Genomic DNA, 72,089 nt, shown 5'->3' on the forward strand with positions numbered 1-72,089 from the left:
TCCGTAGGACAACATACACATCAACAATCATACCATAGGCTAGCTTCTAGGGTTTAGCCTCCTCGATCTTGTGGTAGATCTACTCTTGTACTACCCATATCATCATTATTAATCAAGCAGGACGTAGGGTTTTACCTCCGTCGAGAGGGCCCGAACCTAGGTAAAACTTCGTGTCCCTTGCCTCCTGTTACCATCCGGCCTAGACGCACAGTTCGGGACCCCCTACCCGAGATCCGTCGGTTTTGACACCGACAGTAGCGTTTAGACCATCATCGACAGCGAGGGAGGAGACCCACTGCCGGCTGCACCTATATCTCTGGCCGAGCGCCGGCGCGGGAGGTCCTCCGATCCCTTCGTCATTGCCCTAGTGTGGGCGGATCCGGCCTCCAGCCGCCCACCTATCCACATCTCGACGACCTTCAGGTATATCTTCCTTCGAAACCGCCCTAGCACTACTTCCCCAGCTCGCTACGTTGCTGCATGTGCATCATTTTCTACCTCTCAGCCCCTCTCGATCGGATGGTCCAACACCAACTTTTTTCTTCTATTGTTAGAGGTAAAGCAACTTCATGGAGTCAAATCTTGTACTTGGCTCAAACAAGAAATAAAGTGGGGGTGGGGGAATTTAGTATTTACATCGGACTTGGTACAAACAGGAAGGAAAGGGGGTGAAAGTAGTATAGACTAGTCATCCAACCGGTCTCTTGGTCGAAAAGGGAAATATAGGGGAAATGTTGTACACAGTGGTATGACCAGGACTAGATTTGCTATCCACACATAGGAGTAGGTGGCTAGAGTGAAGAAAAATGGGACCAACCCAGATATGTTTCTTGGATGTTTGTTTCTCGGGGCAACAAATTCTGAAACACCACTTTATGCCCCGGTTTAGGTACATGGTGCTAGACTGCTGGTGCACTCACTGTCCCATGCCCTTACACCAAATATTTAGTTGTTCTTAATCTAATGCCCCTGGTAAAATGAAGCCATGCCACTGTTATAAGCCATGACAAGTTTAGCCAAATGTTTTTGCCTGTAATTGTTTGAGACTCTGACTGTTTCCTCTATAGCTTTTTGTGCAAACATGGAGATCCATTTCACCTGGTTGTTGTTGTGACCTCTTAGTGCACTGCATAAAACACTTCTTAAAAGAAGTGACTTTTGTGTTGTTTAACTGGAATGTCAGAATGGAACAGTTGGTTCATTTTGGTGGAACTGCACAAAGGGAGATCTGTGTTCCAATCCTCATCATCCATATTGGCACCATAACCTTCCTTCAAGTAAGAATCATATTTAATGCATGTGTTCATATCTATTTTGTGACTGCCATGAGAAAATAATGCTATTGTTTACTAGTACACTTGTACTCCCTCACTGACAAAACCAATTCTGAAATAGAAGGCCAATCATGTACTTGGTTTCACCAACTGGTGAGGAGAAAGAGAAATAGAGCATGAAGATGAAGAGGAAGAAGAAGAAACAGTGCCAAGGTGATCTTGCTGAAGCCGAGGCCTCAGTCAAGGCCATTCAAGGGCTCAGGCAACGTCTACCTTACATGTGAGACAATCCTCCAGGGAGCCCTTCCACTTCTGTGTATTGTCCATCATGAATTTGATGCTACCGTTAGAGTAATATGCTAATGTCTTTCTATCCTTTCTCACTAATGAAGGTTTCACCTTGTTCCTACTTGTGCAAACAGGGATCATGTTGTGTCAATCATACATTTTAGTGGAACTACACAAGACAATACAATGAACTGTATCCCAGCCAGTGCTTGAAATCTGCTAGAAGTTCTTGATAATCTTTCGATATAATCTCAACATTGGTAAACAAGAGTGATTTCAACCATACATTTGAAGTGCACAAAAATATATACTATTGAGTGATTCCTATGAGTGCTTTATCATCTCTTCTCGGACTACATGAATAAGCTTTTTTGCTCGGGTTGGTACCGTCCTAAGGCCTTCATCCATATTAGTTTGCTGTCATCTCTATTTGTATCGTGCTACTGTCATGCGAAACTCCTTTATCTTTGCACGTTAAAGTTTTGCAACCTATGATACATGGCAATGCTTTGAGTGTTGATCTAATTGGCACTGATTAAATAAACTAATACCTCTCTTTAAGCAAGACTACTATGTTGCTAACTTTACCCGTTAAAATAATGAGGGTGCTTCTATTTGTTAGTGTATGTTTCATCAACTAGTCCCACTATTACAGTAATCTAACTCTCTCAATATATGTCCTGACAGGGATGCTCGATTTTGGTGGAACTGCACAAAAACTTTGGATGCTTCATTGCCTCGACAGCTTCCTTCCTTTCTTGTCAGTCGCTAATCTGGGCTTGCTTCCTTCCTTTGCTGTCAGTCGCTTCACTTATCTCGGCTTCTAGTCAAAGGAAATAGTAATTGATATGCTACCTCACACAGGTTGGTACTGGTCTTTATCCTGATTATTGTGCTTGTCATATGTATTGGTAATTTGGTATTGTGCTACTGTTTGCCAATTTCATAAAGGAGTAACTTGGAGCCTGAACTCGCAGGCAAATCATTACATGGGGTGATTTCAGTAGAACTACACAAAAAGATCAGATGGTAGATACTTATGCTGCTGCTATGTACTCCAAAGTTCACTCAGACAAGCATCAATGTTGACAAGAAGAACTGCCTATATGCATTCGAGTATCAACCGGCGTCAACCAGTTGTCAAACTCCAAGTATTTGGAGAGTGAACGCCAAAAATATTGCTTGACGCATAGCCTAGAAAAACGCAGTCCAGTCTTTGGTCCCAACTTGTGCCTTTTGGTTATCAGCACATATGGTAGCAAATTGTATGGCATGGAGTCTAAAGATTCCAGACAAGTTGGTTGACGTGTATATTCATCTGGCACTTAATCAGTCTGCACACCAAGGATGCTCCATTTCAGTTGAACTGCACAAAAAATTTGGGTGGTTCATTTTCTCAACCGCCTCCTTTCTTGTATGCAATGTACTCCCTCCGTCCGGAAATACTTGTCTTAGGAATGCTTGTATCTAGACTTATTTTAGTTATAAATACATCCATTTTATCCATTTCTAAGACAAGTATTTTTGGACGGAGGGAGTAGAATTTTGGTGAGCTACAGGACCAAGATGAGCCAGTAAACTAGTTGGATGAAAGTAGTGGCCAAGTTGCTCAAACCTCCCTCGTTACGAGGCCACTATTTGAGGATAAGCCTACAAGCAAAGTTTAGATTGTCTGTGTTGCCTCTTATGTACTCGAAAGTTTACTCGTACAATCATTAATTTTAGCAAGAAGTACCTCCAACTGAACACCATTTACCAGTATGTACCATAGGTAATTAAAGTTCGTCCATGGACTATATTGGCTGTGATCTCAATCATTTGGTTGCATAAACATACTCCACATGTGTATATCTGAATCTTTTTGTGAATTATCAATGAATATTGCCGTGTGATCTATCAATCATTTGGATGCATAGACATGTTGAACTTGTGTATATATGAATCTTTTGAGTTGTTGATTGTGAATGTTGGCTATGAATATGAACATGTCCTGTGAACTTGAGTTTGATACGAATGTTTACATGTTCTATTGTACTTGTGTGTGAACTTGTTAGTATGACCACTGTGGGATTTGTGACGTGTGGGTGTCAACGGCACACCTTCTTCCCGAGAAGAATTGCACCTGCTTTGTTAGGGTAGCAACGGTGCATCAGCTCTTTTTAATATTTTTGCTCTGTCTTCCCCCTCCCCCACTCAACCCCTGCTGTAATGTTTTCAGCCTCAAAACAAGCATAGTACTGCGTTGTTTTTGGGGCTTGATGAAAAATCGAGTGCTTGTTTCTGTAGGTTGGCCCGCCTAGCAAATGGGCTGCTGGTCCACCACAGACTAGGAGGCTAAAAATATAAGCTGTATGATGCAGAGGCAAGTAAAAAACGCCATCGAGAGCCATCCACTGAAGAAAAAAATTGCGTCCGATGTGCTTCTTCAGTCGTGCCACCGGCCCCCTCTTTAATCCAGTTCGCTCGGGGATCTATCTAGTATCATTTTTTCCAGAGGGTGAACAAGTATCAGCTAGGCCTAGGTATGCTTAGCCCACGACATACGAAGACAGTGGTTTCAACTTATTTTTTGAGGTCCATACTGGCCTATGGGACTCCCAACGTAGGTTTTACTTTTTCTTAAAGATTGGCAGCCCAATGTATTTGTTTTCATAAAACACAGATCTCTGTTCTATTTTTCTATATATAAGAATAATAATGATGTGTCCAATTTATGTTTTCCCTTCTAACCACATTATATATATTTATATTATTACTATTATCATATATTTTATAGAGACTTATATATAAGTTATAAAGACATCCCATGTGTTATGAACTTATAAAAGTAAATGCTTAACAGAAGTTGGCAAGGAAAATCCTGGTTGTTTTTGACTCACAGCCAGGAAAATCCTGGTGATTGCATACAAAAGCTTGCGAAGATTTTAAGGACCAATGTAATAATAACGAGCTCATTTTTATTTTGAGAAATAACTTGCTAATTTGTTAATTATATATATAAAAAATGTGTCACTCTGGTTTATTTTTTGATACTAATTGCTCCTTCTAACCTAACATTATATATAGAACGAGCCCAGCTAATTCATGTGTTTCAAGAAAGTGCAAATGGGCTGGGATTTCTTAGAAAATATTAAATGGGCCGCATTGACGCGAAATTATTTGTTCACCCCGCCTAGCAAATGGACTGTACATTCTAGAAAATATGGGTTAAACATATGCCACATTTTTGCAGGCTGACATGTGGGTCAATAGGTGGAAGCCTACGCAGGGCGTTGTCAAGTTGGTCAACAAATGATTATGACATCCACAGCCATTGGATTTATTTCCAACGGCCGGCATGCACCTTCAATCTCTCATCTTATTCCTCAGTGTCACGGGGACCGCCGGGTCCGGCCTCCGGCGTCTAGCGGCTCTGCTTAGCATGCATCGCTGTGAAGCACTACCCCACCGTCGGCCAGGCTCTCCCTCCATCCCTCCACACCTGCTCTTATTCTCCACCGACTGCGGCCCCACGCCACACCAGAACCGGTTATAACCCTTGTACCCCTCTCAATCTGCAACTCCACTGTCGCGTCTTCCCATCTTCGGGTCATTCTTGTCCGGGGCCTCGCCGTCGTCCACCGCCTCGCTGCGCTCGGCGTGGCGTGGTCAACAAATGAGAGTCATCAGAAGAGGACTGTACGTGGAGGGCCTAACGGCTGGGACCCACGAGGTCCATGGTCGCATGCAAGGAAAGTTCCTCCTTATTAAGCTAAAAAAATGCTTCCTCCCCCTGACAGCTCGGACCCATCGGCTGTATCTTCGCACGAAAGGAAGTGCCTCCTTGTTATGTGAAAAAACCTATTCCTCCTGTTGACAGCTGGGACCCGTCAGATTTGGTGGCTGACTTGTGGGCCTACTAAGCGGACGTGTACGCAGGGCTTTGTGAACATAATCAACAAATGATTCTAGCAGCTGGACCGTTGGATGTTAATCCAACAGCCGTGTTCCTTCTTCAACCTCTGTTCTTTCTCCTATCTCCGGTGGGCGTCATTGCTACCGTGCACCTGAACTAGTCAAGTTTCCCACTCCTCTCCATCTGCGACTCCACTGCCGCGTCTTCCCCATCTCCGGGTTGTTCCAGTCTGGGGCCTCGCCGTCGTCCACCGGCCTTGGTGCACTTGGCACGGCGTGGTCAACGTGGTTAACAAACGAGAGTCATCGGAAGATGACTGTACGTGAGAGGCTGATAGTGGGGACACACCACGCCCATGGACACATGCATGCAACTGCATCCTTTTTACCCTAAAAAATAATGTTTTCTCCCCCTGACTGCTGGGACCCACCAGCTACATCTTCGCCTACAAGGAAGTGCGTCCTTATTACGGGCAAAAAAATATCCCCCTGACAGCTGGGACCCAGCAGCTATATCTTCGCATGCAAGGAAGTGCGTCCTTATCCTCCCTGAAAGCTGGGACCCACCCGGTCGAAGCGTACGTAGCGTTGTTTGTCTTGTCGGAATGTGTATGTACATACTGGTCGATCGGTCGCTCTGCAATGATGAACCGTGGCCGAGTAAGTAGCGGCACATGTCATAGTATAGCCCCCCATGTAGCAGTTCAGGCTGTCCTGTCTAAACCATGTACGCATACATACAGTCACGCGCCAAAAAATACGGCCACGTATGTACATACGGACGGGGTCTCGAACGCCTACTCATGCATATGTACGGCCAAGGCTCGTGTACATGGCTCGGTCGGAATGGAGAAACTACGTCGTCGTCGTGTTCATGGGGAGGCAACTGAATGCGTCGTGTTTATTGGGAGGCAATGAAACGCATGTTGTTCATCGGGAGCCAACCAGCTTGGATGGAACAACCGATGGAAACGAGGCCTGGCATACCGCGGAAAGGAGGAAACGGCCTTGTGTTTGACCGACCACGATCGAAACGGGATCCTGTTCATCGGGAGGGGTCTGGCGTACCGCAAAACAGAGGAAACAGACTTCTCTTGGTCAAAACGGGGTCCTGTTGATCGGGAGGGGTGTGTCGTACTGCAAAACGGAGGAAACAGACTTGTCTTGGAGCGCTACGATCGAAACGGGGGTCCTGTTCAACGGGAGTGGTGTGGCGTACCGCAAAATGGGACCCCACGAGATACTATTCTTCTCCACCGTCGACATCCTCCAGCCTCCACGGGCTACTGTTCATCCACCGTCAACCTCCTCCAGCCTCCACCTGCGGCTGTTCATCCACGGGCCCCTGTTCATCCAGCCTCCACCGCGAGCTCCTCCACGGGGCCATGTTCAACCACCCCTCTCCACGGGGTCCTGTTCAACCACCCCTCCACGGGCTACTGTTCAGCCAGCCCTCCACCGGCTATTGTTCAACTAGCACTCCACTGGGTCGTCCTGTTCATCCAGCCCTCCACGGGGTCATGTTCATCCACCCCTCCACGGGGTCCTGTTCATCCACCCGTCCACGGGGTCTTGTTCATCCACCGGCTCGATCGATCGGGGCACTGTTCATCCAGCGGCAACGACCTCTACTACCACGGGGTCCTATTCATCCGCCCCCACCGGGAACTGTTCATCCACCCCCCAACAACGCTCATTGTTCATCCAGAGGCACCTGGTTCGATCAGCTTTATTTAGCGGTAGTAGCGAAGGAATCACTCGATCGGGTTCAGTTAATAGCCATCGATCGATCGCTCGAGTTCAGTAACGCGTAGCCTGCAGTGCAATTGCTTGGGTTCACTTAGAGCCCAATGCCTCGTTCGGGTTCAGTTAGAGCGCAACACCTCGCACACACGCGCATACGTATGAGAGAAACGCGCATCGCTCGGGCCCCGACCACCCACCGTAACTGGGAACTCCCTCGATATTTTCCTCGCCCTCGCTTCTACCACGGTTTTTTCCGTCATGCATGGCCCAAAGAATGTCATGCAACTGCGTCTCCGGCCCGCCCAGGACGAAAAACCCATTTTCTGTCATGATTTTTTGTCATAGAAGTAGGATCCTACCACATCTATGATGATACCGGGTTTTGTCACAATTATCGTCGTAGAAGTGTCATAAGCATGAGAATTTTTTCGTTCGGCCCAAAATGTCACGGATGTGTCTTTTTTTGTAGTGAGAACACGCCGCGGCCACCCCAATGGTGAGCAACCATGTGGTAAACCATCTGGCACCCCGTGGGAGGCGCGATGGCACATCCATAGGACACGATGGTGATATCTTGACCGTCTGTGATAGTGGGCAGACACATACACGTACATCCCAGAACACGGCCCATGTTTCGGGCTTCCGATGTGTGGCATATGGTTCATCCAAAGAACTGTTTGCGATGAGCCAGAATAATAGAAATGGGCTTTGTAGGCTTAGAACAATCAATAAATTGTGACCTTGTTTCTTGTCACATTGCAGATTACAACGCAATAAGTAATTGCAAATCTGTTCACACCGATCAAACTAATATGTGTTCACACTTAGCACCGGGCTATAAAAACTACCCACTCGAAAGTTACTTTACAGTTCTGCTTCTCATCACCCATAAAACTAGTCAGTCCTATCAAGTCGTTCCTCCATGACCTGTAGGAGGAGTTTCGGGTGGACATATAACTAGGCAGCAAAGACCAAGGCCGCGGAAGCACTAGAGAGGTCCCACCGCGAAGCGGCAGCCACAACAGAGATGTCCTGGCGCGCCGTGGAGCCCTCGAATGAGCTCTCACGGGCACGCAAGGGCTCTCATAAGCACACTCGCCACGTCGGCGATCGCGATGAGCTGGTGTTGCTGAAGTCCTTGGCCGCTGCCGACGACATTCTCGTTCGCCTCAGTAAGCAGCAGGAGCTAGTCGACGGCTTGATGAAGCTGCTCAAGATCAGCGATGCCTCAGTTGACAAGGCGGCCGGACTCATCGAGCCACTCATGGGTGACAATGCGAAGCTCCTCAAGGTGCTCGCCGAGAAGGAGGAGGAGGCCGCCGGCTGGAAGATGCTGCATGAGCAGAGCAGTGCCTCAGGGATGACATTGACAAAGGTTGTCGAGGAACTGACGGGTCACTTGAGGAAGCTCCGGATCGAGTGCGAGCAGGAGGTGAAGGAATCCGTGGCTGCTTTCAAGCAAAGTCATGAGGAATTGAAGAAGGAGCTGGAGGATGTCGTCGCCCGGCGATCCATCGACGAGTAGAGATAGTACTGACCCAGATCGTTGTCTGCAATTTCCTTCTTCTCTTGCCCCCATGTCTTCTAGGCTTTGCCGCACGTGGCATTTCAAAATTTCCCAATATGTAAGAAAATTATTATCTGTGCCATTGTAAATTTGTCATCTATTATCGGTTGCTATTTTATTTATTGTCGTATTATCCATTGCCCCATGTGGCAATTTAAATTAGGCCGGAATACAAGTTGAAAACACGAACAAAGCAAATGTTGCCATGGGATCACAAGCAAACACCCTCTGTCCATGTGCTTTAATTAACCCTTTAATGGAGAAGTTGTGAGCGAGGCGGGCGGCGGCTGGTGGATGGAGGTCAAAGAGCTCGGTTCCCCATGAGCATGGGCGGCCTTGCTGCTTGCACGTGTCCCGTCGAGCCTGCGAGGTGGACATGATGCACGCGTCTTGTCGAGCCTGCGCGGCGGACTGCTCGCACGCGTCCCATCCAGCCTGCATGGCGGACTTTTCGCACTCGTCCCATATAGTCAAACAACTACACGCATGCCACCAAGTATGGTTAAATTTTGACACGGTTCATATAATAAAACTGTTTGTGATATTAACGTGTTAGGTATTTGTTTCAAAAAGGACTTCTTTGGCTATTAATGTGTGCACCTTGTCTCAAACTGGGCGATTTTTTTACAATGACATATATGTGCCATGTCATGAAACCATGCCAAGTTTTATGTTTTTTGGGTGAGTTTTAGATTTACTGGGATTTAAAACCCGATATTCTCAATGTTTCAGGACGACGAGAAGTTTGTAATTCATTCCCATTCCTTAAATGAGATCTAAACATGCACCTAATCACACATGTACAATTTCCCACCCATTTTGCTTCACTATGCGCTTGTAGTTCAAATTTGAATTATGGTTAACATTAAATGCCTAGAAAACTTAATTAATATATACAATGGCCAAACGAATGCTGAACAGATGCAAATTTCAGCACGTCACTCCTGCTATTCTATGTTGCCTATAGAAAACAAAGTTCAAGGCGAGAAGAGGCAAAGATTATCGTTTCGCCCACAAGAGGGGCATGTTTCCCTACCGGAACCACGAGGGCTGCGAGAAGCTTCGGTTTGTAAGAGGCTTATATCTTCCCCCAAACTGGACAATTATATGTACCATGTAGTGACACCATGCCAAGTTTCAAGATTTCCTGGTGAGTTTTGGATTTACAGAGATTTAAAAACTCAGATTCGCAATGTTTGTGGCCAAGCCAGGACGATGAGATGGTTGAATTCATTCCCATTCATTCCATGGGACCTAAACATGCACCCCAAGGACACATGTACGTTTTTTCTAGCCATTTTGGTGCACTGGAGCATGTATTTGGAGTTTGGATTTGACTTATGGACATTAAATGTCTAGGAAACTCAATTAATGAATAAAAAAGGTCAAACGAACCCTGCATAACTTCAAAGTTCAGCGCGAATCTCCCGTTGTTCCATGTTGCATGTAGAATAAAATACAAGGCTAGAATAGGGAGCGATTATCGTTTCTCCTAGAAGGGGACATGTTTCCCTGTCAAAACCATGAAGGTTCTTGCGACAGGCTCTGGTTTGTAAGAGGTTTGTAATGAAGCTTGGTCCAAATTGGCATTGTTTTTATCACGACATATCTGTGCCATGACGTGCCACCTTTGATGACTTTCTGGTGAGTTTTGGATTTATGGGGATTTAAGAACCGAGATTCCAAATGTTTGTGCCAGCACGCCGGTACGATTGTAATTCATTCCGATTCCTGGCATGGGACCTAAACATGCACCCAATGAGACATGTATAATTTTTCTAGCCATTTTGGTGAACTAGAGCATGTATTTGGAGTTCATATTTGAATTATGTACATTAAATGCCTAGCAAGCTCAATTAGTGTATAAAAAGGCCAAACGAACCCTGAATAAGTTTAAATTTCAGAATGTATATCCTGTCATTCCATGTTTCCCGCAGAAGAAAATACAAGGCAAAAATAGGCAGTGATTATGTTTTGCCACAAGGGGAACACGTTTCCCCATCGGAACCACGAGGCTTCTTTGAGAGAAGCTCCGGTTTGTAAGAGGTTTGTAATAAAGCCCGGCCCAAATTAGACAATGTTTTTACCATGACATATATGTGCCATGACGTGACACCATGCCAACTTTCATGACTTTCTGGTGAGTTTAGGATTTACGGGGATTTAAAAACCGAGATTCCAAATGTTTGAGGACAAACCGTGACGCCGGTGTGGTTGTAATTCGTTCCGATTCTTGGCATGGGACCAAAACATGCACCCAAGACACATGTATAATTTTTCTAGACATTTTGGTAAAGTGGAACATGTATTTGAAGTTCAGATTTGAATTATGGACATTAAATGCCTAGGAAACTCAATTAGTGTATAGAAAGGCCAAACAAACCCTGAATAAGTTTAAATTTCAGCACGGATATCATGTCGTTCCATGTTGCCCGTAGAAGAAAATACAAGGCGAAAATAGGCAGTGATTATATTTTCGCCCACAAGGGGGACACGTTTCCCTATTGGAACCAGAAGGCTTCTTTGTGAGAAGCTCCGGTTTGTAAGAGGTTTGTAATAAAACTTACGCCAAAATGGACGAAAAAAATTCCTCGACATATATGTGCCATGTCGTGACACCATGCCAAGTTTCACAATTTTTGGGTGAGTTTTGGATTTACGGGGATTTGAAAAATGAGATTCTTCTCACGAAATGTTTTCAAATAGCACACGGTTCACTCATGAAAGTCACGTGCCTACCAAACCATGCTCGATGCCCCCCTGCTGCACACCCGATCTGAGTCATGCGTTCTGATTGGCTAGAACCAAAACCCCACGGATCGTACGTCTGCACCGTTGGATTCTCCTAGATCGAACGGCAATGCTCGGCCCTTTCGACAACACATGCAGTACATGGGTAAGCACTGTGCGCATGCGTCGTGCTAGCTCACATTTCCTTCTCTACTAACTTTTCTAATCAGGCCACCGTTTCTCGCCACTCCTCTCATCAATTTCCCGCCTCTTCTCCCATCGTTTTCCCGCTACTAGTGTCAGTGCTCATTGAAGGCTAGGCGGCGACACACTGGCCATGTAAATACCGCAAACAGTTTCTAAAAGCACAAATGTGTGTGATATGAGGGAGTAGGTCCCATAGGGTGACCAGCATGAAATGCCTTAAAGGCAAGGAGGCAATTCCTATCAGCACGGTGCGGCTTCCCATCTGCTAGCCTAGTCGAATACAACGCAGAAGTTAAGTGTGCTCGGGCTGGAGTAGTCCAAGGATGGGTGACCAGGTGGGAAGTTGCATATCTTAAGCTTCATTTAAATGATATCTATGGCACGGTCATTAGAGAGATAAAGAGATAAATATCTCTATAGAGATAAATATGGGTGACCAGGGGGCAGGGTGTTCTGATCGAGCACGTCTCCCTTGTGCGGTTTATAGACGCTGCACATATCTGTGGTGTCCCCCATGTAGATATATATTATCCTTTACCGACAATGAGGGGGCCCCACACAATCTAGCCCTTTGACCTAACAACGAGAAGGGTTTGACCATGATGGTTACCTATTGCTATGTTTGCCATGTTAGACCAAATAAAGTTTGAACGCATGCGCTGGACGACCCCCGACCCCCCCCCCCCCCGCCGCCTCGAAGTTGGGAAACCGACATCGTACGTATTGAACCAGGCTTGGAGTCGGGTATGGTGTTCGGTTTGTAATGTAGTTGGTGGCCATCGAAGTTGTGCATTTAGGTTTAAACACATCACACACCATCGTACCCGTACATATCTTCGGGCCGCATGCAGTGTATACGGGGTCTTCTGAATGACCACGTCTCCCTTGTGCGGGTTTTTTGATGACACGGATATCTATGGGCTCCCCGAGAGTGTATATATATATACGCTTGCTTTGACCGATAACGAGGGGTATATGTTGGCCATGAATGGATTCCTCCTAGTTCGTGTTAGGGCCGGTCACCGTCACATGTCATTCAACCAAAGCTCGAGTTCATGTGTTGTCAAGATTCCCTCCCACATGCTCGGATTGCTGGGTTCGACCTACATCGTACCCTGCGTATCTTGTCCTTAACTTCTTGGCCTTCATGGTTGTTGTCTGTATCGAGAGGTAGGCACCACATCTAAATTGTACATTATTCTATATTGAAAACATGCACCACCCCTTACAACATACATCATTCTGGGCTGCATGCAAGAGGTGCTAGTTTTGTGGTCCCTCTCGTGTGATTTTATGATGGTTCAATCTATTGGCCGAAGCGGTTTATCGACAACAACAGTTCTCGTTTGACCAAATGATAGATTCACTGGTCCGTCTTATGGTAGGTCATGGCGACATGCATGTATGACCAAAGTATCATTACGTGCATCCGCCCCGCTAACACGAAGTGGGAGGTGGTGGGTCAAACACCCTAGCTAGCTACGACATTATGTCATTATAGATATATCCAAGGGTGCTTTCGGTTTTGCGAGGTAGGTTCCATCAAAGTTGTGCATTGTGTATTTAAAGTTTTAAACATCACACCCAATATTCCTACATATATTTGGCCACTTCCAGGTGGTTCTTGACTTCTGGCCCCTCTCATCAATCTTCGACGACGCGCCCAACCGTGGGCCCGTGCGGTCGTAGTTATGCATTGGAATTTTGAACATCAGAGACCACCCTTTCCACTCATATATATTTGGGCCACATGCTCATGTGGCTGTCTTCTGACCCTCTAACATTTTTTGCTACAAAGATTCCGATGACGCTCAACAGACATGGGTATATTGTGGATCATGACGACTGCGCAAGTGCGAGCAAAGGTGGTGGTACTGGCTCAACCGTGTGTGATGCAAGTGCGCTGTAAAATCACCATGACTGTGCAAGTGCGATCAAAGGGTGGAGGTACTGGCTTAACCGTGTGCGATGCAAGTGCGTTGTAAAATCACCACCTGCGAAAGCTAAAGGCGGGTAGTTTATTTAGAAATTAGGACGAACCGTGTGTGATAGACCAGCTAGCTAGAAATATAAAAACAAACTAACCGCCTTGAGTGTTGCAAAAATCGGCGGTTCCGCCACTTCTCCTTATTATCATACACGCATATTCTTATTGGACCATGCATGATCTTGGGCACTCCCACCCCGCATCAATTCCTTTACCCAGGTTTTAGTAGTCGTCATACTTTAACCATTACCCACACTCCTCCAGCACCGACCTTAGAGTAAAATTATAGTAGCCGAGACATTTGAACCGTCGCCCTGCCTCGTCCACCACCATCTCCACCCACCATTACTAAAAGTTTCAGTAGCTGCGGCATATCCTCAAACACCACTCCCCCATCCACAGTCCCCCACCCGGCCCCTCCCCCCGTCGAACCCTAGCTCTCGGCCGCCTTCGGCACCGCCGCCAACCCCTGCCGATATGCCTGTTCCTCCTAGCTTAGATAATAAAGTTCAAGTTACCCAGCGATTCCTATACCGTCGCCCCACTCCCCTGAGTTTTTAGATGAGGCATGCGGTGTCCCTCCCTTCCAGATCCACATCATGTGCTCCAGAATGTCGCAGCCTAAGCTCGACCACGTATCCCGGGGAGCTCGATGAGCGTTCGGCCAAGAAGAGTTTTATCATGGCCTCTCCGACGGACGGTGGTGAGGTGGCCACCATTCGCCCCAACCTGCCGATCCCGGAGCAACACGTCGTCGTGGAAGCCAGCGAAGATGTTGAATATGTTGCCATGCCGAAGGCTTCATGTCAGTGGGCTAGCGTATTACTGTATCTCGGGAAAGTTGGCTACAGCAACAAGCTCGTCGACAGCGACAGTTTCACGTGGGCCATGTCACAGATTAAGTGGTACATCCCCAACCCCTCTGGTTCAACCGCCGTTAATCTCTTCGACGGCCTTTCCACCGATATCCTCCGCCAAGTGGTCAAGGATTTGCGATCCTTGTACGCCGTCAAGCCCATTTAGTCATTTCTGAAGGACACGTTCTACGGCGATAGCTTGGGATACTCAATTGCCAAGTCAGATCTCATCGACCATGACCAGGAGGATGGCACCCACAAAGTTTCTTCCAAGGTGAAACAACCCATTTGTGACATCAGAGAGCGCACCATGGGTTTGTGCTCTTCCAACTGGAAGGATCCCATCCATGACATGTGAGGCAACATCCTATCAGCAAATCTTGCCTTTTCTAGATTGCCAACCCATACCCTTTGTTGTAGTAGCATTTGCCATGCGGTGCTTTAACTATGCCGTGTTTAACTATTTCAGTTATGCAAAAATGTATTGTTCAATAGGTCTATGTGATGTTTAAGTATGAATTGTCCACTTCAGTTTCACGAATGGCTATATTTGGTTGTTTATAGTGACTAGATGCCTTGTTTATCTGTATTTGGTTGTTAGGTTGGTTGAAGTGAGCATTGTTCCAGTTATCGAGCAGATGCCTTATTTATATGTATTTGGTTCTTAGGTTGGTTGCAGTGAGCATTGGTCCAGTTATTAAGCAAACGCCATGTTTATTTGTATTTGGTTGTCAGTTTGGCTGTAGTGAGCATTTGTCCAGTTTTCAAGCTGATACCTTGTTTATCTGTATTTGCTTGTTAGGTTGGTTGTAGTGAGCATTTGTCCACTTTTCAAGCATATGCCCTATTTATCTGTATTTGCTTGTTAGGTAGGTTGTAGTGAGACTCTGTCCAGTTTTCAATGGCTATATTTGGTTGTTATAGTGATCATTTATGCCTTGTTTATTTCAGTCATTCACAATGTGTTGTTCATTATGTGCAAGTCGGAACTGTGCCGCTCGACTGCATCAATACCAGTTTGAACGGCTATATTTGGTTCCAGTTATGCATGGTGTAGTTAACACATGCCCTTTGAGGGAGTCCTGGATTAGGGGGGGGGGTCCTCGGGTGTCCGGGCTATTTGATATGGGCCGGACAGGTGGGCCGTGAAGATACAAAGTAGAATCTTTCCCCCGTGTCCGGGTAAGACTCTCCTATGCATGGATGACAAGATTGATATCCGGATATGTAATTTCCTTCTTTCACAAGCCAACTCTATACAACCCTAGGCCCCTCCGGTGTGTATATAAACCGAAGGGTTTGGTCTGTGGGAGCCATCAGAATTCTCATAGGCTAGACATCTAGGGTTTAGCCATTACGATCTTAGGCTAGATCGACTCTTGTAACCCATATACTCATCAAATACAATCAAGCGGGACGTAGGGTTTTACCTCCATTAAGAGGGCCCGAACCTGGGTAAAGACCATGTTCCCTTTGTCCCTTGTTCCCCTTGATCCTCAGACGCACGGTTCGGGACCCCCTACCCGAGATCGGCCGGTTTTGACACCGACATTGCTGCTTTCATTGAGGGTTCCATTGTATTGTCGATAGAAGGATCGATGGCTCTCCTTGTCATCAATGACGATATCACTTCTGGAAGGACCCTAACTCTAGGAAAGGTCCTCCAGCTCAGCGGTTTTACCATGGGCGCTCGCTCGGCCGTTAAGCCAACGGCAGCCCCCATAATCGCCAAACATCATCTCTGCATCGGCCTCGAACACTCCGAAAAGATGGATCCGGTAGACATCTCATCCTTGAACGAGTTGCTAGATCGCATCGCTCCCTGGCGCTTGCAAGAGACTATGATCGGATCGGGCTTAAACCGATCACCCATCTGGTAGCGGTCGTTGAGGAACGAGCCGAGAACGCTTCTTCCCCTAAGTGAAGAACCTGCTATGTTCAAATTTCTGAACCCTTTGGGCCAGATACCCATCCTCGGGAAGAGATGTCATGTCCTCCGAACACAAGATTAGGCATTGAGCCCAGAAGCCACCTGGACCTTCCTGGTCCTGAACTGGTGACCTCGGAGATTCTTCAAGTTCCGGATTCAACCTTGGGTCACGATTCGGGTTTTAGCCCGCCCACCCACCACAATCAATATTCCCCAAGTAATTCAAGCCTTTCAGACATATGTGACCTAATGTATGTGCGGCAGCAACCTCATGAAACAGTCCATCACTTTTGGGCCAGATTCCTCCTTGTTAAAAACAAGATTAAAGAGTGTTGCGCCAACGAAGCGGTTTCAGTTTTTTGTCGTAACTGTATGGACGAGGGAATTCTCAACGCCCTCAACCGCCGTCGCATACAACACTTTACAGAATTGGCACACATAGTACAGAAGTACTGCGACGGAAAGCGCATGGAAAGCCCAGACAACCTGGTGGGAACCCCCTGCCTTTAAGCAGCCCACCATATGGGAAAAATGAATGCACCCTTACGAGGCATCCAAACACAAGCCCATCGATAAGAAATACAAACCCTTCATGGGATATAGAACCATCCTTGACGAACTGCGCAACAAGCCCTGTCAGATACATACTACGCCGAGCACCGAACCAACGCATAGCCTTCGGGCATGTGGGGTACTCCGGTAGGTGGCTAAGTGCGGTGAGGCTATCCTCACCAGTACTACTCTAGAGAAGCATTCTTCGGAGGATGAAGATCTCAATGTCTTTACGGTCTTGTAGACCTTCTCTTCAAACAATCGGCACAAAAGGGCGCTCTGTGACGTCGCCGAAGTCAACCAAGTAACTGCAATGAACCCTTGGAATGATACGGCCATAACTTTCACTTCCGCCGACGAACCAAGGGCCCGATCAGTCCGATCACCAGCCGCCTTGGTCTTAAACCCAATTGTGGATGGATTTCGACTCACCAAAGTGCTCATGGATGGTGGTAGCAGACTTAACCTCCTCTACGAAGATACGCTCGACAAAATGCAAATGGACAAGAACCGCATCGAGCAAAGCAGTACCACCTTTCGAGGCATTATCCCGAGTCAAGGAGCATGATGCTCGAGGAAAATTAAACTTGATGTCGTATTTGGCATGCCTAAGAATTACAAGTCCGAAGAGTTGCTCTTCCACGTGGCCCCTTTCAATAGTGGATATCACGCCCTCTTGGGGCGGGACGCCTTCGCACGCTTCCAAGCCATACCCTAGGGCCCAATGGAGTAATCACGATCACCAGTGATCCGGATATAGCACTCCGCGCTGAAAACAAACCACATCTTTGGCTCTCAAGAGCACTATCCGAGGCCCTCGCGGCCGAAGAACTTACCACTCCGCGTTCCATAGTGGATAAAGACGATGTAATCCTCGATAAGAGGCCCAAATCCACCTCTTTGAAACCAGCAGATGAAATAGTCAAATTTCAAGTGCACCCGACGGATCCTAACAAAACAACATCCATTGCAGCACAACTGGACCCGACGGTCCACGCTGCCCTACGAGTGTTTTTGCATGAAAATTGTGATATCTTTGCCTGGCACCCTTCGGACATGCCCGGAATCCCACGCAGACTGGCCGAACATAGCCTCAACATAATGAAGGGGTTCAAACCAGTCAAGCAAACGCGGCGGTGACTTTCTGAACCCAAACGACAAGCTATGGGGGAGGAGCTAGCCAATCTACTTGAGGCTGGGTTCATTAGAGAAATCAAGCACCTGGACTGGCTAGCAAATTTGGTCATGGTGCCGAAGAAGGATAAATCCTGGCGCCTTTGTGTCGACTTCAAGGACCTCAATAAGGCTTGCCCTAAGGACCCCTTTCCGTTGCCCCACATTGACCAAATTATTGATGCAACTGCACGACACGACTGATTGTGTTTCCTCGATGCCTACTCCGGATACCATTAGATTAAGATGAAGGAGTCTGACCAGGCCGCAATGGCATTTATTACCTTGTACGGGCCTTTCTGCTTCAACACTACGCCCTTCGGGCTCAAAAACGCTGGCGCCACTTACCAACACATGATTCAAACATGTCTGGAAAAACAAATTGGCAAGACAGCGGAGGCATATGTGGACGACGTGGTCATCAAGACTAAACATGTCAAATCATTGGTGGACGATTTATGCCTCACATTTGACAACCTCTAAACATATGACATACAGATCAATCCGGAAAAATGTGTCTTCGGTGTTCCAGTCGGGAAACTGCTCGGGTTCATTGTTTCCAATATAGGAATCGAAGCAAACCCAGCCAAAATCTGATTCCTGTCACAATTGGCAACACCAACAGACTTAAAGCAGGTCCAAAAACTAGCTTGGTGTGTGCCAGCCCTAAGCCGCTTCATCTCCAGATTGGAAGAAAAGGTGCTACCACTTTATCGACTGCTCCGATGCATCGACCACTTCGAATGGACGGTCGGGGCACTAGTACGCGTCGGGGCTATACAAACGGTTTTTAACCCCTTTTCATGACAACATTTGGAACCGTCGCCTAGTGAGTGACGGCGATAGGGGGGTCCTTCCCACACGACCCAGAAACCATCGGGGATATGCCCTCCTGGCACACACGCTCAGCAAAATGAGGTCGTGTGCGACCGGTGAGCGCTCAAATACGGAAATACATACAGTACAACTAAAAAATACAATTATACATGAGAAATTGTTTTCGGTCACAAATACACCCCATACAGTCAGTCCCCGCTAAACGTTTCCGTTCGTACGTACATCCCACACAGTCACTCCAAGGAAAACGTTTTCGTTCACAAGTAGATCACACGCAATTTTTCCCGTTAAATCGTTTGTGATAGTGTTGCCATTGCACATGATATTAAAAAATTTATTGTTTGCATTACTGAATGCATCACACATGGTCCGTAGAAGAAACTGTGTGGCAAAGGCTGTCCATCACACATAGTTTTTAGGTGGTAAATGTTTGCGCAAGGTGGCCTAACGCAAAGAATTTTCAAGAGAAAGTCGTGTGTGATTGTTCATTGGTCCAACACGGTTTATTCCTATAAACTGTGTGCGTTGCCTGAGGTCATCGCCCACGGTATTTTTCAATAACCGTTTGCAATAGCAAAACCCAATTAGCATGCTAATTCGCCATTAGCAGGCTAATTGCCCTATTATTAATAATCCTTTTATTAATCTAATTGACATTCATATTAAGCAAATAATATATTTCATTTCCATATTAAGGAAGCAGAATTTCATAATTGAAATACATCAGAGTACAACATGATATAGATTCAACACTCAGCTACCCCATTACACAACTGCACCAGCACCAAGTTTCAGATGCAACATGTAGAACCTTTCTAAATTAGCATCATAGACGGTATATAGACAGATGCATCTCATCTGGAAAACTGCTGAAGTGGAAGGCGGATATTGAGCCTTCATTCATGTTGAAGGTCTTTGCAACTTTAGGCCAGTGCCTGTGGAAGATTGACCGTCCGTCCTTCGTCCTCTTCAGGAACACTTCAATATTGAACAATGGGTGTTGTATGAAAACCTTCCTCGCCTCCTGACCATAGAGGTGGTTTGAGAGGTAATCATCAGTGAACTGCTTTGGAAAGGCCTGAAAACAAGGATGTGCATAAATATCTTCTCTATATTGGAAATGGGGCAAAGGAATAAAAAAGGCAAGGTATAATAGTTAGTACCATCTTGTAGTGAACTGACGTCTTCTTCATTGTGGAGACAAAGATCTTGTTGTTTTTTGTCGCTAATTTCTTTATCCTAACAATCTTTCTAAGTTTCTTGATTTGATTGATATTCATGGACAACTCATTTCGAACAGTGGGTCAAAACCTCTGACAGCAGGACCTACATGTGCAAGACCAAATTGTTAAAAACCTAAATATTACAATGGTTCCTACAATTGCACAATAATGTGCAATTAGACAATAGACCATGCACGTGCTAACCTCAATTGTAAACCTCAGTGCTTCCCATGGTTTCCCTGCAACACATATAAGGTAGTTAGTCATCAGGTTAAGTATGGGTTCGCATGCTATCAGTAAAATATGTTGATGAAAAATAAGCACATTGCAAATTCATCAGATTAATTCAAGCCACATGGAAAACCCATTTATCCAAACCAAGCATGATTAAGAACTAGGAATTATAGCACTTGCATATATTTCTCATGTATTAAGTGCAACCAAATTCGATTTATTCCTCACATGCACAACAATACAAAATTCTACCCATGACAATTAGACACCGCATTGCAGAATTGAACCAAGCAGTTAACTAAACACCACAACAAATGAACCAAACATTAACTGAACACCACATTGCACAATATAACATAATCCTAATAGAAGATCAGACAGTTAACCAAACCAAGCATGCTTAACAACTTGGAAATATACCAATTCCTCACATGGTATACAATAACAGAATGCACCCACAAATATTGAACAATGCATTGTAGAATTGAACCAAACAGTTAACTAAACACCACAACACAAATGAACCAAACGTTAACAGAGCACCCCATTGCACAATGTATAACCAAACCTAGCATGTTGACAACTTGGAAATATAGCAATTGTATTTGTTTCTCATGTATTTTGTAAAGATAAATTTGATTTATTTCTCACATGGAAGACAATACAAAATTGCAGCCTAAAGAATTGAACATCACATTTGCAAAATTGAACCAAATAGTTAACTAAAGATGACAACTAATTAACAAAACAATTAATAAGTGAGCGCCACACTACATGACATATAGAACATATACACTAGAGCAACAGATTGCATGGTAAAATTAGATATAAAATTCACTAGAATTTGTGAAGGAAAGGCAGGAGCAGCACATGCAACGGGTAAACCGAGCATGCTTAACCGTCATAGCTAGCAAATGGCAAGGTGCTCCTCCAAGATCTGGGGGTCGGCACGAATGGCAGCCATCGTGACTTCATCCGCGCCTGCGGCCGCGATTTGCTTCTCCACTGCCAAATGCTCCTTGAGATCCTGGCTATACTGCGTGCACCATGGCTTAGGGTGGCGCTTATTTGGTGGAGGGGTCGGTGATTTGGGTGGAAGGTGTCGCGCTCGCACCGGCGGTCGGGGTATGTTGGATGTGGAAGGAGGAGGAGGATGGGGGTCGGGTGTGGATTACCTGCCTGGATAGACGAAACCGAGCAGCGTGAAGGGGGGTCACCGACGAGGAGGCGGCGCTGCAAGCAAGGAGTGAAGGTTTCAACTTGGAAAGGAAGATGGAAATAGGGGAAATGTTGCTTTTGGTAAGGGGAGGGGGCGGGGAGGTAGATATTTCCGTGGAATCCAAAAATTTGGAATCGCTTCAGCGAAACAACTGGCGCGCAAAGTGTCATCAGACACGGTCCCTTATTTAGAACTGTGTACGATATGTGAACATCACAAATGATTAAGATAGCTTAACCCGTGTGTGATGAGTTTGAACGTCAACATTTTTGGTTTGAATTTCCATGGTTAAAGTGGTCATCCACGTCATTTCATAATTTGGGTACACAAAGGAGACTATAGCACACCCACACTTCTTAATCGAGCAAGTTCAGCAATTAAATAGAGTTAGCTGACCAAAACATTACTCTAACAAATTAAAGACCAACGCTCTTAATTAAGCAAAACAAAGAGCACTGCTACGGCTGGTGCTCGTCGATCTCCACTGCCGCCTCCATGTCCAGCTCGTGCCCGATGGTCCCCTAGGGAAGGGTATCCATGGCATCCATCGCACCATACTCTGCAAGCATCTTTCCATCTGCGTTCGCCATCTCTTCAGAAAAGGCTACCACGAGCTGGGCGTCGGCGACCATGATCTGGGCTTGGACGGGCTCCATCGTCGCAAGGTATGCGGCGGAGGAACGGACAACTGCTCGAACGCTCTCAGCGATTGCCAGCTCTTTGGCCGTGGGTTGCCGACCGTTGTCAGAGAAGCTTCGTTCGATTTGTGTGGTGACCGCCACGAGCTAGGCGTGGGCGGCCTCGACATGGTCGTGGGCAGCCTCCATCAGGGCTAAGGCCGTCCCTACGGAACAGACAACTACTGTGCCACTCTCGCCAGTTGCTATCCCCGAGGCAGATGTTCCTGCCGGCATCTAAGAAGCAACAATGGCCGTTTGGGCTGCCTTGGCCACCCGGTCGCAGATTGTAGCCGCGCTCATGCACCTTGTTAGCACACGCATGGCGACTGCGGCCGTGCTCTCGCCGGAGTGGGCCACTGAAGTTGACCTCACGACGCGGGTCCACGTGCCCATCTTTCACCGGTGATGATTGAACAATGAAATGATATTTGGGGAGCGAGCTAGTGTGCTTGAGACACCGGCTGTGGACTGTAGCCAACGCACCTTCTTGCGTAAGCCGTAGGCGTACTATACACCGACGGTGCTCCAGGATATTTTGTGCTGCATCTCACACGGTTGGTGATAATAAACTGTGTGTGATCTACTTGATTTTTCATCTTCATTTGAATTACATAATGGGGTCCGAGGGGCAATGGACGGTGTTTGAATTGCTACACCTTTTATCTGCAGTGAACATGCAACAATATGTGTGTCGTAAAAGAATTGGAATTATTCAGGGTTCGTTTGAACATTTTGTACATTAAATTGGTTTTCTAGCCATTTCAGGTGCACAATTCAAAATTAAACTACATACACATGCTCCGGTGCACCAACGTGGGTTGTAAAATCATATATGTGTCCATGGGTTTATGGGTATTTCCTATGCAAGAAATGGGGATGAAATTCGAACACCACGACACCATGGCTCTCTGGCAAACGTCGACATACTCGCTTTTGTAATTCTAGTAAATCCAAAATTTGTCCGAAATTCATGAAACTTAGCATGCTATCATGGAGTGGCATCAACATGCCATGGTAAAATTTTTGTCCCATTTGGGGCAGGTTTGGGGTATAAGCTTCTCATAAACCAGAGCTTCTCACAACAAGTCTAATGGTTTCGATAGGGAATGTTTCACCTTTCTGGACGAAACGATATCTGTTGCCTCTTCTCGATTTCAATTTTTTTCCTAGTGTCAACATAAAACAACGGGAGTGTTGTGTCAATTTTTGGGATTTTTCAGGGTTCGCTTGGACATTTTTATACATTAACTGAGTTTTCTATGCATTCATGTGCATGATTCAAATTTGAACTACATCCACATGCTCTAACGCATATAAATTAGTTGAAAATTCAAATCTGTGTCCTTGGTTGCCTGCTTAGGTCCCATGGAAGAAATGGGAATGAATGTCAAACACCCTGCCACCGTCACTCGGCCGCAAACATTGAGATACCTAGTTTTTAAATTCTAGTAAATCCAAAGATTGTGTGAAATTCATGAAACTTGGCATGTTGTCATGGAGCGGCATCAACATGCTGTGGTAAATTTTTTTGTCCCATTTGGGGCAGGTTTCGGGATATGCTTCTCACAAACCAGAGCTTCTCACAACAAGCCTGATAGTTTCGGTAGGAAACGTTTCACCTTTCTAGACGAAATGATATCCTTTGCCTCTTATCGATTTCAAATTTTTTCCTAGTGTCAACATAGAACAACAGGAGTGTTGTGTCAATTTTTGGGATTTTTGGGGTTCGTTTGGACATTTTGATGCATTAATTGAGTTTTCAATGCATTTATGTTCATAATTCAAATTTTAACTACATGCACACGCTCTAATGCATATAAATTGGTTGAAAATTCAAATATGCGTCCTTGGTTGCATGCTTAGGTCCCATGCAAGAAATGGGAATGAATGTCAAGCACCCTGCCACCGTCACTCGGTCGCAAACATTGAGATACCAGGTTTCTAAATTCTAGTAAATCTGAAGCTTGTCTGAAATTCATGAAACTTGGCATGCTATCATGGAGTGGCATCAACATGCCGTGGTAAATATTTTGTCCCATTTGTTGTAGGTTTGGGTATATGCTTCTCACAAACCAGAGCTTCTCACAATAAGCCTCATGGTTTCGATAGGGCACGTTTCACCTTTCTATACGAAACGATATCCATTGCCTCTTCTCGATTTCATAGTTTTTCCTAGTGTCAGCATAGATCAACAGGAGTGTTGTGTTAATTTTTGGGATTTTTTGGGGTTTGTTTGGACATTTTGATGCATTAATTGAGTTTTCAATGCATTTATGTGCATAATTCAAATGTGAACTACATGCACATGCTCTAATGCATATAAATTGGTTGAAAATTCAAATACGTGTTCTTGGTTGCATGCTTAGGTCCCATGCAAGAAATGGGAATGAATGTCAAGCACCCTCCATTGTCTCGGCCGCAAACATTGAGATACCTGGTTTTTAAATTCTAGTAAATCCAAAACTCGTCTGAAATTCATGAAACTTGACATGCTTTCATGGAGCGGCATCAACATGCCGTGGTAAAATTTTTGTCCCATTTGGGGCAGGTTTGGGTATATGCTTCTCACAACAAGCATGATGGTTTCGGTAGGGAACGTCCCACCTTTGGGGATGAAATGATATCCATTGCCTCTTATTGCTTTCAAAATTTTCTCATGTCAACATAGAACAACAGGAGTGTTGTGTCAATTTTTGTGATTTGTCGGGGTTTGTTTAGACATTTTTATGCATTAACTGAGTTTTGAATGCATTTACGTGCATAATTCAAATTTGAACTACATGCACATGCTCTAGTGCATATAAATTGGTTGAAAAATCAAATCTGTGTCCTTGGGTGCATGCTTAGGTCCCATGCAAGAAATGGGAATGAATTTCAAACACCAGGGCACCGTTGATTGCCGACAAAACATTGAGATACTTTATTTTTAAATTCTAGTAAATCCAAAACTCATCTGAAATTCATGAAACTTGGCATGCTATCATGGAGCAGCATCAACATGCCGTGGTAAAAATTTTGTCCAGTTTGGGGCAGGTTTGGGTATGTGCTTCTCATAAACCATAGCTTCTCACAACAAGCATGATGGTTACGGCTGGGACTGTCCCACCTTTGGGGACGAAACTATATCCATTGCCTCTTATTGCTTTCAAATGTTTTCTCATGTCAACATAGAACAACATGAGTGTTGTGTCCATTTTTGTGATTTTTCGGGGTTCGTCTGGACATTTTTATGCATTAACTGAGTTTTCAATGCATTTATGTGCATAATTCAAATGTGAACTACATGCACATGCTCCGATGCATATAAATTGGTTGAAAAATCAAATCTGTGTCCATGGGTGCATGCTTAGGTCCCATGCAAGAAATGGGAATGAATTTCAAACACCAAGGCACCGTTGATTGCCGGCAAAACATTGAGATACCTGGTTTTTAAATTTAATAAATCCAAAACTCGTCTGAAATTCATGAAACTTGGCATGCTATCATGGAGCGGCATCGACATGCCATGGTATATTTTTTGTCCCATTTGGGGCACGTTTGGGTATATGCTTCTCACAAACCAGAGCTTCTCATAACATGCATGATGGTTTCAGTAGGGAATGTCCCACCTTTGGGGACGAAATGATATCCATTGCCTCTTATTGCTTTCAAAAATTTTCTCGTGTCAACATAGAACAACAGGAGTGTTGTGTCAATTTTTGTGATTTTTCAGGGTGTGTTTAGACATTTTTACTGAGTTTTCAATGCATTTATGTGCATAATTCAAATTTGAACTACATGCAGATGCTCAAGTGCATATAAATTGGTTGAAAAATCAAATCTGTGTCTTTGGGTGCATGCTGAGGTCCCATGCAAGAAATGGGAATGAATTTCAAACACCAGGGCACCGTTGATTGCCGGCAAAACGTCGAGATACTTTATTTTTAAATTCTAGTAAATCCAAAACTCGTCTGAAATTCATGAAACTTGGCATACTATCATGGAATGGCACCCGACATGCTGCGGTATTTTTCATGTACATTTTGAGAGAAGGTGCACTCGAACAATGACAGCCAACAAATGCATTTTGAAAAAATAGTTGCCACTTTAATATCTCAAACGTTTGTATAATTCAAACCATGTGCATTCTGTTAACCATTCACATGACGCCACGTTTCTTAGTTTTAAAGCCTGTAGGAGGTGCCGTGCGAATAGCTGCTTGACCTTGACTAAACGGGAGGTGTGTGAGCGTAGTCCGGTGTGCAGGCTGACCGAGAGGCGTGCAAGCTGTCCTTGAATGCGCATGATAGGGTCACCGAGAAGCATGCGAGTTGTACGCTGCGCAGGCTCAGCGCCGCCAGCTGCTGTCCTCCCGCGCCCTGGCTGATGGTCCCGGGACGACATGATGTTTGATTTACAAGTGAAGAACATTCTGTGCTGCAATGAAGACTTCAACAACAGCGTCCTGGAGGACGGCAGCGAGAACGACGGTGCGGCACGCCGCCTCCGCCGCCGCCGAAAATAGTTTTTTTCTTGGGTTTAATATTGTATCTCGATCATATGAATATAAATCTGTAGTATGATTGAATGAAAGATATGGTTTGAGCGAACTTGCATTTTTCTCTCTTAATGTACAGACTTATCAAATGATTTTCTTTTGAAAAAAAACATCAATAGTTTTTAAATATAAAACACTCATCGTAAACGTTTTAGTTAGAACACTCGTATGCAAACTGGGAGCTTCCCGAGGAAGCCAAGGGAAAATGTACCGAGCAGGATTTTTGTGGCTCTTGACCGCAAACATTTTAGATAGAACACCGTATGCAAATTGAGAGCAGGATTTGTGCATCTCTTCAACGCAAACGATTCTTTTGGATGACCCGTGTGCAACCACTTACAAACAATTTGGTTTGATTTGCATCTGTCATATCGGGTATGTTGCCATTTGTCAAACTGGAAAGATTGACATTTGTTAATCTAGTAACATTGCCATTTGTCAACCTTGTAACACTACGATTTGTCAAAATATGAAGCTAAAAATCACTAGTTGTATCTAATTTTTGCAACTAAAATTCAGTAATTAAGCATTGGTTTCATTCATATATTAAGCAGTCATTCTTAATTTATACAAACAGTTCAACTCGACAGCTGAACCGACCAAACTTTTCCCCAATTCTTGCCAACCACATACTGAAATAGCTAGTTCATCTATATATACTAGCTAATTTTAAGTATGTTGTACAGTTCCACCACATCTATAGTCGGATGAACTGAACAAAATAGCCCCTAAATACTACTACGGAGGGGCTTTGTACTACTTCCGGCTGCCCCTCCTTTGCTGAGCGCGCTCAGTAAGAGGCAGAGGGGGAGGAGCCTACCGACGAGCTGGACAACTGCAATATGCTGCTTGCCGCTGCTGCAGCTTCAACGACGCTCACCTCGAACACCCTCTGCCGCTCCAGACGACCCCTCTCGAAGCGGTGGTTCTCCTCGTAGATCTCCTGACTCCTCGCCTGTGAGGAGGCGTGTGCCATGCCCACGGCGGCGGTAAGGCTCTTTGCGTGCTCGACGAGGCGCTCCTCCTCCTCCCACAAGAACTCGGTGTAGCGCGCAAGGTCACTAACACACATGCGGGCATCCACCTCCGCCTCCGGCCTTCGAGCGGCGATGGCAGAGTGGGTGATGATCCCGGCGGTAGACAGTGGGCTGGCAGCCACGGCGGACGATGATGGGGTGGCGTCCACGACCACCACTTCCCGCCTTCGGGCCACGGTGGCGGAGCGGGTGATGGCCATGATGGCCGGCAGTGGGGTGGCGGCCACGACGGCCACCTCCCGCCTTTTGTCCGTGGCGGGGGAGCGGGAGATGGCCCTAGCTTTCGACAGTGGTGTGGCAGCAACGCCGGCCGGCAACAGCTGCCGACGGGCAGCGGGGGAGGAGCATGTGGTGGGTGTTCCGCGCACAGCCAACAGGGACGCCACGCGCATTACACTACGCCGGGGACTGCGCCGCCGGCACGGTGTAGCCTCCCAGCTGGAGCTGTCCTCTGATGACGGCGGAGTGGCTGAGTGACGATGATGGACCGGTGCCATTGGCAATTGTGGGAGAACCATACGAAATAAGCTACAGGGAGGGAGGGGAAAATGCGACGCAGGACTCGCCGACCATGAGGGTTTATATAGCAGGCCGGTAAGCATTGGGATTTTGGGGGATTTCACCGAGTCAGGTGGGAAGCTTGCACGGGAACCTGCGAGGTTGCGTGGGAACGGGCTAACGAACGATTCATTGGCGCCGCCGTTTGGCTAAAAGAACGCCCCCGCATGGTGCGCAAGCTTGCGCTGTAAGCCATTTGCGACAACGGAGTGACAAGACGTGCGAGAGGAGGATGAAAGGCCACGTACACATACGGTTAATAAAAAAACATGTGCGATTTAATTACCTACTGATACGTCCACTTTGCATCATGCTTTTATATTGATATTTATTGCATTATGGGTTGTTATTACACATTATGTCACAATACTTATGCTTTTTCTCTCTTATTTTACAAGGTTTACATAAAGAGGGAGAATGCTGGCAGCTGGAATTCTGGGCTGGAAAAGGAGCAAACATTAGAGACCTATTATGCACAACTCCAAAAGTCCTGAAACTCCATGAAAGTCAGTTTTGGAATATATTAAAAATATTGGGCAAAGAAAGCACCAGAGGGGAGCCAGCCACCGTCCACTAGGGTGGGGGCGCGCCATACCCCCCTGGGCGCACCCCTGCTTCGTGGGCCACCTGGCAGGCCCTCGATGCCCATCTTTTGGTATAAGGTGTCTTTTGCCCTAACAAAATATAGAGAAAGCTTTCGAGACGAAGCGCCGCCATCTCGAGGAGAAACCTTGGCGCAACCAATCTAGGGCTCCGGCGGAGCTGTTATGCCGGGGAAACATCCCTCTGGGAGGAGGAAATCGTCACCATCGTCATCACCATCGATCCTATAATCGGGAGGGGGTCAGTCTCCATCAACATCTTCACCAGCACCATCTCCTCTCAAACCCTAGTTCATCTCTTGTATCCAATCTTTATCTCAAAACCCCAGATTGGTACCTGTGGGTTGCTAGTAGTGTTGATTACTCCTTGTAGTTGATGCTAGTTGGTTTATTCGGTGGAAGATTATATGTTCAGATCCTTTATGCATATTAATACCCCTCTGATTATGACCATGAATATGATTTGTGAGTAGTTACGTTTGTTCCAGAGGACATGGGAGAAGTCTTGTTATAAGTAGTCATGTGAGTTTGGTGTTCGTTCGATATTTTGATGAGATGTATGTTGTCTTTCCTCTAGTGGTGTTAATTAAACGCCGACTACGTGACACTTCACCATTGTTTGGGTTTAGGGGAAGGCATTGGTAAGTAATAAGTATATTATGGATTGCTAGAGTGACAGAAGCCTAAAGCCAAGTTTATACATTGCTTTGTAAGGGGCTGATTTGGATCTATATGTTTCATGCTATGGTTAGGTTTACCTTAATTCTTCTTTCGTAATTGTAGATGCTTGCGAGGGGGGTTAATCATAAGTTGGATGCTTGTCTAAGGAAGGGCAGTACCCAAGCACCGGTTCACCCACATATCAAATTATCAAAGTAATGAACGTGAATCATATGAGCATGATGAAAACTAGCTTGACGATAATTCCCATCTGTCCTCAGGAGCGCTTTCCTTTATATAGGAGTTTGTCCAGGCTTGTCCTTTTCTACAAAAAGGATTGGGCCACCTTGCTGCACCTTGTTTACTTTTATTACTTGTTACCCGTTACAAATTACCTTATCACAAAACTATCTGTTGTCGATAATTTCAGTGCTTGCAGAGAATACCTTACTTAAAACCACTTGTCATTTCCTTCCGCTCCTCGTTGGGTTCGACACTCTTACTTATTGAAAGGACTGCGATAGATCCCCTATACTTGTGGGTCATCAAGACAATTTTCTGGCGCCATTGCTGGGGTGTGAAGCACCTTTGGTAGGTGGAATTTGGTAAGGAAAAATTTATATAGTGTGCTGAAATTTACTGTCAGTTGTTACTATGGAAAACAATCCTTTGAGGGGCTTGTTCGGGGTATCTTCACCCCGACCAGTAGAGAAAAGAGTTGCTCCTCAAACTACTGAACCTACTGAAAATATTTACTTTGAAATTCCTTCGGGTATGATAGAGAAACTGCTAGCTAATCCTTTTAGAGGAGATGGAACATTACATCCCAATATGCACCTAATCTATGTGGATGAAGTTTGTGGATTATTTAAGCTTGCAGGTATGCCCGAGGATGTTATGAAGACAAAGGTCTTCCCTTTATCTTTGAAGGGAAATTCATTGACATGGTTTAGGCTATGTAATGATATTGGGTCATGGAACTATAACCGATTGAAATTGGAATTTCATCAGAAGTTCTATCCTATGCATCTGGTTCATCGTGATCGTAATTATATATATAATTTTTGGCCTCGCGAAGGAGAAAGCATCGCTCAAGCTTGGGGGACGCTTAAGTCAATGTTATATTCATGCCCCAATCATGATCTCTCAAGAGAAATTATTATTCAAAATTTTTATGCTCGGCATTCTCTCAACAATCGCTCCATGCTCGATACTTCTTGTACTTGGTTCTTTTATGATGAAGACTATTGAATTCAGATGGGGTTTATTGGAAAAAATTAAACGCAGCTTTGAAGATTGGGAACTCGAGAAGGTAAGAGGTCTGTTATAACACCTAAGTTTGATTGTGTTAAATCTTTCATGGATACCGATGTTTTTCGTGAATTTAGCACTAAATATGGACTTGACTCTAATATAGTAGCTTCTTTCTGTGAATCATTTGCTACTCATGTTGATCTCCCTTAGGATATGTCGTTTAAATACCATCCTCCCATCGAAGTAAAAGTAGTTGAGCCTATTAAAATTGAAGAAAACACTATCACTCATAATGTTGATCCTATTGTTCCTACCGCTTATATTGAGAAACCACCTTTTCCTGTTAGAATGAAGGATCATGCTAAAGCTTCAACTGTGGTTCGTAAGAGTTATACTAGAACCTACACCCTCTGACCAAATTAAAGTTGAACCTAGTATTGCTATGGTTAAATATCTCTTGGTCGATAATATTGATGGGCATGTTATTTACTTCTGTGATGAAGCTCCTAGAATTGCTAGACCCGATACTAAAGATAAACATAGACCTGTTGTTGGCATGCCTGTTGTTTCTGTTAAAATAGGAGATCATTGCTATCATGGCTTATGTGACATGGGTTCTAGTGGGAGTGCAATACCTCATTCCTTATACAAATAAATTATGCATGATATTGCACCTGCTGAGATAGAAGATATTGATGTTACTATTAAGCTTGCAAATAGAGATACTATTTCACCAGTCGGGATTGTTAGAGATGTTGAAGTCCTGTGTGGGAAAGTTAAATATCCAATTGATTTTCTTGTTCTTGTTTCCCCACAAGATTACTTTGTACCATTATATTTGGTGGACCCTTCTTGAATATTGTCAATGCTAAGATAGACTGCAAAAGGATATTGTTTCTGTTGGTTTAGGGGATATGTCTCATGATTTTAATTTTGCTAAATTTCGTAGACAACCCCATGATAAAGAATTGCCTAGTAAAGATGAAATTATTGGTCTTTCTTCTATTGCCGTGCCACCTAATGTTCCTTTAGAACAATATTTGCTAGACCATGAAAATGATATGTTTATGAATGAAAGAAGGGAAATAGATGAAGTATTCTTTAAACAGGGACCTATTTTGAAACACAACTTGCCTGTTGAAATTCTAGGGGATCCTCCTCCACCTAAGGGTGATCCCGTATTTGAGCTTAAATCATTACCTGATACTCTTAAATATGCTTATCTGGATGAAAAGAAGATATATCCTATTATTATTAGTGCTAACATTTCAGAACAGGAAGAAGAGAAATTATTGAAAACTCTGAAGAAGCACCATGCTGCTATTGGATATACTCTTGATGATCTTAAGGGCATTAGTCCCACTCTATGCCAGCACAAAATAAAATTGGATAAAGACACTAAACCAGTTGTTGATCACCAACGATGGTTAAATCCTAAGATGAAAGAAGTGGTAAGAAATGAAATACTAAAGCTTCTAGAGGCAGGTATAATTTATCCTGTTGCTGATAGTCAGTGGGTAAGTCATGTCCATTGTGTCCCTAAGAAGGGAGGCATTAAAGTTGTTCCTAATGATAAAGATGAATTGATCCCACAAAGAATTGTTACAGGTTATAGAATGGTAATTGATTTCCGCAAATTACCCTTTACCTTTTATTGATCAAATGCTAGAAAGATTATACAAACATACACATTTTTGCTTTCTAGATGGTTATTCTGGTTTCTCTCAAATACCTGTGTCGAAAGAGGATCAGGAAAATACCAATTTTACTTACCCTTTCGGTACCTTTGCTTATAGACGTATGCCTTTTGGTTTATGTAATGCACCTCCTACCTTTCAAAGATGTATGACTGCTATATTCTCTGACTTTTGTGAAAAGATTGTTGAGGTTTTCATGGATGATTTCTCCATGTATGGAACTTCTTTTGATGATTGCTTAAGCAACCTTGATCGAGGTTTGCAGAGATGTGAAGAAACGAATCTGGTCTTGAATTGGGAGAAGTGCCACTTTATGGTTAATGAAGGTATTGTCTTGGGGCATAAAGTTTCTGAAAGAGGCATTGAAGTTGATAAAGCTAAAGTTGATGCTATTGAAAAGATGTCGTGTCCTAAGGACATCAAAGGTATATGAAGTTTCCTTGGTAATGCCAGTTTTTATAGGAGGTTCATTAAAGACTTCTCAAAAATTTCTAGGCCTTTGACTAATCTCTTACAAAAAGATGTTCCTTTTGTCTTTGATGATGATTGTGTAGAAGCATTTGAAATACTTAAGAAAGCCTTGATTTTTGCACCTATTGTTCAGCCACCTGATTGGAATTGACCCTTTGAAATTATGTGCGATGCTAGTGATTATGCTGTAGATGTTGTTCTAGGACAAAGAGTTGATAAGAAATTAAATGTTATCCAATATGCTAGTAAAACTCTAGACAGTTCCCAGAGAAATTTGCTACTACTGAAAAAGAATTTTTAGCAGTTGTATTTGCTTGTGATAAGTTCAGACTTTGTATTGTTGATTCTAAAGTAACTATTCACACTGATCATGCTGCTATTAAATACCTTATGGAAAACAATGATGCTAAACCTAGACTTATTAGATGGGTTCTGTTGCTACACGAATTTGATTTGAATATTATTGATAGAAAGGAAGCTGAGAACCCCGTTGCAGACAACTTGTCTAGGTTAGAGAATGTTCTTGATGACCCACTACCTATAGATGATAGCTTTCCTGATGAACAATTAGATGTCATAAATGCTTCTCGTACTGCTCCATGGTATGCTGATTATGCTCATTACATTGTTGCTAAATTTGTACTATCTAGTTTCACATACCAGCAAAAGAAAAAGTTTTTCTATGATTTAAGACATTACTTCTAGGATGACCCACGCCTTTATAAAGAAGGAGTAGGTGGTGTTATTAGACGTTGTGTACCTAAGTGTGAACAGGAACAGATCCTACGCAAGTGTCACTCCGAAGCTTATGGAGGAAACCATGCTAGAGATAGAACTCCACATAAGATACTGCAATCCGGTTTTTATTGGCCTACTCTCTTCAAGGATGCCCGTAAGTTTGTCTTGTCTTGTGATGAATGTCAAAGAATTGGTAATATCAGTAGTCATCAAGAAATGCCTATGAACCATTCACTTGTTATCGAACCATTTGATGTTTGGGGCTTTGATTATAAGGGATCGTTTCCTTCCTCTAATGGGTATACATATATTTTAGTTACTGTTGATTACGTTACTAAGTGAGTAGAAGCTATTCCAACTAGTAGTGCTGATCACAAAATCTCTATTAAGATGCTTAAAGAAGTTATTTTTCCGAGGTTTGGAGTCCCTAGATATTTAATGACTGATGGTGGTTCACATTTTATTCATGGTGTGTTTTGTAAAATGCTTGCTAAGTATGATGTTAATCATAGAATTGCATCTCCTTATCAACCACAGTCTAGTGGTCAAGTAGAACTGAGTAACCGAGAGCTTAAATTAATTTTGCAAAAGACTATTAATAGATCTATAAAGAATTGGTCCAAGAAACTTGATGATGCATTACGGGCCTATAGAACTGCATATAAAAATCCTATGGGTATGTCTCCGTATAAAATGGTTTATGGAAAAGCATTTCACTTACCTCTAGAACTAGAACATAAGGCATATTGGGCCATTAAAGAGCTCAATTATGATTTCAAACTTGCCGGTGAGAAGAGACTATTTGCCATTAGCTCACTTGATGAATGGAGAACCCAGGCCTATGAAAATGCCAAACTGTTTAAAGAAAATGTTAAAAGATGGCATGATAAAAGGATACAAAAGCACGAGTTTAATGTAGGTGATTATGTTATCTTATACAACTCTCGTTGAAGATTTTTTGCAGGAAAACTTCTCTCTAAATGGGAAGGTCCTTACGTTATCGAGGAGGTCTATCGTTTCGGTGCCATAAAAATCAACAACTTCGAAGGCACAAATCCGAGGGTGGTGCACGGTCAACAAACATTATATCTCAGGTAATCCCATAAATGTTGAAACCAATGTTATTGACACCGTAACCCCGGAGGAGAACATAAGGGACACTTCCCAGAACGTTTCAGACTCCGAAAAGGAATAGGTATGTGGTACGGTAAGTAAACCGACTCCAAAACAGTTCTAATAGCAATTTTTCTCTGTTTTGGAATATTTAAGAAAATATGAAAATAAGAATTTGTTCGGAAAGGACCCGAGGCATCCACGAGGGTGGAGGGTGCGCCCTACCCCCTGGGCGCGCCCCTGCCTCGTGGGCACCTCGTGTGCCCTGCAGACACCGATTTCTTGCATGATACTTCTTTTGGTTAGTAAAAATTCATTATATAATCTCCCGAAGGTTTTGACCACCGTACCACGCAAATATCCTCTGTTTTTTTGTTTCGAGCTGTCTCTACTACAGATTTAGATCAAGATGTCTTCTCAAGAGTCAGTTGGGGAGAGGCGGGTATCTCACCTGACACCGTGGCCAAAAGCAAACAGCGATGCCATTCACTTTGGGCCATCAACTGAGGAAGAGATGGAGGCCGACTTGAAAAGGGTAGATGCCATGGAGGAGGATCAAGAAGTTACCTCTCGTCTCCAAGCCAAATTCATGATGGAGGAACTTCAGAGCTAAGCAATTCCAAACTCGGTCATCCCTCCCAATGTTAGATTTCTTTCTTATGAAAATATGAAAAAGAGTGTTACTTGTTCCCCCCAGCTATGCAACATCCATGGGCGCAAGGAGATTTAGCCATCACGGGTAAGCTCCGTAAGGAAATAATGGATCTCAGGCAGCAAGTCAATAAGCTCGAGGAAGAGAATCATATTCTAAGGGGCATCATTGCCAAGGATATTACATCACCACCACCGAAGAAAGAGACATAAAAACATGGGTATGGGCACTCCCCTTGACAACTACCAAGCTTGGGGGAGTGTCCCGGTATCGTATCACCATCACACTTCTATCTTTACCATTTTTCTTAGTTCGATCCTTTTGGTTACATCTCGATCTAGTAGAATAAAGATTAGTATGATCTAGTTTTGAGTTTTAGTATTGATCCTTATCTATGTAATCGAGTTCGTGAGTTATATATAATAAAGATTAGTTTTGCGTCAAGGGCTTGGTTATCTTGCTATGATCTTGAGAAAAAAGAGAAAGAAAAAAAGAAATAAAGAGATCATATTGATCTTATGGAGAGTAATGACTTCACATATAAAGAGTATGATGAATAAAAGTTGCTGGGAGGTGACAAACATATTGGAGCACTCATTATGATTGTCGTACGCACATCATCATCACCATGATCTTGGGAGGTGACAAACATTTTGCGAGATCATCTTTTATGATTGTGAGCACTCATTAAAATATGACATGCTAAAAAGTTGATGTTGGACAAGGAAGACAATGTAATTGGTTATGTTTTCTTATATCCAAAATAAATTCTTTGCACCAAGTTGATGTTGGGGAATGTAGTAATTTCAAAAAAATTCCTATGCACACGCAAGATCATGGTGATGCACAGCAACGAGAGGGGCGAGTGTCGTCCACGTACCCTCATACACTGTAAGCGGAAGCGTTATCAGAACGAGGTTGATGTAGTCGTACGTCTTCACAATCCGACCGATCCAAGTACCGAACGTATTGCACCTCCGAGTTCAGCACACGTTCAGCTCGGTGACGTCCCATGATCTCCCATCCAGCAGAGCTTCGAGGGAGAGTTCCGTCAGCACGACGGCATGATGACGGTGATGATGATGCTACCTACGCAGGGCTTCGCCTAAGCACCGCTATGATATGACCGAGGTGGAATATGGAGGAGGGGGGCACCACACATGGCTAAAAGATCAACTGATCAACTTGTGTGTGTATGGGGTGCCCCCTCCCCGTATATAAAGGAGTGGAGGAGGGGGAGAGGCCAACCCTCCTAGGCTCCCCCCAAGGGGAGTCCTACTCCCACCGGGAGTAGGACTCCAACCCTTCCAAGAGTAGGAGTAGGAGAGAGGGAAGGAGGAGAGATGGGGAAGGAAAGGGGGGCGTCGCCCCCTCCTTGTCCAATTCGGACTAGAGGGAGAGGGGGCGCGCGGCCTGCCCTGGCCGCCCCTCCTCTTCTCCACTAAGGCCCAATAGGCCCATTACACTCCTCGGGGGGTTCCGGTAAACCCCCGGTACTCCGGTATTTGTCCGAACTTGCCCGGAACCCTTCCGAAGTCCAAACATAGTCATCCAATATATTGATCTTTATGTCTCGACCATTTTGAGGCTCCTCGTCATGTCCGTGATCATATCCTGAACTCTGAACTATCTTCGGTACATCAAAACACATAAACTCATAATACCGATCGTCATCAAACGTTAAGCGTGCGGACCCTACGGGTTCGAGAACTATGTAGACATGACCGAGACTCGTCTTAGGTAAATAATCAATAGCGGAACCTGGATGCTCATATTGGCTCCTACATATTCTACGAAGATCTTTATCGGTCAAACCGCATAACAACATACGTTTTTCCCTTTGTCATCGGTATGTTACTTGCCCAAGATTCGATCGTCGGTATCCTCATACCTAGTTCAATCTCGTTACCGGCAAGTCTCTTTACCCGTTCTGTAATGGATCATCCCGCAACTAACTCATTAGTCACAATGCTTGCAAGGCTTATAGTGATGTGCATTACCGAGAGGGCCCAGAGATACCTCTCCGAAAATCGAAGTGAAAAATCCTAATCTCGATCTATGCCAACTCAACAAGCACCATCGGAGACACCTGTAGAGCACCTTTATAATCACCCAGTTACGTTGTGACGTTTGGTAGCACACAAAGTGTTCCTCTGGTACTCGGGAGTTGCATAATCTCATAGTCATAGGAACATGCATAAGTCATGAAGAAAGCAATAGAAACAAACTAAATGATCATCGTGCTAAGCTAACAGATGGGTCTAGTCAATCACATCATTCTCTAATGATGTGATCCCATTAATCAAATGACAACTCATGTGTATGGTTAGGAAACATAACCATCATTGATTCAACGAGCTAGTCAAGTAGAGGCAAACTAGTGACACTCTGTTTGTCTATGTATTCACACATGTACTAAGTTTCCGGTTAATACAATTCTAGCATGAATAATAAACATTTATCATGATATAAGGAAATATAAGTAACAACTTTATTATTGCCTCTAGGGCATATTTCCTTTCGTCTCCCACTTGCACTAGAGTCAATAATCTAGATTACACAATAATGATTCTAACAACCATGGAGTCTTGGTGCTGATCATGTTTTGCTCGTGAGAGAGGCTTAGTCAACGGGCCTGCAACATTGAAATCCGTATGTATCCTGCAAATCTCTATGTATCCCTCCTTGACTTGATCGCGTATGGAATTGAAGCGTCTCTTGACGTGCTTGGTTATTTTGTGAAATCTAGATTCCTTTGCCAAGGCAATTGAACCAGTGTTGTCACAAAAGATTTTCATTACACCCGATGCACTAGGTATGACACCTAGATCGGATATGAACTCCTTCATCCAGACTCCTTCATTTGCTGCTTCCGAAGCAGCTATGTATTCTGCCTCACACGTAGATCCCGCCACGACGCTTTGCTTAGAACTGCACCAACTGACAGCTCCATCGTTCAATAAAAACATGTATCCAGTTTGTGACTTAGAGTCATCCAGATCAGTGTCAAAGCTTGCATCGACGTAACCATTTACGATGAGCTCTTTGTCACCTCCATAAACGAGAAACATATCCATAGTCCTTTTCAGGTATTCAGGATGTTCTTGACCGCTATCCAGTGATCCACTCCTGCATTACTTTGGTACCTGTCATGGAATTGTCATGGCAGATGTCCTAGCAAAAGGACTTAGTCGTAGGGCTATCGCAACTAGGAAGCTTAAAGGGGTTAAACGGGACAAAGGACATGAGAGGTTTAAACTAGTTCAGCCCCTTACGATGAAGGTAAAAGCCTATGTCTAGTTGTGTTGGAATTGCCAGGGTTTCGATGACCAAGGAGCTAATCCGCAAGCTTGGCTATCGATCTCTTGTTTCTTGTCCTAAGCCGCCGCCGGGTCGTCCCCTTATATACATGGGTTTATGCCTGGCGGCCTACAGAGTCTCGGCCGGCTCATAAAACGTGTCCGGCTCGGTGACTTCTTTTATATGCCTTTCTTTACAAGTCTTTCTTTAGATACGGCAGTTTACAATATTGGGCCTTAAGCCGCCTCTGGGCTTAGGCCTTCTACAAGTCTTAATAAACTATCACCTTGAATATTACTGGGCTTATTTTGTAACCCGCCATTGGGGTTGACCCGGCCCCTCCTGGGTGGGTCTTACCTGTTAGCTATATTCCCAACATTAGGCCCCAGGTTGACTTGAACTTTGTTCTTTGTCAATCTTCAATACTTAAACGAAATCCATCTTCCTCTCTCTGTAAAAACACCGTAACCCCCAATGACATCATCTTCTGGAAACACGAAAGCCTGCTATGGCGTCATCTTCAACAGATCTTTATCCTTAAATGTCTTCCAAGAATCGAGGCATTCGTTTAGTTAGATAATCATTATTTGGGTCTTCCTCGATTTTTGCGCCTGCCTGTTCGCTTATCCCCTTATAAATAGGCACGACCTGGTCTTTTCTCATTCTTCCCTCTCTTTGTATTCTTCTTCTCGCAACCCCACTGCTGCCCGAGCTCTGCCGCAGTCATAGTGCACCTCGTCTTCGTTGACCTTGGCCGCTGCATCATCCCGAATCGGTCCAGAGAACGGAGGCGACCCTCCGCAGAAGATTCGTGGCTGTAAGTGTTTTAACTTCCTGCTCCTCAGATATGCGTTTTAGGCTTTCTAGGTTTCTGCGTGTTCTTCATAGTTCATCACAGTTTCTTCGTAGTTCTTCCACTGCAGCTTCTTCTTGATCCAACAAGAACATATACTCGTGCGGTAGTTGTTTTGTACCCATTCTTGGTACCAGTAGATCCCTTTTTCTGGTACAAAGACCTCATTAGAACTCACGAACTCATCTGCGCTAGATTTTTAGGTCTAGAATATTTTCCATTTTGAACGGCCATTTGATCCAGAATAATATCAAGACATTAGGAAACTTGTTTGCCTCAACACTTGGCCAATTCTGTTTCTGGCATTTCTCAAATATTTGTAGTCATAGCGTCTTATTACGCCAGCTCACTTTTCCCTTATATGACATTATCTTTTACTTAAGCCGCCATTACTCATTTGCACCATCATCATTTAACTTCACCATTGAATTGAACCGGCACGTTACTTTCTTTTCAGTTTGTCCTTTGATCATGATGCCGTCAAAAGCACCGACTGTCTGCAACTAGGTCCCTTCCACAGTCACTGAAGATACCCTGAAGGAATTCTTCACCATAGGATTTTTGCCAGGGAAAAATGTTATGTCTTATCGTGTACCTAACCCCGACGAGGAACGGCCTAATCCCAAAGACGGTGAAGTTATTGTCTTCTCTGACCACATGAATCTGGGTTTTACACCACCCGTCTCAAAGTTCTTCAGAGACGTTCTTCATTTTTTCAAACTTGACCCTCAAGATATTGGACCCAATTCCATATCCAACATCTGCAATTTTCAAGTTCTTTGTGAGGTGTATCTTCAAGAAGAGCCGACTGTGGAACTCTTCAGAGAGTACTTTTATCTGAACCGCCATAATGAGTGTACCAATGGCCCTAGCTTGGAACTTGGTGGAATCTCAATTCAGCGCCGACAGGGCGCCGTCTTTCCCCTAATAGTCTTACCGAGTCATCCCAAAGATTTGAATCAGACCTGGTTCTATTGCCAAGATACGTCTCCAGCCAATGAAAAACCAGTGTCGGGTTACCGCGCGGAGCTTCTGGACTCCAAGTTTGTGCTCCCTGATAAGCTTACTGCTGCTGAACGCAAGAAGCTTATTGCATCTATTAAAAGGATCAATGCCATACCGGGGAATGGCTTAACTGGAGTTGACTTGATCCGCTGCTGGATCTCATGGCGGGTCATTCCTCTAAGCCGCCGATCCAAATTAATGTATGAATATGGCAGAGGCCCAGATGACTCTCTGCGCTACAACTCTGTACAACTGACTGAAGAAGATATTGTTTCAATGTCAACCATCCTTGTGAACGGCAAGTAAGAGGACTGGAGTAAGGTTGGGTTAAACCCCTTCTGTAAACTTAACTCGACACCAGAGGTAAAAAACTCCTAACCTCTTTCTCTTTCGTGCCTCCCTTAGTAGCTTTAAATACTTGCATGACCTTTTACCATGTTTACTTGTTTATAGGCCAAATCCGACTTCTGGAAAGCCAAGTATGTCCATGAAGCTGCCAAGAAGGCTAGAGCCGCCGCCATAGCCGCCAGGAAGACAACCCGGAGGTCCAAGAAGAAAAGGAGCACTGCTTAGGAGCTGTTAAAGCTTGATGATGATTCTGAGTTGGAGGTAGCCCTTGACTCCCTTGGCCAGTTTTTAATAACCTTATTGACACTGACTATTGCCAGGAGGACACGGGGGCCAGTCAGGCCATAGAAGAAGAGGTAACTATTTCCTCCAACTCAGCCCATTTGCCAAGACAGAAACTTCGACTAGTAACCAAGAAAGTAAGGTTTTCGCACCCTTTGGCTTATTTGGACCCTCATTTTCTTTTGAAAAAACAGCAACATGAGAGCCGCCATCAGGCCCGGAATAATGACGATGATGAACCGCCTTCCGTTTTATAACAAACTCCTCGAAAGCGCCAGAATGAGGTTTCTTTCATCTTCATCTGTTGCTTTCATTAATGAATCTATTCCCTTGCCTCACTGACTTTATTTTACGTTTTGCACGAGGTTTCTCGCTCTTCTGGCGACTCATCTCAGACTCAGTTTCCGGCTTTCAAAACCGCTCCTGGGTAAGGAAAAATCAGTTTTCCTCTGTAACTATTTCCTCCAACTCAGCCCATTTGCCAAGACAGAAACTTCGACTAGTAACCCGGAAAGTAAGGTTTTCGCACCCTTTGGCTTATTTGGACCCTCATTTTCTTTTGAAAAAACAGCAACATGAGATCCGCCGTCAGGCCCGGAATAATGACGATGATGAACCGCCTTCCGTTTTATAACAAACTCCTCGAAAGCGCCAGAATGAGGTTTCTTTCATCTTCATCTGTTGCTTTCATTAATGAATCTATTCCCTTGCCTCACTGACTTTATTTTACGTTTTGCACGAGGTTTCTCGCTGTTCTAGCGACTCATCTCAGACTCAGTTTCCGGCTTTCAAAACCGCTCCTGGGTAAGGAAAAATCAGTTTCCATAGAAGCCGGCTTTCAAAACATCTTTCTTAGTGGTCAAGCCAAGTCCAAGAAGGCCATGGTGATTAAACCGGCAGAAGACCCGTCAGTTCTTGCACCTAAACCGGCCATGCCAACTTCTCCCCCTCGAACTGAAGCGCCAGAAGACCCGGCTGTTGATACTCAATTAGATCCTCCTGAGCCGTCCGCTAATGATACCATTGTTAATCCCTCTACCGCTAGACCATCCAGTTCAGCTAACACGCCAACATCTTCTGATCATGATGTTCCAATCACTGGCAGCAGATTCGTTGCGCCGGGTAATCCAACTGTGCTAGCCAGGCATTCTGCCAAACAGGAGGCCTTAGAAAGGTAGAAAGTACAGTTTGATATCTCTCGCTATACTCATCTAAATGCTAGTGACATACTGTCCGGCTATCTCAGTCATGTGCATTCCAGTCGTGAGTCGGAAATTGAGATGGTCAAGCAATTGCAGCTAAAATATGAGGTATGTTTTTCGGCTTATTTATACTCTGTCAGCCCCCAAGTCTTCGGATGATGATCCTGAATGATTTGTAGACTTTATGATATAGGTTCAAACTTTGCCTCTGAAAGTCCAATAGAGTAGCATAAACTTGACCTGTAGTCCCCAAGGGCCGGCTAAATTTATCATAAATGAACCGATACTTAACTTTATCACTGTCTTTTACTAGTCCCAATAAGTACCGCAATTCGACTCAATCTTGAAAACATTTCTGAATATCATGCATTAGCCCCCAAGTGCCAAGTGTTGTTACTTTGTAAAACACTTGGGACTTGAAACATATAAGAGTCATAAAAATTTCTTTGGCAGACATTAGCCCCCAAGTGTCAAGTGGTATTGCGGTGCAAAGTACTTGAGACTTGAACCCTTATAACTTTTAGTTTAAGCCTTGACATATCCGTATGTTTTGCAGAACGCCCTAGCTGAATTGGGCTCCCAATTAACTGAAGAAAAAACCCGGCCGGCGGATCAAGAGGCAGAAATCAAAACTGCTAACTCTAAACTCCAGTTGAGTGTTTTTGAGACAGAAAAATTAAAGACCAGCTTGACTGCTAAGCAGAAATCTTGGGCCGAAGAAAAGACGCTGCTGGTTCAATGTGCCGAAACAGCTGAGGCAGCTCTTGAAGAGGTTACCTCAGAGCTCACCAGCTTAAAGAACCATGTCTCCCAAATGGTCCCCGCCATCTTCGGTAAGTCATTTGTATTAATCACTTACACTTTATTGTGACCAGGAATATAAACCACCAGCTGAACCTTTGTTGAAAATAACTCATAGGTCCACGAAGCCAAAATCTGAGCCAAGATAGTGTGACCAAACTGAAGGCGGTTTATACCTTAGTGGAGCAGTTGTATAATGGTGCTCAACGAGCACTTGCTGCTATCTCCCCTGCCAACCAAGGACCCAACCGGCTGAGTGACATTTTGAAGAAATTATCGATCTTACCCGCCAGGTTTCAAGAGGTCCAACGATCCTGTGCCAGAGCCGGAGCCCTGACTGCCCTGAGCCGCTCCAAAGCCTTGGTGCCAGATCTAGACCAGGCGGATGTAGCTAAGGGGTACCCTACCGTGAAGGAAGACGGGACTCTACTTGAGCAAGATGACTTTATTGCCTGCATGAGGGGAGTTCGACCTCAAGCTACCGTCCTTGGAGATGAGACCAACATCGATAAATATCAGCTGGGTTTTGATATGGAGAATAAGAAGATGGCGACTCCCTCTTATAAAGTGACGGATCTTATCCCACCGGTTCGCCCACATACATTTGCCCCAGAGAATGACCCGGTCGACTTAATTGATGATGAGGCTGAATTCATTGCTCTGAACGGCTTTGATTGGTCCAATCCCAGCTTTCAACCATTGGAGGGCGGGTCATAACCATCTGAACAATCCAGCTTTTAGCTTAGGACCTGTCTTAAGAGAGAGAAAACAGTAACCTTTTGGGCTCTTAATGCCTTGTAATAGGTTAGTTTAAAAAACTGCATATTTTACCTATGCCATCGTGCATAAGATGCCGTGTGTGACTCTTTGCTCGTCATGTCAATATACGAGTCACATCTATGGTGACATCTGTACTATTTCAACTCTGTTCCTATAGAAAAAGGAAAAAACTGGCTCGGCGGTTTAGCACCGGACGGGTCAGAACACCCGGTACAGGACCAATGATTTTATCATAGTAGAAAAAACAGAACCAGACATGAAATAAACAAGGTTGAAACAACCTTTGATTAATGAAAAAACACAGAAAAATCTGTTCATGAATAACACAGTCATACCTGTGTTTTTTGCATCTGGACTACCAGTCTATATGACCTGGGTGATAAGGTTGACGACCCAATCTTTTTGAGAACTCAATGCTTCCATACACCTGATGACTATCATGCCATTGGCGGCTTATTGTCAAATAATCAAGCCGGCTTAAAATAAAAACCATACTGATAATTTAAATTTGAGACAATAAAAAACCAGTAAGACAAAATAACAGATTCCCAACAACATAAATTTGGGGGTTTCTGATTCGAATACGATGAGTAAACCGGACCAAAGGGGTTAAGCTAAGATTCGAATACGATCATATAGCCCCCAGTGGCTTTGGGGTTGTGCCGATCAAGAGGGTACCAACAACTATGTTCTCTTTTGTTCGAATACGACCTATGTTTGAACAGGAAGCCCCCAGATGACCTTGAGAGGTTTTTAACGACCCTAATTCGAATACGATCCAAGTCGGACCCAAAAAGGGGTTAAGCTATGATTCAGATACGATCAAGAAGCCCCCAAGTGAGTTTGGCTTTTTGCCGATCAAGAGGGTTACGACAACTATGTTCTCTTTGGTTCGAATACGACCTATGTTTGAACAGGAAGCCCCCAAGTGACCATGAGGTTTACAGCTAGATTCGAATACGATCATAAGCCATACCAAAAAGGTTAAACTAGATTCAGATATGACCAGCTCCTTAATAGTCATGTAAATAGTGAAAATAGGAAAGATATATGATCTTTGAAGAGGAAAAAGGCAGAGGTCTTGCTTTATTACTTATCATAATATATACAAAGTCAAAGTATGTACATGACCAGAGCCGGTAGCTCAAGTGTAGTATGGCCGAAGCTGAGCAATGTTCCACGGCCGGCAGGTCTCCTCCTCCGACTTACGTGAGTCTTTGTGCTCTCGAATGTCAATGAGGTAATATGACCCGTTGTTTAAATTGTTACTGACCAAAAAAGGTCCTTCCCAAGGCGGGGGATAGTTTGTGTGCATCCGACAGATCCTGAACGAGCTAGAGCACTAGGTCACCTTCTTGAAAGGTCCTGGACTTAACCCGACAACTATGATAACGACGCAGGTCCTGTTGATAAATTGCTGATCGAGCCACCACCAAGTATCTCTCCTCATCTAACAAGTCAAGTGCATCCTGTCGGGCTTGTTCATTATTAGCTTCAACGTAAGCGGCCACGCGAGGCGAGTCATGACGGATGTCACTGGGCAGCACCGCTTCCGCTCCATAAACCATGAAGAAAGGTGTATAGCCTATAGACCTGTTAGGAGTGGTGTTGATACTCCACAACACCGAGGGTAATTCCTCTACCCAACAACCCAACGTTTGTTGTAAGGGAACCATAAGCCGGGGCTTGAGACCTTTTAAGATTTCCTGGTTTGCTCTCTCAGCCTGACCATTAGATTGAGGGTGAGCTACAGAAGAAACATCAAGCCGAATATGCTCACGTTGACAAAACTCATCCATAACACCTTGGGAAAAATTAGTGCCATTGTCAGTGATAATGTTGTGTGGAAAACCAAGGCGGAAAATCACCTTTTTCATGAACTGAACCGCCATGGCTACATCACACTTACTCACTGGCTCTGCCTCAACCCATTTTGTGAATTTATTAACTGCTACTAAAAGATGTGTCTTTTTATCCTTAGACCTTTTGAAAGGTCCAACCATGTCAAGCCCCCAAACTACAAATGGCCAAGTGATTGGAATCATCCGCAACTCTTGAGCCGGCACATGCGCTCATCGTGCAAATTTTTGACATCCATCACACCTACTGACCAGATCCTCTGCATCAGCGTGAACCGTTAACCAGTAAAAACCATGACGCAAAGCTTTGACCACAAGAGACTTTGACCCGGCGTGATGACCACAATCCCCTTCATGGATCTCAGGAAGTATTTCTTGACCTTCTTCAGGAGAAACACAACGCTGAAACGCTCCAGTGACGCTGCGATGATACAACTCTCCATCAGAAATCGTCATTGACTTGGACCGCCGAGTTATCTGTCGGGCCAGGGTCTCGTCCTCTGGCAACTCGCCCCAGGTCATGTAAGCCAGGAATGGTACTGTCCAATCTGGAATAACATGAGTAGGCGCCACTAACTATGCCTCCGGGTTAGGAATGGCCAAATCTTCCTCTGTAGGCAACTTAATAGACGGGTTATCTAAAACATCCAAAAAGGTGTTAGGGGGTACCGGCTTACGCTGAGATCCCAACCGACTTAAGGCATCGGCCGCTTTGTTCTTTCTGTGGTCAATGTGTTCCACTTGATAACCCTTAAAATGCCCTGCAACAGCGTCGACCTCGTGGCGATAAGCCGCCATGAGAGGATCCTTGGAATCCCACTTGCCTGACACCTGTTGAGCCACCAAATCTGAATCGCCAAGGCACCGGACCCGGCTCAGACTCATCTCTTTGGACATTCGAAGACCATGGAGCAAGGCTTCATATTCTGCTGCATTGTTAGTACAAGGAAACATCAATCGCAACACATAACAAAACTTGTCCCCTCGAGGAGAAGTTAAAACAACTCCAGCCCCCGAGCCTTCCAACTGTCTGGACCCATCAAAATGAATCGCCCAATATGTGTTGTCTGGTTTCTCCTCTGGCATCTGCAACTCTGTCCAATTGTTAATGAAGTCAACTAGCGCTTGAGATTTAATCGCAGTACGTGGCATATACTTCAAACCATGAGACCCAAGTTCAATAGCCCACTTGGCGACTCATCCTGTGGCTTCTCTATTTTGAATGATGTCTCCTAGAGGAGCAGAGCTAACCACAATGATTGGGTGACCCTAAAAGTAATGTTTGAGCTTCCGGCTTGCCATGAACACCCCATAAACGAGCTTCTGTCAATGTGGATATCTTTGTTTAGATTCAATCAGCACCTCACTGATGTAATAAACCGGCCGATGGACCGGATGTTCTTTGCCACCCTCCTTGCGCTCCACAACAATGGCCACACTGACATCACGTGAGTTAGCAGCTACATATAATAACAACGGCTCTTTCTCAACCGGAGCAGCAAGAACCGGCGGCTCAGCGAGCTGTTTCTTCAAATCCTCAAAAGCCGAGTTAGCAGCATCAGTCCAAACAAAGTCATCCGCCTTTTTCATCATTTGATACAAAGGCATCGCCTTCTCCCCTAACCGGCTTATGAACCGGCTTAAGGTAGCGACGCGACCCGCTAGCCGCTAAACGTCATTGATGCACACTGGTTTGGCCAGAGATGTGATTGCCTTAATTTTCTCCGGGTTAGACTCAATACCTCTGTTAGACACCAAAAAACCCAAGAGTTTTCCGACTGGGACTCCAAAAACACACTTGGCCAGGTTAAGCATCATCTTGTAGACCCAGAGGTTATCAAAGGTTTCCTTCACATCCGTTACCAAGGTTTCATTCTCTCTGGACTTCACCACTATATCATCCACATAAGCATGAACATTACACCCAATCTGACTGTGAAGGCAATTCTGCACACACCGTTGATAAGTCGCCTGGCACTCTTAAGCCCAAAAGGCATAGACACATAGTAGAAGGCTCCGAACGAAGTGATGAAAGTTGTCTTCTCCTGGTCCTTGACTGCCATCTTGATCTGATGATAACCTGAATATGCATCCAGAAAACTCAAACGCTCGCTCCCCGCCGTAGCATCAATTATCTGATCAACACAAGGGAGAGCAAAAGGATCGGCCGGACAAGCCTTGTTCAAATCGGTGTAATCCACACACATACGACAGGTGTCGTTCTTCTTGAGTACAAGCACCGGGTTAGCCAACCAGTCTGGGTGAAAAACTTCAACAATGAACCTGGCCGCCAAGAGCCGGGCCACCTCTTCTCAAATGGCCTTGCGCCTTTCTTCGTTAAACCATCGAAGAAACTGCCTGACCGGCTTGAACTTCGGATCAATATTAAGAGTGTGCTCAGCGAGTTCTCTCGGGACACCTGACATGTCAGAAGGTTTCCATGCAAAGATGTCCCGGTTCTCATGGATGAACTCGATGAGCGCGCTTTCCTATTTTGGATCCAAGTTGGCACTGATGATGAACTGTTTGGATGAGTCACCAGGCACAAAATCAACCATCTTGGTGTCATCAGCTGACTTGAATTTAAACACTGGTTCATGCTCCGTAGTTGGCTTCTTCAAAGACGTCATGTCTGTTGGGTCAACATTATCTTTATAAAACTTTAACTCCTCTGTCGCACAAACAGACTCAGCATAAGCGGCATCTCCTTGTTCACATCCCAGGGCTATTTTCCGGCTTCCATGTACTGTGATGGTGCCTTTATAACCCAGCATCTTGAGTTGTAGATACACATAACACGACCGAGCCATGAACTTGGCATAAGCCGCCCGTCCAAACAGAGCATGATATGGGCTTTTGATCTTAACCAACTCAAACGTTAACTTATCAGCCCTGGAATCATATTCATCCCCAAAGGCTACTTCTAGTTCAATCTTACCAACTAGGTATGTCGACTTACCAGGCACAACACCATGAAAAACAGTGTTAGATTGTTAAGACTCTTATCAGTCAACCCCATCCGACGAAACGTCTCATAATAGAGGATGTTGATGCTACTGCCTCTATCCATGAGCACCTTAGTGAATTTATATCCACCAACCTGAGGTGCAACCACCAAGGCCAAGTGACCCGGATTATCAACCCGGGGAGGGTGATCTTCCCTTCTCCACACAATAGGCTGTTTTGACCACCTCAAATAACATGGGATCGCCGGCTCAACGGCATTAACAGCCCTCTTATGAAGCTTCTGGTACCTCTTGCATAAACTAGTGGTAAATACATGGTACTGCCCACTATTCAACTATTTTGGGTTGCTCTAATACCCGGACTGTTGCTGTTGTTGCTGCTGATTACTTTGGCCGGGTTGCTGATTATAACCACCCTGGCTACCCGGATAGCCCTGATCGTGAAAACCGCCTCCGCCTGAACCGGCGCCGGGGCCATGAAAGCCGCCTCCGCCTGAACCGCTCCATGTCCGTGGCTACCATCAAACATGTTGGAATTTTTAAATGCCTTCATGATCGTACAGTCCTTCCACAGATGGGTAGCTAGCTTCTCCCGGGTGCTGTGTCTTGGGCAAGGTTCATTCAGTAGTTGCTCAACGGTGGGACCTGACCCACCTGACCGAGGAGGTGGCCTACCCTTGCGCCGTTGGTTGTTGCTATGTGTATTGGTGTTAGCCACAAACTCGTCAGCCTTACGTTTATTACCTCCCTGATTCGCTGGGTTATGCTGGTGACCCTTGCCATTGCCGTTCTTCTTTCCCTTCCTTTTTTTTCTTCGTCAGACACGGGATCCTTGGTACTGTCAGAATCAACATATTTGACCAGGGCCGCCATCAACTGGCCCATTTCATTACGGTCACGCTTGAGCCGCCCTAGCTTCTGTTTCAGAGGTTCAAAACAGCAATTTTTCTCCAACATTAAGACCGCCGAGCCGGCATCCATCTTATCAGATGAATGTATTATCTCCTTAACCCGGCGCACCCAATGGGTCGTGGATTCACCTTCCTCTTGCTTACAATTAGTCAGGTCCATGATTGACATAAGTTGTTCACATGTGTCCTTGAAGTTTTGAATGAACCGGGCCTTTAACTCCGCCCATGAGCCGATGGAATTGGGTGGCAACCCTTTCAACCAAGTGCGAGCCATTCCATTCAACATCATAGTGAAATACTTAGCCATTGCTGCATCGCTGACCTCCAACAGCTCCATCCCCATCTCTTAACTTTCAATCCATGCCCCAGGCTGCAAGTCAGCCATGTAATTAGGCACCTTACGGGGCCCCTTAAAGTCTTTTGGCAAGCGCTCATTACATATAGCCGGCACCAGGCAAGGGACACCTCCTGTTCTTGTGGCTACCCTGCCTCAACAGAGGTTGCCGGATAAACTGGAAAAGCCTGATGAGCTGCCTGCTCAGCTGCCAGTTGAGCCTCCCGCTCAGCCTCTTGACGGATTCTCTCCTGATACTCCAAGTTAAGGGCTCCACCCTGCGCCGGCTCATGCCTACGCGGTTGGTTACGGCGTTGAGCATTGCTCGACATAGCGGCTGAGTCCATATGCCTGCTATAGCTCTGGCTCCGGCTTGGGCGAGGGGTTGAATGGATTCTGTCTCGACTGTAAGAGTACGCATCGTGCTGCGCCAGAGCCGTCTGAAGAAGTTCTCTCACCCTTCATGTTTCAATTGCTGTCAGAGAGTCGCCTTCCAACGGGAGAGCCGCCAAACGAGCCGACACAGCAATTAGATTCTCCAAAGGGTTAGAAAAGTGACCCGATGGTATTGGTGTGTAATGAGGCAGAGCGGTATTCATACGAGGTGGTTCCATGCCCCGCGGTTGAACTGGCGCCCCATCCCCGGGTGTCGTGATCCGGTTGGCCTACGGCAGCTTACTTGGACCAGCCCCGAGTGTGTGGAAAAGGTTCCTAGGATCATACATTAGAGGCAGACGTGACTGAGTTTTCTGGTGCCTTCTCCTCATGACCTTGTTTGACGTGTTCAGATCCACCGAGAGCTGGAAAGTCTCTGCTTGAAGCTGCTGAGCACGAGCATCCAAAACCGCCCGCTCCGCGGCCATCCTGACCTCGTTTGCTGCTAAATTTTCCTTAGCCTGTGCCATCTCTTCGTGTAGCCGTGCTACCTCCGCGTCATGCTGAGCCTTATCCCCTGGCTCCACCACAGCAGTCAACAGAGCCGTCATCTTATCCATGAGGTCCATTAGTAGCTGAGCCGGGGGGCACGCGGGGTCTCCTGACCTGGCTGCTGCCGATCCAGTGGTTATTGCTGCCGCAGCCATAAAGTTCTGCCCGGGTTGAGTGCCAGCCATGGAAACTCCGGTTCGATTCGGCGGCTTAGAGAGGTCCGGGATACTGCTACCATCGGAACAGCCCCCAAGCACGCCATCTTGTAGCTGATACAAAGAATCTATCTCGCCTGAGGACGACTCACCGTCGGAACAGAGGGCCGTCTCACCGCCATCCACTGATCCTTCAGAAAACTCACCTCCATGGATGCAACCCACGAAGGCATGCCTTACGGCAGGTTGGGCCCGAGTGGATCTCGCGCGTTGAGCCGTCTCGATGAGGTTGGTGCAGACGTCCGGCTCAGGGCCCGACTCGCCGATCCGGCCGATGAAGACATGGATTCCGCCAAAGGGGACCCGATACCCGTACTCAATTGAGCAAGCCTCGGGGCCCCAGCCTTCGTCGTCGATGTAGAGCCTGCCTCGACGACTCTTGGTCATCCGACCCACAGCGTATCCCTTGAGCCCTTCGAAGTTGCCCTTCAAGAACTCAAATCCACTGTGCGCTGGCCCCACGGTGGGCGCCAACTGTCGTGGAATTTTCACTGCAGATGTCCTAGCAAAAGGACTTAGTCGTAGGGCCATCGCAACTAGGAACCTTAAAGTGGTTAATCGGGACAAAGGACACGAGATGTTTATACTAGTTCGGCCCCTTACGATGAAGGTAAAAGCCTACGTCTAGTTGTGTTGGAATTGCTGGGGTTTCGATGACCAAGGAGCTAATCCGCTAGCTTGGCTATCGATCTCTTGTTTCTTGTCCTAAGCCGCCGCCGGGTCGTCCCCTTATATACATGGGTTGACACCTGGTGGCCTACAGAGTCCCGGCCGGCTCATAAAACGTGTCCAGCTCGGTGACTTCTTTTATATGCCTTTCTTTACAAGTCTTTCTTTACATACAACAGTTCCCAATATTGGGCCTTAAGCCGCCTCTGGGATTAGGCCTTCTACAAGTCTTAATAAACTATCACCTTGAATATTACTGGGCTTCTTTTGTAACCCGCCATTGGGGTTGACCCGGCCCCTCTTGGGCAGGTCTTACCTGGTAGCTATATTCCCAACAGTACCTCCCTGCTATACTAATATCAAGGCACACATCAGGTCTGGTACACAGCATTGCATACATGATAGAGCCTATGGCTGAAGCATAGGGAACATATTTAATTTTCTATCTATCTTTTGCAGTGGTCGGGCATTGAGTCTGACTCAATTTCATAGCTTGTAATACAGGAAAGAACCCTTTCTTTGCTTGATCCATTTTGAACTTCTTCAAAACTTTATCAAGGTATGTGCTTTGTGAAAGTCCAATTAAGCGTCTTGATCCATCTCTATAGATCTTGATGCCCAATATATAAGCAGCTTCACCGAGGTCTTTCATTGAAAAACTCTTATTCAAGTATCCTTTTATGCTATCCAGAAATTCTATATCATTTCCAATCAGCAATATGTCATCCACATATAATATTAGAAATGCCACAGAGTTCCCATTCAGTTACTTGCCTGAGATTCGATCGCCGGTATCCTCATACCTAGTTCAATCTCGTTACCGGCAAGTCTCTTTACTCGTTCCATAATGCATCATCCCGCAACTAACTTATTAGTCACAATTCTTGCAAGGATTATAGTGATGTGCATTACCGAGAGGGGCCAAAGATACCTCTCCGAAAATCGAAGTGACAAATCCTAATCTCGATCTATGCCAACTCAACAAGCACCATCGAAGACACCTGTAGAGCACCTTTATAATCACAAAGTTACGTTGTGACGTTTGGTAGCACACAAAGTGTTCCTCCGATACTCGGGAGTTGCATAATCTCATAGTCATAGGAACATGTATAAGTCATGAAGAAAGCAATAGCAACAAACTAAACGATCATCGTGCTAAGCTAACGGATGGGTCAAGTCAATCACATCATTATCTAATGATGTGATCCTGTTAATCAAATCACAACTCATGTCTATGGTTAGGAAACATAACCATCATTGATTCAACGAGCTAGTCAAGTAGAGGCAAACTAGTGACACTCTGTTTGTCTATGCATTCACACATGTACTAAGTTTTTGGTTAATACAATTCTAGCATGAATAATAAACATTTATCATGATATAAGGAAATATAAATAACAACTTTATTATTGCCTCTAGGGCATATTTCCTTCACTTGAGATACTACTTGTGCTTCCAAATATCCTTAAACCTAGTTTTGCCATGAGAGTCCACCATATCTACCTATGGATTGAATAAGATCCTTCAAGTGAGTTATCATTGTTGCAAGCAATAAAAATTTCTCTCTAAATATGTATGATCTATTAGTGTGGAGAAAATAAGCTTTATACGATCTTGTGATATTGAAGAAATAAAAGCGACGGACTGCATAATAAAAGTCCCTATCACAGGTGGCAATATAAAGTGACGTTCTTTTCCATTAAGATTTTGTGCATCCAATCATAAAAGCACATGACAACCTCCGCTTCCCTTTGTGAAGGGATTATCTTTTATTTTTGTCCTATACCTTATACAAGAGTCATGGTGATCTTCACCTTTCCTTTTTACATTTTATCCTTTGGCCAGCACTATGTGTTGGAAAGATCCTGATATATATAGCTAATTGGATGTGGGTTTTCATAAACTATTATTGTTGACATTACCCTAGAGGTAAAAGGTTGGGAGGCAAGACTATAAGCCCCTATCTTTCTCTGTGTTTGATTAAAACTTCATACCCGTAAGTATTTTGTGAGTGTTAGCAATTGTGAAAGACTAAATGATAGTTGAGTATGTGGACTTGCTGAAAAGCTCTTATATTGACTCTTTCCGATGTTATGATAAATTGCAATTGCTTCAATGACTGAGATTATAGTTTGTTACTTTCCAATGAAGTTTCTGATTCATACTTTACATTGTGAATAGATTGTTACTTTAGCATAAGAAATCATATGACAATATATATATGTGTGTGTGTGTGTGTGTGTTGCTATTCCAAGAATGATCATGATGCTCTCTTGTCCGTATTTTATTTTATCGACACCTCTATCTCTATACATGTAGACATATTTTTCGATATTGGCTTCCTCTTGTGGACAAGCGAGGTCTACGCTTGGGGGACTTGATACCTCCATTTTGCATCATGTTTTTATATCGATATTTATTGCATTATGGGATGTTATTACACATTATGTCACAATACTTATGCCTTTTCTCTCTTATTTTACAAGGTTTACATAAAGAGGGAGAATGCCGGCAGCTGGAATTCTGGGCTGGAAAAGGAGCAAATATTAGAGACCTATTCTGCACAACTCCAAAAGTCCCGAAACTCCACAAAAATCAGTTTTGGAATATATTAAAAATATTGGGAGAAGAAAGCACCAAAGGGGAGCCAGCCACCATCCACGAGGGTGGGGGGCGTGTCCTACCCCCCTAGGCGCGCCCCCTGCTTCGTGGGCCACCTGGAAGGCCCCCGATGCCCATCTTTTGGTATAAGGTGTCTTTTGCCCTGAAAAAATACAAAGGAAGCTTTGAGGACGAAGTGCCGCTGTCTCGAGGCGGAATCTTGGCAAAACCAATCTAGGGCTCCGGCGGAGCTGTTCTGCCGGGGAAACATCCCTCCGAGAGGGGGAAATCGTCACCAACGTCATCACCATCGATCCTCTCATCGAGAGGGGGTCAGTCTCCATCAACATCTTCACCAGCACCATCTCCTCTCAAACCCTAGTTCATCTCTTGTATCCGATCATTGTCTCAAAACCTTAGATTGGGACCTGTGGGTTGCTAGTAGTGTTGATTACTCCTTGTAGTTGATGCTAGTTGGTTTGTTCGGTGGAAGATTATATATTCAGATCCTTTATGCATATTAATACCCATGTGATTATGAACATGAATATGATTTGTGAGTAGTTACATTTGTTCCTGAGGACATGTGAGAAGTCTTGTTATAAGTAGTCATGTGAATTTGGTATTTGTTCGATATTTTGATGAGATGTATGTTGTCTTTCCTCTAGTGGTGTTATGTGAACATCGACTACATGACACTTCACCATTGTTTGGGCCTAGGGGAAGTCGTGGGGAAGTAATAGTAGATGATGGGTTGGTAGAGTGACAGAAGCTTAAACCCTAGTTTATGCGTTGCTTCGTAAGGGGCTGATTTGGATCCATATGTTTCATGCTATGGTTAGGTTTACCTTAATTTTTCTTTCGTAGTTGCGGATGCTTGCGAGGGGGGTTAATCATAAGTGGGATGCTTGTCCAAGAAAGGGCAGTACCCAAGCACCGGTCCACCCACATATCAAATTATTGAAGTAATGAACGCGAATCATATGAGCATGATGAAAACTAGCTTGACGATAATTCCCATGTGTCCTAGGGAGCAATTTCCTTAATATAAGAGTTTGTCCAGGCTTTTCCTTTGCTACAAAAAGGATTGGGACACCTTGCTTCACCTTGTTTACTTTTATTACTTGTCACCCGTTACGAATTACCTGATCACAAAACTATCTGTTGCCGATAATTTTAGTGCTTGCAGAGAATACCTTACTGAAAATCGCTTGTCATTTCCTTCTCCTCCTCATTGGGTTCAACACTCTTAATTATCGAAAGTACTATGATAGATCCCCTATACTTGTGGGTCATCACTACTCTTTTCTGGCGCCATTTCCGGGAAGTGAAGCGCCTTTGGTAGGTGGAATTTGGTAAGGGAAATTTATATAGTGTGCTAAATTTACTGTCACTTGTTACTATGGAAAATAATCCTTTGAGGGGCTTGTTTGGGGTATCTTCACCCCGAATAGTAGAGCAAAGAGTTGCTCCTCAACCGACTAAAAATATTTACTTCGAAATTCCTTCGGGTATGATAGAGAAACTGCTAGCTAATCCTTTTACAGGAGATGGAACATTACATCCCGACATGCACCTAATCTATGTGGATGAAGTTTGTGGATTATTTAAGCTTGCAGGTATGGACGAGGATGTTATCAAGAATAAGTTCTTCCCTTTATCTTTGAAGGGAAAGGCATTGACATGGCTTAGGCTATGTGAAGATATTGGATCATGGAACTACAACCGATTGAAATGCAATTTCATCAGAAGTTTTATCCTATGCATCTGGTTCATCGTGATCGTAATTATATATATAATTTTTGTCCTCGCGAAGGAGAAATCATCGCTCAAACTTCGGGGAGGCTTAAGTCAATGTTATATTGATGCCCCAATCATGAGCTCTCAAGATAAATTATTATTCAAAAATTGTATGCCTGGCTTTCTCTCAATAATCGCTCCATGCTCGATACTTCTTGTACTTTGGTTCTTTTATGATGAAGACTATTGAATTTAGATGGGATTTATTGGAAAGAATTAAACGCAACTCTGAAGATTGGGAACTCGACGAAGGTAAGGAGTCAGGTATAACACCTATGTTTGATTGTGTTAAATCTATCATGGATACCGATGCTTTTCATGAATTTAGCACTAAATATGGACTTGACTCTGAGATAGTAGCTTCTTTCTGTGAATCATTTGCAACTCATGTTGATCTCCCTAAGGATAAGTGGTTTAAATATCATCCTCCCATCGAAGTAAAAGTAGTTGAACCTATTAAAGTTGAATAAAAGACTATCACTTATAATGTTGATCCTATTGTTCCTACCGCTTATATTGAGAAACCACCTTTTCCTGTTCAGAAGAGTAATACTAGAACACCTACACCCTCTGAGAAAATTATAGTTGAACCTAGTATTGCTATGGTTAAAGATCTCTTGGTCTATAATTTTGATGGGCATGTTATTTACTTATGCGATGAAGCTCCTAGAATTGCTAGACCCGATACTAAAGATAAACATAGACCTGTTGTTGGCATGCCTGTTGTTTCTGTTAAAATAGGAGATCATTGCTATCATGGCTTATGTGACATGGGTTCTAGTGTGAGTGCAATACCTCATTCCTTATACAAATAAATTATGCATGATATTGCACCTGCTGAGATAGAAGATATTGATGTTACTATTAAGCTTGCCAATAGAGATACTAGTTCACCAGTCGGGATTGTTAGAGATATTGAAGTCTTGTGTGGGAAAGTTAAATATCCAATTGATTTTCTTGTTCTTGGTTCCCCACAAGGTGAATTTTGTCCCATTATATTTGGTAGACCCTTCTTGAATACTGTTAATGCTAAGATAGACTGCAAAAGGATATTGTTTTTGTTAGTTTAGGGGATATGTCGCATGATTTTAATTTTGCTAAATTTCGAAGAAAACCCCATGATAAAGAATTGCCTAGTAAAGATGAAATTATTGGTCTTGCTTCTATTGTCGTTCCTCCTAATGATCCTTTAGATCAAAATTTGCTAGACCATGAAAATGATATGTTTATCAATGAAAGAAGGGAAATAGATGAAGTATTCTTTAAAGAGCGACCTATTTTGAAACACAACTTGCCTGTTGAAATTCTAGGGGATCCTCCTCCACCTAAGGGTGATCCCGTGTTTGAGCTTAAACCATTACCTAATACTCTTAAATATGCTTATCTTGATGAAAAGAAGATATATCCTGGTATTATTAGTCCTAACCTTTCAGAACAGGAAGAAGAGAAATTATTGGAAACTCTAAAGAAGCATCGTGCTGCTATTGGATATACTCTTGATGATATTAAGGGCATTAGTCCCACTCTATGCCAGCACAAAATAAAATTGGAGAAAGACGCTGAACCAGTTGCTGATCACCAACGAATGTTAAATCCTAAGATGAAAGAAGTGGTAAGAAATGAAATTCTAAAGCTTTTGGAGGCAGGTATAATTTATCCTGTTGCTGATAGTCAGTGGGTTCGGACGGCTTGTAGGCGACCATTTCTAGCGTGTTCAACTGCTCTATGCGTGCTTGCGGTTCAGGTGGCCTGATAACCCACAAGTATAGGGGATCGTTTTTAGTCTTTTTTGATAAACAAGAGTGTCGAACCCAACGAGGAGCTAAAGGCAGAACAAATATTCCCTCAAGTTCTATCGACCACTGATACAACTCTACGCACACTTGACGTTTGCTTTATTGAAAACAAGTATGAAACTATTTTGTTGGTGTGATGCTAGAACTACTTTTCAAGAATAGAACTAGAAGTACTTTGCAAGATAATAAAAGTTAGGTGTTTAGTAAAAGGGTTTTTGTCAACAAGAAAGTTATTTGTCCCTAGGCAATCGATAACAAGTACCGGTAATCATTCTTGCAATTCTATGAGGGAGAGGCATGAGCTAACATACTTTCTCTACTTGGATCATATGCACTTATGATTGGAACTCTAGAAAGCATCCGCAACTACTAAAGATCATTAAGGTCGTGAAACCCAACAATAGCATTAAGTATCAAGTCCTCTTTATCCCATACGCCATAGCCCACCTACTCGGGTTTAAGCTTCTGCCACTCACGCAACCCACAATAAGCGAACCATGAACATATTGCAACACCATACAGCGGGGGCCCCTCATGTTTGCGTGAGAACGGAGGGCACTGTAGGACAACACCATATATAAAATATACAATCATACCAACCAAGATCACGATTAACCCACAGGACAAAGCGGATCTACTCAAACATCATAGGATAACCATAGATCATTGGGAAATAATATATGGAGTTGAGCACCTTGTTTAAGTAGAGATTACAACTAGGAGAAGAGGTGTTACACCGCTTCATAGAGGGGGAGAGAGTTGGTGTTGACGGTAGCAAGATTGTTGATGCAGATCATCGTCTCGATCGTTGCCCGGCGACACTCCGGCGCCACCGGCAGCGAGGGGGAGAGAGCCCCTACTTGTTCTTCCTTGGCCTCCCCCCTAAATGGGGAGGAGAATTCCCCCTCTGGTCCATGGTCTCCTATGGCGGCAGAGGGGCACGAGCCCCTCCGAGATTGGATCTCCCTCTCTTTTCTCTTCTGTTTCACATTCCTCATCTGGCCGAAAACCGTTTCTTATATTCCGGGAGATCCGTAACTCCGATTGCGCTGAGATTTTAACACATTTTTTGTCTGGATATAAGCTTCCTTGCGCCCAAAGTAGTGCTCCAACCGACATTCGAGGAGGGCACAACCCACCACCACGCGCTAGGGGGCTCTGGCATGCCCTGGTGTCTTGTGGGCTGTGTGGGCCTTCGTTTGCGGTGATTCCAACTCCCAAAAATCACATATATTCCAAAATAATTCTTCGTAAAATTTTATTGCATTTGGACTTCATTTGATATGGATACACTGTGATACAAAAAACATGCAGAAAACTGGAACTAGCACTAGGCACTGGATCAATTGATTAGTCCAATAAATCATATAAGAAGTTGCCAAAAGTATGTAAAAGTTGTATTATATTGGCATGAAACAATCAAAAAATTTAGATACGATGGAGACGTATCACAGCCGCGGCGCACTCTGCTCGCATCCCGCCGTGCGCGCTTTGCTGCGCGTCCCTCTGGGTGCTCTGCCCTCGTCCCTCCACGTGCGTTGCCATTGTTTGGGCCCGGCGCACGGTCACACACATTTGTGTGCATGCGGTTGCGCCGGGCGCGGCACGACGATGCACTTACCCGCTGCAAAAACTATCACGCGGACGTGCCATGAATCCACGCCGCCCGGCCCCTTTTATTCCTGCGGCCATTTACCTTCATCTCTTGTCTCACACGATACAATAAGCACACCCACGAGGACACATATAGAGAGGACATCCAACGGTTTCATTGGCGCTCCCTGTGGCTCCAATGGCGCTGCCAGCAGCCGCCGACGACAACGGCGGGCAGTTCACCACGCAACACGTCGTGGACACCCACGTGAGGGGGAAGGCTCTCTCGGTGGTGTACATGAACTATCCGGTCTTGGTGGAGAGCTCCATCCAAACTATGGAGCAGTTCCTTGCCGAGGACAAGTACCAAGTGGTCGGCTTCGACCTCGACTACACCATGGGTCATGCCGGGCACGATTAGAAGGTTGTCGTCGCCCAGTTGTGTGTGCGACATGACGTCCTCGTCTACCCCTACCACCTGGCCACAAGGCCTTGCGAGTGTTTCTCCAGGTTTATCAACAGCTCCGACTACAGTTTCGCTATGGTGGACACAACCAACAATCTAAAAGAGCTCAAGGTTTCGGTCTTGAAATGCCCTAATCTTGTCAACATCTAGCACCACTACAAGGTCTGGTGGAGAGACATCAACAAATTGAATTTCCTGGTGGACCTCGCCTCAGCCATCATCGACCCCTACTACGCGAAGATGAAGGAAGAGAGCAAGAAGGAAAAGAATGCCTAGCACAGTGTTTGGCATGAGAGACTGGATGAAGAACACATCAAGTACGCGGCCAAGGACACGTACACAAGCTACAAGATGTACAAGCGGTTCGTTGACATGAGGAACTGTCTTCTTCCTACCCCAGATGAGGGATCGAGCCACAGAGCAGCGGCAGGAGCGTCACAAGAAGTAGATGACTAGACAATCGTTTCTCCTACTTTAGAATGCATGCAATTGTTTATTGAGGTGTGTGTGAATGATCTGTATAGTCACTTATGTAACTGGACGTTTATTTCAGTTATATATATACATGTTATTCTTCTGTTAACAAAGAAAATCATATGGCTTATTAGCAGCAATACTCTGTGTTATTATTGGTCTTCGCACACATTTCTGATTACGGACTTGTTTGCCGCGTATCACACACATCTTGTTCAGTTGAACAGTTTCCATTGTGTTGCCTAATCACACACAGTTCATCCTAGTAAACCGTACACTACTAGGAAAATGCTTACCAGTAGCGCCGGTTTTTGTGCTACCAGTAGCGCTGGCACCAGCGCAACTGCTACGACGCTACAGCTATTTTGTAGCAGTAGCGTGTTTTTAGGCCAACGCTACTGGTAAGTTCAACTACTAGCAGCACGTTTTTAGGCCAGCGCTACTGGTAAGTTCAACTACTAGTAGCGTGTTTTTAGGCCAGCGCTACTGCTAACTTTTTTTGGTTTTTTTAGCATTTTGGCGATGTACATGTTTAAACAGGTATGTCTTTTATACTATAACAACTCATCATGAACTAGTATGTTTAAATAGCATATTCATTACCACTTGTCATCACCATCAAACAATGTTCGTCAATGAGACATCATATAACAAGTTGGTCTCTAGTCATAATCACAACTCCTCCTCCTCATCATCATCATCAACCCTAACACATTGTAGCACATAATAACACATTCTAGCTACGACCTACTCCTCTAATAGGACCTACTCTACCCTCTCTTAGGTAAAATATCATAAAACAAGATAGGCATTGACGCTACATTAAGGAAAATTGACTCTCCATACTAAAGAACGGAGATCATCTTGTCTCCATGTCTTGGCCTACGCACAATGTTGCTTCCAAGTAGCTCTCTATGATGGTTCAAACATTTTTTGAAATCATCAATTATCATGGCTTCCTCGCTTTTAGAAATCCGGCATGGACAGGAGTGATGTGGATACTGCGGCTGACCTAGCTGTGGTGGCCGTAAGCTCATAACATTAATGCGACCTCTCGTCAACATCAGATGAGGCACACAATCCATCGGGATTTTCTATTCAAAAACATAGTAATAACTTTGTAGTTAGCAATATAGTTTAGTTTTAGAAGAATTTATGCAAAAGATGCACGGATGTCGTAATAGTAGAAAATCTTACCATGATATCTCCATTGATGTCACCGTAGTTCAACACGTGCACTAGTGGCACGTATTGACCATAATGTGGAGGAGTTTGATAATAGCTATTGTAATTCTCAATATTAGTAAAAAATGCGATAAGACCATCTTGCTCCTTATAAGTTAATTGTGATTCATCATTGTAGTAGTAGGTTCTGTCTAGCATTTTCCGTACATTTTTTGAAGAATCAAAATAAGCTGTCAATGGAAATAAACTGTCAAATAGTTTGAAATAAACAATATAAATTACTTAGTAAATATGTTTAAGAAACTCACACAGCGGTAGAACTGGAAGCGTGTCAACAAGGACCCAAATGCTCATATCATTTTCGTTGATGTCAGGATCACCAAGATCGAAGGTGAGAAGCATACCCTCATGAAAATCATATGCCATGCAAAGGGCTTCCCAATTCAGGCAACCAAAATTGGATGAGTTCACAGAATTGTATAGATTTACAGCAAAATCATAACCATGATGGGTCCTTAGTTGAATTATCTCTGTCTCCATTCTTTCATGATCTTCAAAACCCATCTTCTCCAAGACATAGCGTCTTGCATGGCATGGGATAAGCTAGTCAAATTGTAAAAGATGGAAATTACACGTTGAAGAAGCAGAGAAGTCGTGCAAAAAATAACAAAAAACACTTGTCGTCGTTGCGTACCGTTTCAACATCGAAGGTCTCTTGGAGCTTGATGCTGAAGCGCCGACCTTCTACCAAGTGAGGCCTGTCGCACAGACCGCGCTTATCTTCGCAATACTGGCACATAGCAAATTCCCTTTCGTCGTCAGACATTTCCTAATAGGTAATTAATAATCCATCATCGAATACATATATAGTAGTTTGCAGCATATATCATCATATAACAACTAAAACACCTAAAATTTGTAGTTTGTAGTAGTTTGTAGCAAAGATCATCATATAATCCATCATGAATACATATATAGTAGTTTGTAGCACAAACGGCGCTCATCTTTTGCATTTAATAAGCAAATAACTAATAGTTAATTAATAATCCATCATCGAATACATATATAGTAGTTTGTAGCAAAGATCATCATATAATATCACTAATACCTCTCGAATAATAGCTCCTCTAGGTTCAGTGGGCCGCGGTGTACACCCAAAGAGAAGGAACCATCACCGGATCATAGCTCCGGTGAGATCCCCAAATAATCTGCCAGGTATTCGACAACCGGCCGTTCGCCAACGCAACCAAGTAACGCTGGACGTGCGCGTTCTCCTCCGTGACACGGTGCTGTACCACCTGCGCGGGGGACTCAAGCCTCTCCACCGATGCAGGCCCACGTCACTGCCACCAAAGAAGCTCCGGGTCGACGATGGGCTGGCTCCTCACTAAGCTGCGGTCACCAGAAGGTAGCACAACCCAGTACCAGCCCGGCGGAGCCCAGTCCCAGACATGGCCCCTCGGCTCAACCAGGAGTCTTTCGCCGAGTCGACGACGAGGATGCGGGATAGGCATCGTCGACGTCGAGAACTAAATACTTAATTATGAAAACAAAATTAATAAACACTTAGCAAAATTTGGCATAACCTTTGCTAAAAATAGGACATATCGAGCGCCTGAAATTTGCCAGAACGTAAACGAATCGACATTTCTAGCAAAACAAAGGCCACTCGGAAAAATATGACATGTCCAAAATGTGACTTGTTCCAAATATGACATGTCCACTGCAAATTTGCATATAACAGGAAAAATTGCTTTAACTAAAAAATAACAACAATTGCTTTAACTAAAAAAATACCTACAATTCTGTTAACTACACCTAAAACAACTAAAACACCTAAAATTCTGTTAACTACACCTAAAACAACTAAAACACCTAAATTCTATTAACTACACCTAATTAAAAACCTAGCTAAATTTCTGTCCTAACTTTAAAACCTAGCTAAATTTAAAAACCTAGGGTTCATACGAATTAACTAGGGTTCATACCTAATTATTCTAATAACCTACATTTTTTAAACTACATAGGATTCAAAATAAGTACTCTAATAACTATAACTAGCTAGGGAGAGGGAGGAGGAGGAAGGAGAGGGAGGTGTACCTCTCGGTACGGTGGAGGAGGGCCGTCGCGCGAGGAGAGCCGGCGCGGGGGCCGGGGCGGCCGGCGGGGGAGGAGGCCGACACGGGGGAGGGCGGCCGGCGAGGAGGAGGGTCGGCGCGGGCGAGGGCTGCCGAAGTAGCAGGGAGGAGGGCCGGCCCGGGGGACGGCAGCGTGCGGGTCGACGGCGGCGCGCGGGGGATTGAGAGGGAGGAGTGTGGAGAGTGTGAGTGAGCTTTAGTGAGAGATGAGGCAGGCCGGGCCGGGGGCGTGCGGGGGGAGAGGGAGTGGGCTTAACAACAGCGCGGGCAATGGGCCAGCGCTACTGCTAAGCCCACTAGCTGTAGCGCTGGCGCAAAACACACGCTACAGCTAAGTGGCCTACCCTTTGGCCTCGGCGGCCCGCTAAACAGCAGCGCGGCCCACACCAACCAGCGCTGCTACTACTCACTAGTAGCAGCACCCGTTCTGGCTGGCGCTACTGGTAAATACCAGTAGCGTGTGTGCCCAAACAGGCACTACTGCTAAAATTCTATGTATAAGCATTTTCCTAGTAGAGGTATGCTATATATCGCACACACCTTCATCTGGCTGCCCGTTTCTTTTGTTCCTCCTCATCGCCAACATTTAATTGAACTGAACCATATGCCCTGCATCGCACACGCAACTAAAATCTAAACCATGTTTGATGCATCCGTCATCGCAAACATTTTGCACCTTTTTTGATGGTTCCCTACACCATTGTTTGTGATTGTGGCATCGCACACAGTTTCGTCGAAGGGTCTCTAATCGTAGTGTCGCATTTGGACCATCCTGGAGTAGTGGGGCTATAAATGGATTGGAAGAAATAAAAACTTTGTTAGTAGGCAACCCAATCTGAGCTGCACCAAGTGTTGGCAAGCCTATGTTGCTCTGTATATCTGCGACTCACCAGGTAGTGAGCATTGTACTCATCATTGAAGGAGAAGAAGAGGGACACAAATTCCTCATCCAGATACCAGTGTACTATCTATCGGCGGTCCTTACACCATGCAAATATCGATACCCTCACTATTAGTCTTTATGGTGGTCCTTACAGGATGCTGCTAATGCAACACTTCGATCAGAGACCCTTCGACGAAACTGTGTGCGATGCCATAACCGCAAACGGTGGTGTAAAAACCGTCAAAAAAGGTGCAAAATGTTTGCGATGGAGGATGCATAAAAACGGTTCAGATTTTAGTTGCGTGTGCGATGTAGGGCATACAGTTTAGCTCAATTAACTATTTGCGATGAGGAGGAACAAAAGAAACGGGCAGCCAGATGAAGGCGTGTGCGATGTATAGCATACGGTTCACTCGAATGAACTGTTTGTGATTAGGCAACACAAAAGAAACGGTCAGCCAGATCAAGGTGTGTATGATTGAGGGCATATGCCTTAGAAGGATTAAGTGTTTGCGATTAGGCAAGAGAACAGAAATGGGTCAGCCAGATCAAAGTGTCTGTGATTGATGGCATACACTTCACATGGACGAACTGTTTGCGATTAGCCACAACAAAATGAAACAGTTAGATAGATCAACGTGTGTGCGCTAGATGGGCACACACATTCTAATTAAAAGAAGAGTGCGCGATCGTAATAACGAGCGTGCATGGTTGTTGGAACAAGACGTGTGCTGACATTGCCTATTGCGGTGCACCCTATGGTGCCAACGCCACGTACGCGACCAAGAAGGCGTACGTGCCCACGTTACGCCTTCCGGGAATAGTGTCGCACTTATAACCGTCAGTAAATTTTGAGCATGCATCCCGTCACATTCCAAATTGCAAACCTGTTCACATCGATCAAAACCTAAACGGCTTCCCACTTAGGAGCGTATTACTACTCGGTTATAAATACTACTAGTCCAAGATGACTGCACATTCCTCCTAAACTCCTCATCCACAAAAAGTCAAAAACAAACAAGTCATTCATCATCGTTCCCTTGCTTCCGCCATGGCCAGCGTGAGTTCTGGGTCGAGAGATTGCCACCAGGGAGAGGCGAGCCTGGAAGAGGAAGCACGAGAGATGTCCCGCCTCGCCGCGAAAGCAGCCAACATGTCCTGCCGCACGGCCGTAGCAGCAGAGAGGTCCTGCCGTGCCGCCGAAGCAGCACGAAGGGCCCGCCGCACCGTCGATGCAGCAGACTGGTCCGGCCGCGACGCGGAAGCAGAAGCGATGTCCCGTCGCACCGCGAGTGCATTAGAGATGTCCTCCCACGCCGCGGTGGCCTGGGAAAAAGTCTCGCGAGCAGGCGAGGACTCTTACAGCCGTATGCGTGCCCTCGTCCTTAGGCAGGTGGATCAGATATCTAAGTGGGCAAGGTTGCAGGATGACCTGAAAGCCTCGTTTGAATAGTGTACCGACATAATCCGGCAAGTAAATGAGAGCAATGCGAAGGTCCGGGCCGAGCACGACCTGTTGAGGGCGAAGATCATCGGAAGTGCGGAGCAGCAGGAGCAGACCACTACCTTGTTGAAGAGGACCCACGTCATCATCGAGAAAACTTATGGACGAGAATGCCATGCTGCACATCGAGCGCAGAAGGCTGGTGGAGGAATCTGTGGATGCACTCAAGCAGCATCTAGAGGACAAGAAAGAGCTCGTCGCCGCTCGCCGTGGAGACTAGTTCCCGCTGCCTGCATTACGCATCAAGAAAGTAGAGATCGGCGAGCCAGATTGTTGTCTTCCTTCTTGTTTTGCCCTTGTGTACTTCGGGCATTGCCGCATGTGGCTTTTTTAATTATGTTTCTAAAGATGTAAGACAATTATTATCCATCGTCATCGTCCTTATATTCATCATGCTTGCTATAAGTCGCAGTTGATGCTATATAGGTCCGTCAGATCTTACATCAAGATCGGTGCAAAACTTTCTTTTCAGATTTCATTTTACTCTCTTAAATCTCAGTCAAGTGAGACATATAGCCATGCCGTAGAACAGGTGCTCGGGCACCATTAATGGAGATGTTGGGAGGGAGGTGCGCGACTGGTAGTGGTCAAAGGGTTCTCCTCCCGATGAGCATGCGCAGGGGTCTGATCGCATGCCTCCTGTACTCAAATAGCTATCCCTCACGGCACCTACTAGCCAATAAAAAAGGGGACACGTGGCGCACGTAATTAGTAAGTAGAACGCCCACAGTTTCAATAATACTTGTGTTTCCGATTTGTAACGTGACAACACTTGTTCCAAAACGACTTTGTTGATTGTTAATGTGTGCGCCTTCGCAAATCAGACAGAAAAATTACCACAACATGTTGGTGCCATGTCATGATACCATGGCAAGTTTCATGATTTTCACGCGTGTTTTGGATTTACAGGAATTAAAAAACCAAGTTTCTCAATCTTTCTGGCCGAGCCACGACGCCTAGATGTTTGAATTTCACTCCCATCTCTTACATGGGACCTAGAAATTCACCCAAGGACACACATGTGATTTTTCAAACAACTTTGGTGCACTGGAGCATGTGCTTGTAGTTCAAGTTTGAATTATGCACATTAAATGCGCAGAAACTCAATTAATGTATAAAAAGGCCAAACAAACCCGGAATAATTCCAAAATTTAGCACGGTACTTCTATTTGGTCTAATCTGCCAATGGAAAAAAATTAAGGTGGCAGAAGGTAGTGTACGTATATCGTTTCACACGGGGAGGTGACACGTTCCCTATCGGAACCATGAGCCTTCTTGAGGGGAGCTCCAGTTTGCAAGAAGCTTACACCAAAGCTTGTCCCAATTCGGCCAAAAAAATTACCATAGCATGTTGGTGCCATATCATGACACCATGCTAAGTTTCATGATTTTCAGGCGTGTTTTGGATTTACAGGAATTACAAAACCAAGTTTCTTAATCTTTCCTGTCGAGCCATGACGCCCAGATGTTTGAATTTCACTCCCATCTCTTGCATGGGACCTAGAAATTCACACAAGGACACACATATGATTTTTCAAACAACTTTGGCGCACTGGAGCCTGTGCTTGTAGTTCAAATTTGAATTATGCACATTAAATGCGCATAAAATCAATTAATGTATAAAAAAGGCCAAACGAACCCAGAATAATTCCAAAATTTAGCATAATACTTCTATTTGGTCTAATATGCCCGTGTAAAAAAAATAAGGCGGGAGAAGGCAGTGTACGTATGTCATTTTGCACACGGAGGTGACACGTTCTCTCTCGGAACCATGAGCCTTCTTGAGGGTAGCTCTGGTTTGCAAGAAGCTTACAACAAAGCTTGTCCCAATTCGGCCAAAAAAATTACAGCAGCTTGTTGGTGCCATGTCATGACACCATTCCAAGTTTCATGACTTTCAGGCATGTTTTGGATTTATAGGAATTAGAAAACCAAGTTTCTCAATCTTTCTGGCCGAGCCACGACGCCCAGATGTTTGAATTTCACTCCCATCTCTTGCATGGGATCTAGAAGTTCACCCAAGGACACACATGTGATTTTTCAAACAACTTTGGTGCAGTGGAGCATGTGCATGTAGTTCAAATTTGAATTATGCACATTAAACGCGCAAATACTCAATTAATGTATAAAAAGGCCAAATGAACCTGGAATACTTCCAAAATTGACCACAATACTTCTATTTGGTCTAATATGCCCATGTAAAAAATTTAAGGCGGGAGAAGGCAGTGTACGAATGTTGTTTCGCACACGGAGGTGACACGTTCCCTCTCGGAACCTAGAGCCTTCTTGAGGGAAGCTCCGGTTTGCAAGAAGCTTACACCAAAGCTTGTCCCAATTCGGCCAAAAAATTACCGCAGCATGTTGGTTCCATGTCATGACACCATGCCAAGTTTCATGATTTTCAGGCATGTTTTGGAATTACAGGAATTACAAAACCAAGTTTCTCAATCTTTCTGCCTGAGCCACGACGCCCAGCTATTTGAATTTCACTCCCATCTCTTGCATGGGACCTAGAAATTCACACAAGGACACACATGTGATTTTTCAAAAAACTTTGGTGCACTTGAGCATGTGCTTGTAGTTCAAATTTGAATTCTGCACATTAAATGCGCAGAAACTCAATTAATGTATAAAAAAGGCCAAACGAGCCTGGAATAATTCCAAAATTTAGCACGGTACTTCTATTCTGTCTAATCTACCAGTGTAAAAAAATTAAGGCGGGAGAAGGTAGTGTACGTATGTCGTTTTGCACACGGAGGTGACACTTTCCCTCTCGGAACCACGGGCCTTTTGAGGGAAGCTCCGGTTTGCAAGAAGGTTACACCAGAGCTTGTCCCAATTCGGCCAAAAAAATAACGCAACATATTGGTGCCATGACACCATGCCAAGTTTCATGATTTTCAGGCGTGTTTTGGATTTACAGGAATTAAAAAACCAAGTTTCTCAATCTTTCCGGCCGAGCCATGATGCCCAGATGTTTGAATTTCACTCCCATCTCTTGCATGGGACCTAGAAATTCACCCAAGGACACACATGTGATTTTTCAAACAACTTTGGTGCACTGGAGCATGTGCTTTTAGTTCAAATTTGAATTATGCACATTAAATGCCCAGAAACTTAATTAATGTATAAAAAAGGCCAAACGAACATGGAATAATTTCAAAATTTTGGACGATACTTCTATTTGGTCTAATCCGGCAGTGTACAAAAACTAAGGCGGGAGAAGGTAGTGTACATATGTCGTTTCGCACACGGAAGTGACACGTTCCCTCTCGGAACCAAGAGCCTTCTTGAGGGAAGCTCTGGTTTGCAAGAAGCTTACACAAAAGCTTGTCCCAATTCGGCTAAAAAATTTACTACAGCATGTTGGTGCCATGTCATGACACCATGCAAAGTTTCATGATTTTCAGCCATGTTTTGGATTTACAGGAATTAAAAAACCAAGTTTCTCGATCATTCCGGCCGAGCCACGACACCCAGATGTTTGAATTTTATTCCCATTTCTTGCATGGGACCTATAAATTCACCTAAAGACACACATGTGATTGTTCAGCAAACTTTGGTGCATTGGAGCAGGTGCTTGTAGTTCAAATTTGACTTATGCACATTAAATGCCCAGAAACTAAATTAATGCATAAAAATGCCAAACGAACCCGGAATAATTCCAAATTTAAACACAACACTCATGTACTAGTTGCATGTTCACTGTATGTAAATGTTCTAGCAATTCAAACACCATCCTTTCACTTCGTAACACCATTTTGTCTTTCAAAACATAATGAAAAAATTAGGTATACCACAAACAGTTTACTAGAAAGAATCGTGTGGGATGCCATATAGAATATCTTGGCGCACCATCTTGTTTGTCTTACGCAGGAAGCTTCGTCATCTACAGTCCACCGCCCCCGCTTGAACCCCACTTTCGCGCCAGTTTCTCGTGGCACCGAGCGAAATTTTTTGGCCACCGTGGAAATATCTATCTCCCCGCCCCCTCCCTCCTACCAAAAGCAACATTTCCACTCTTCCTCCTTGCTTTCCAAGTTCATACCTTCACTTCTGCTTACTGGCAGCTCAGCCTCCTCACCGGTGACCCTTCTTTTTGATGCACCACCTCCTCGCCGGCGACCCTTGTTCTTACTGCGTGGCCTCCTCACCGCCGACCCTTCTTCTTGTTGCACAGCCTCATTGATATGGTCAGGTAATCCACACCCCACCCATGCCATCCTCCTCCTTTCACGTCCCACATGCCCCGACCGACGGAGCGACACCTTCCACCAAAATAACTGCCCATCCTCCAATTAAACGCCGCCCACAGCCATTTTACACAAAGTATAACATGGAGCTGAGTAGCATGCGGCAGCACGCGCGAACGAGGTTGCTATGGCTGCCATGCATGTCGACCGCTAGATATTGGAGGAGCACCTCGTCTTCGAGGCCACCGTCGACACTGCCACGTGGTTGTCTACTTTAAAATATAGTTCGTGATGTTTTCTCGAGGCCACCGCTAGTGCCTTCTAGTGATTTGTCCTCTGTAATTTTAATATGCAATCTGATGTTCAGTTAACAGTTTGGTCCTCCGAAATGTAATGTTCATGTTACCACTTTGGTCCAACAATTGCTACATTTCGTAGTACTGTTCTCAAGCATTCTTTGTTTTGTTAATTGTCTTATCTTCTAGTACATGTTTCTATTCTACAATGTCGTGCTCAGTTAACTGTTTTGGTTCATTTGGTCTGCTGTCCATTTAATTGTTTGGTTCAGTTCTGCAATTTAATTTTCATTTTCTATGGGTACAATTTTGTATTGTTATGCATGTGACACCAATCGAATTTGGCTGTACTCAATACATATTCTACTGATAGTATGGCAACTCTCAGTTAACCTGATCAAGATCTTCCTTATGTGTGTTGCAAGGAAACAATGGGAGACACTGCGGTTTACCATCGAGGTTTGTTCAAGCAGGGTCCTTTGGCTAATAGCACATTATTGTGCAGTTGCAGGAACCATTCTAATATTTAGGTTTCTTACAATTTGGTCTTGCACATGTAGATCCTACTGTCAGAGGCTTAGACCCACTGTTTGATCCCTTTTGCATATCGGGAAATGAGATGTCCATGAATATCAGTCAAGTCAAGAAACTCAGAAAGATTATTAGGATGAAGAAACTTGCGACGAATAATAGCAAGATCTTTGTTTGCACAATGAAGAATACATCAGTCAACTATAGGATGGTACCAACTCTTTTACCTTATTTTTACCCCATGCGCCATCTCAAAATTTACAACACCGATTTATGCATAGCTTTGTTTTCAGTACTTTTCAAAGCAGTTCACCGATGATTACCTCTCAAACCACCTGCATGGTCAAGAGGTGAGGAAGGTATTCATTCAACACCCATGCTACAATATTGAAGTCTTGTTGAATAGGACAAAGGTTCGGCGGGCAATTATCCATAGCCACTGGCCTAAAGTTGGAAGGAC

The sequence above is a fragment of the Triticum urartu genome, chromosome 5A, assembly GCF_056163025.1.
Source record: "Triticum urartu cultivar PI428250 chromosome 5A, HENAU_Tu73, whole genome shotgun sequence".
Classification (NCBI taxonomy): Eukaryota; Viridiplantae; Streptophyta; class Magnoliopsida; order Poales; family Poaceae; genus Triticum; species Triticum urartu.